The sequence below is a fragment of the Lolium perenne genome, chromosome 2 (assembly GCF_019359855.2).
Source record: "Lolium perenne isolate Kyuss_39 chromosome 2, Kyuss_2.0, whole genome shotgun sequence".
Classification (NCBI taxonomy): Eukaryota; Viridiplantae; Streptophyta; class Magnoliopsida; order Poales; family Poaceae; genus Lolium; species Lolium perenne.
The window spans coordinates 154000173-154072261 of NC_067245.2; the positions used below are offsets into that span (position 1 = coordinate 154000173).

General features: G+C 42.7%; 3 protein-coding genes across 3 annotated transcripts; 1 reads left to right on the forward strand and 2 right to left on the reverse strand.

The window, feature by feature from the left end:
- The first annotated feature begins 31771 nt into the window (after positions 1–31771).
- LOC127321910 (uncharacterized) lies at positions 31772–33712 on the forward strand. Its single transcript, XM_051350870.1, has 2 exons — positions 31772–32047; positions 33352–33712. Exons 1-2 carry the CDS (start codon positions 31919–31921, stop codon positions 33451–33453), a joined length of 231 nt encoding a protein of 76 aa, XP_051206830.1. The 5' UTR covers positions 31772–31918; the 3' UTR covers positions 33454–33712.
- A 337-nt stretch (positions 33713–34049) lies between these two features.
- LOC127321884 (uncharacterized) lies at positions 34050–40881 on the reverse strand. Its single transcript, XM_051350841.2, has 17 exons — positions 40553–40881; positions 40131–40233; positions 39926–39995; positions 39799–39837; positions 39586–39703; positions 39430–39487; positions 39272–39336; positions 39164–39170; positions 39028–39088; positions 37203–37262; positions 37054–37073; positions 36900–36965; positions 36381–36548; positions 36034–36291; positions 35398–35610; positions 34576–34847; positions 34050–34481 (listed from the first exon to the last, which is right to left on the reverse strand). The coding sequence occupies exons 1-17, from the start codon at positions 40654–40656 to the stop codon at positions 34340–34342; spliced, it is 1824 nt and encodes a 607-aa protein (XP_051206801.1). The 5' UTR covers positions 40657–40881; the 3' UTR covers positions 34050–34339.
- Positions 40882–48156: 7275 nt separating this feature from the next.
- LOC127322088 (uncharacterized) lies at positions 48157–50010 on the reverse strand. Its single transcript, XM_051351045.2, has 3 exons — positions 49421–50010; positions 49118–49310; positions 48157–49022 (listed from the first exon to the last, which is right to left on the reverse strand). Exons 1-3 carry the CDS (start codon positions 49811–49813, stop codon positions 48496–48498), a joined length of 1113 nt encoding a protein of 370 aa, XP_051207005.1. The 5' UTR covers positions 49814–50010; the 3' UTR covers positions 48157–48495.
- Positions 50011–72089: the final 22079 nt, after the last annotated feature.

Below are 72089 nucleotides of genomic sequence, written 5' to 3' on the forward strand. Positions count from 1 at the left end.
GTCTGTCTCTCCTACTATAGTGAAGATTCAATTTACTCTTCTATCACCGTTGTGGTTCATGTTCGTAGGTAGATTAGATCTTACTCGAAAACCCTAAACCACGTAAAATATGCAAACCAAATTAGAGACGTCTAACTTGTTTTTTGCAGGGTTTGGTGATGTGATATGGCCATAATGTGATGATGAATATGTATGAGATGATCATTATTGTATTATGGCAACCGGCAGGAGCCTTATGGTTGTCTTTAAATTTCATGTTGAGTAGTATTTCAAAGTAGTTGTAATAGTTGCTACATGAGGTGAACAACCATGAAGACGGCGCCATGAACCTTGACGCTACGCCGACGATGATGGAGATCATGCCCGTTGATGATGGAGATCATGTCCGTGCTTTGGAGATGAAGATCAAAGACGCAAAGACAAAAGGGCCATATCATATCACATATGAATTGCATGTGATGTTAATCCTTTATGCATCTTATTTTGCTTAGAACGCGACGGTAGCATTATAAGATGATCCCTCACATTAATATCAAGATAATAAAGTGTTCTCCCTTCGTATGCACCGTTGTACAGTTCATCGTTTCGAAGCATCTCGTGATGATCAGATGTGATAGACTCAACGTTCACATACAACGGGTGTAAGCAATGTTGCACACGCGGAATACTTGGGTTTGCTTGACGAGCCTAGCATGTACAGACATGGCCTCAGGACAACGGAAACCGAAAGGTTGAACACGAATCATATGGATGATATGATCAACATGTTGATGTTCACCATTGAAGCTACATCATCTCACGTGATGATCGGTTTTGGTGTAGTGGATGTGGATCGTGTACCACTTAACAACTATGAGGGATGTTGTATTAAGTGGGAGTTCATTAGTAATTAGATTAAAACATGAACTAATTATCATAAACATAGTCTGAATAGTATTTTGAATTAATTTTGTAGTATTGGCATCCGTTTTTCTACCATGCGCTAGTCTTGTTACTGAGATAGAAATACTGTTAAAATCTGACAAGAAACTTTACGGATTGGTACCGTATTGTTAAAGAATCAAGAATTGATTAAGTCCTATTGCAAACTTTTAGTAAACCTCACATTGTTGATTCAAAGAGCTATGGTTTCAATTAGTACCTAAAGTTATCTTGCCTCCGTGAAACTTGAAGTTCAAATCTGTTTGAAAAGTAAGGAGCTGAAAATTTAGTTTTCAGAAATAATCAAGGTATGAGATATATGTGATATCTAAAACCTTATTGCAAGATGATAGAATATAATTTGGTGAGACTACATAAACTCATAAGTTTTATGGGAATGTACGAAGGTTGAAGACGCAAGGCGTCCCAATCCTCCAACTATTGGGGCACTAACAATATTCGCATATCCATGAAGTTATCATCCTTAGTATGCACCGTTGCTAAGACTCGTCGAATCGAAGCATCACGTGATGATCGGGTGTTATAGATTCTACGTGGGCATACAGCGGGTGCAAGCCAGATTTGCACATGCAAATACCAAGGTTAAAACTTTACGAGCCAAGCATGTACAGACATGGTCTCGGAAAGTCGACATGATATGATGGATAAAATTATGAGTGAAATTGTTCATCATATTACAAGGTTACTAATAGTGAAATCCGGAACACTTGTCATATGATGATCAACTTCAAAGTAAGAACCTCAAGGTTATTGGTATTTGACCAACAAACCGAGAAGTTATTGAAGTTGATGTGTTTTTCTGAATAATGAGGAAAACTAAAAGAGAAACTACAAAAGATTATTGGCAAAAAGAAAAGAAAAGACTAGAAAGTCTAGCTCAGGTGTATATAAATGATATACATGTTATGGTTGTATTCCTAGTTAAGTCACACTATGAAATTCTTGGGTATTAGTACTATATTGGTTGGTATGAAGTGTCATACAAAACAACGCAATATGAGAATACAATGGCCTAAGTGACTGACAAGGAATATGATAGGAATGCACGTCTAGAACAAAATAAAGTGTTATTATGTTCATCGTTAGCATTCTATCTAGCCATTAGAATTTATAATAAAGAACTTAATAATTGTTATTTTGCTCTGGTCAAATGAAAACAATGAGTTGTTCAAATTATGACATTACTCCATGTACGATGGATAAGTTATTATAAATCTTAATGGTGAAACACACATACATAACACTGACGCTAAAATGCCATAAGGCAAATGATTTGAATTCCACTTATTTGTGGAACCGCCATTTAGGTCATGTTAGAAAGGAACGCATGAAGGAACTCCATGCAAATGGATTTTTGGAGTCATTTGATTTTTGAATCATTTGGCGCTTGCAAATCTTTTCTAAAGAGAATGATTAAAATACCGTTCATAGGCCAAGAGTTGAACGGGCAACTAACTTAGTGAAAACATACATAATGATATATGTGGTTCACTGGGCATAGTTGTGTGCGGGAGATTCTTCTACTTCATAAAAACTTCCAACAATGAATTGAGTATATATGTGGATATATTCAATAAGGAAGAAGTTTAAAACATTTGAATGGATTCAAATAAATTTCAACATGAAGTGGAAATCATCTTAATAGAAAAGTCAAATATCTATGATTGGATCATGGTGGAAATATTTGAATTACGTGTTTTAGCGAACATCTAAGAGAGTCATGAAATTGTTCTACAACTCACATTTCTTGGAGTATCATAATGATGATATAGTATCCGAGAGATGTATCCAAACCTTGTTGGATTAATGATGAGATAAAATATTATGACGCCATTATATTTTTGTGGATTATGCTTTAGTGACTACCACTTTTACACTGAATAGAGCATCATCATGATCCGTTGAAATGACACCATACAAGTTTTGGTATGGGTATAAACCCTAATAGTCTTTTCTTCAAATTTTGGTCTAAGAGTTTACAACCAAAATCGGATGAATGTCTTTGTTGGTTATCCCAGAGATTTAATTGGGAATTCTTCCCACGAGACAAAGAGAAAAATGTTTGTCAATGTTTCTTATTTCCGAGAAATTGTTTCTAGTGAAGTATTTGCGTGGGAGGACAATATAATTTGATAAGGTTTATGAACCTGAGCATAATGATCAGAGTGGCGCAGCATCGGAATTGGTTCCGGAAGCGGCCACGACGATCATGGCTCCCATGACTACAAAGTGTTTTAGCCATGGAGATCGAAGTACATATTGAACCTTGTAGGTATGGTTTACTTTGTGATCAAATAAATGATTTGTGGACAAAGGATTGATTTTGAACAATGATAAACCAACTACAAACAAAGAAGTTATGATGGGCCCTGACTCCGTTAAAATGGCTATACGCCATGTAATCCAAGATAGATGAATACTTTTTTTAAATGGATCTATAAAATTGATGGACTTGGATGAAATATCCTTGAAGAAGCTCGACTTGTCGAAAAGTTGTTTACGACAAAGTTCAAAGAGTTGACTACGATAAGATTAGATCTTTCGTAGCAATGCTTATAGTCTATGTGGATTATTCTAGTAATCACTACATATTTCTTTTATGAGATATGCTAGTAGGATGGCAAAATACATTACTTATCAGATGTGTGTATTAAAGGTGTATACAAGATACAACCAATTGTTTTGCTAGTCCATGGAATACTAAATAGGTATACAAACTTCAATTGGATGAAGTGAGTATCATGGAGTTGGAATCTTCACCAGATGAAATAGTCAAAGAGTTTTTGATTTCATCAGAGACGATGAAGAGGCTTGCATTTGCAAGAAATTAAGTGGGAGCGCTAAGACATATTTATAATACTTTATGTAGATGACATATAGTTGGTTATAAATGATGTAATTTTATACTTGATTAAAAAGTTTCATTGAGAAATTAACTTCAATGAAAGGATATGGACTGAAACATATCTAGTGTCAAGATCTATGAAGATAGATTAAAACACAAAATAAGTTTAAATTCAAAGTACATAGAATGGATATTGAAATAGTTCAATATAGAAATATTAAGAAAATGTTCTTGTCATGTGAAGTTTTAACAAGACTTGAGTGTATCTGACACTCAATGAGTAAAAACACATGAGTGATTATAGATCACAAATAATATGTACACAATCAGATGTCATGTGCTCTTAAAAATGTTATGAGCATGTACCAGAATGATTCATGTGATGATCATTGAAAAACAGTAAGAATATTCTTGAGTACTTAAGAAGAACCAAGGATATATATATATATAGTTTTGTATGGATAAATGACAAACAAATCGCTGTAAGATGTTGCACCGATATTTGTTTTGTCACATATGAAAATAAAATTTCAATCTCAAATTAGACTAAGTGTTGTTTAAAAGGTAGCACAATGAGCTAGAAGTTGTCTATGCTAGATTTAGAAGAGTTCTAAATATTGTGACGGATTCTACAAAAGAAGGAAGAGTATGTCATTGTTTTGACAATGACAAAGGATGTTAAAGTCAAGAGGTTCTTTGAGAACTTGGTGTAGTTCCGACAGAGTCAGAACTTTGAAGCTATATTGTGTATGACAATATTAGTGACATATTTCAGACCGCGGAATTAAGGTTTCACCAGAAGACCAAACATATTTAATGCCGACTCATTTGGAAATGAGTGATGCGTTGAGACGCAAATGAATTACAAAATACATATGTTTCTGAGCGTGTCAGATCCGTTGACTAAAACCTCTCCCGTGAGCAATACATGATAAAGCACCGGAAGGCCAAGGTGTTATATCTTTACAAATGTAAACTAGATTATTGACTCTAGTGCAAGTGGGAGACTGAAGGAGATATGCCCAAGAGGCAATAATAAAAGTGGTTATTATATATCTTTATGTTTATGATAAATGTTTATATATCATGCTATAATTGTATTAACCGAAACATTAGTACATGTGTGATATGTAGACAACAAAGAGTCCCTAGTATGCCTCTTAACTAGCTTGTTGATTAATGGATGATTAGTTTCATAATCATGAACATTGGATGTTATTAATAACAAGGTTATATCATTGTATGAATGATGTAATGGACACACCCAATTAAGCGTAGCATAAGATCACGTCATTAAGTTATTTGCTATAAGCTTTCGATACATAGTTACCTAGTCCTTATGACCATGAGATCATGTAAATCACTTATACCGGAAAGGTACTTTGATTACACCAAACGCCACTGCGTAAATGGGTGGTTATAAAGGTGGGATTAAGTATCCGGAAAGTATGAGTTGAGGCATATGGATCAACAGTGGGATTTGTCCATCCCGATGACGGATAGATATACTCTGGGCCCTCTCGGTGGAATGTCGTCTAATGTCTTGCAAGCATATGAATAAGTTCATAAGAGACCACATATCACGGTACGAGTAAAGAGTACTTGTCATGAGATGAGGTTGAACAAGGTATAGAGTGATACCGATGATCAAACCTCGGACAAGTAAAATATCGCGTGACAAAGGGAATTGGTATCGTATGTGAATGGTTCATTCGATCACTAAAGTCATCGTTGAATATGAGGGAGCCATTATGGATCTCCAGATCCCGCTATTGGTTATTTGTCGGAGTGAGTACTCAACCATGTCCACATAGTTCGCGAACCGTAGGGTGACACACTTAAAGTTGGATGTTGAAATGGTAGAACTTGAATATGGAATGGAGTTCGAATATTTGTTCGGAGTCCCGGATGAGATCCCGGACATCACGAGGAGTCCCGGAATGGTCCGGAGAATAAGATTCATATATATAGGAAGTCATTTTATAAGATTTAAAATGATCCGGAAGGTTCTATGGAAGGTTCTAGAAGGTTCTAGAAAAGTCTGGAAGAAACCACTAAGGAAGGCGGAGTCCCGGAGGGACTCCACCTCCATGGCCGGCCAACCCTAGAGGGGGAGGAGTCCCAAGTGGACTCCCCCTAAGGGGGCCGGCCACCCCCCTACATGGAAGGGGGGAATCCCACCCCACCTTGGGTAGGTTTCCCTATCACATGGAAGGTTTTGGGTTCGGGTCTTATTCGGAGACTTGTAGTCCAACACTTGGGGCTTCCACCTATATAATGAGGGGCAAGGGGAGGGGGCCGGCCACCCCAACAAGGACAAGGTGGCCGCACCACCTCAAGTGGCCGGCGCCCCCTCTCCCCTAACCCTAGCCGCCCCGCTCCTCCACTTCCCGCACGCTTAGCGAAGCTCCGCCGGATTTCTCCACCACCACCGACACCACGCCGTCGTGCTGTCGGATTCAAGAGGAGCTACTACTTCCGCTGCCCGCTGGAACGGGGAGGTGGACGTCGTCTTCATCAACAACTGAACGTGTGACCGAGTACGGAGGTGCTGCCCGTTTGTGGCGCCGTGATCAAGATCTTCTACGCGCTTTTGCAAGCGGCAAGTGAACGTCTACCGCAACAACAAGAGCTTCATCTTGTAGGCTTTGGAATCTCTTCAAGGGTGAGACTCGATAATCCCCTCGTTGCTACTGTCTTCTAGATTGCATCTTGGCTTGGATTGCGTGTTCGCGGTAGGAAATTTTTTGTTTTCTATGCAACGTTATCCTACAGTATCAAGCAACGTTTTCCGGCGCCGTTGCCGGGGAGATCAAGACACGCTGCAAGGGGAGTCTCCACTTCCAATCTCTTTACTTTGTTTTTGTCTTGCTTTACTTTATTTACTGCTTTGTTTGCTTACTTATATCAAAACACAAAAAAATAGTTACTTGTTTTACTTTATTTACTATCTTGTTTGCGTTCCCTATATTAAAAACACAAAAAAAATTAGTTACTTGCATTTACTTTATCTAGTTTGCTTTATTTACTATTGCTAAAATGGGTACTCCTGAAAATACTAAGTTGTGTGACTTCACAAGCACAAATAATAATGATTTCTTATGCACACCTATTGCTCCACCTGCCACTACAGCAGAATTCTTTGAAATTAAACCTGCTTTACTGAATCTTGTTATGAGAGAGCAATTTTCTGGTGTTAGTTCTGATGATGCTGCTGCCCATCTTAATAATTTTGTTGAACTATGTGAAATGCAAAATTATAAGGATGTAGATGGTGACATTATAAAATTAAAATTGTTTCCTTTCTCATTAAGAGGAAGAACTAAAGATTGGTTGCTATCTTTGCCTAAGAATAGTATTGATTCATGGACTAAATGTAAGGATGCCTTTATTGGTAGATATTATCCTCCTGCTAAAATTATATCTTTGAGAAGTAGCATAATGAATTTTAAGCAATTGGATAATGAGCATGTTGCCCAAGCATGGGAAAGAATGAAATCTTTGGTCAAAAATTGCCCTACCCATGGACTGACTACTTGGATGATCATCCAAACCTTTTATGCAGGATTGAATTTTTCTTCGCGGAACCTATTGGATTCAGCTGCTGGAGGTACTTTTATGTCCATCACTCTAGGCGCCGCAACAAAGCTTCTTGATGATATGATGATTAATTACTCTGAATGGCACACGGAAAGAGCTCCACAAGGTAAGAAGGTAAATTCTGTTGAAGAAACCTCTTCCTTGAGTGATAAGATTGATGTCATTATGTCTATGCTTGTGAATGGTAGATCTAATGTTGATCCTAATAATGTTCCTTTAGCTTCATTGGTTGCTCAAGAAGAGCATGTTGATGTGAACTTCATTAAAAATAATAATTTCAACAACAATGCTTATATGAACAGCTATAGGCCATATCCTGCTAGTGGTAATGATTATGGTAGATATGTTTCACCTAATGAGGAAAAGATGTTAGAAATTGAAAGATCTACTAAGAGCTTTATGCAATCACAATATGAGCAAAATCAATTGTTTACTAAAACTATGAATGAACAATCTGCCTTGTTGAAAAATATAGGAAATCAACTTGAAAATTTGAATATGGAGATTTCTGGTTTACAAACTAAGCTTGCAAATGTTGAAAACTGAATCTCATACATGTCTGCGTCACAATCTTTTTTAATTAATAAAATGGCTGCTAAACCTGAGGATAATGATAATAAAATTGTTACTACAGCAAACGCCATCCAAGTTCGAATTAATGAGAATATTAGATTGATGGCTGAATTGCGTGCTAGGTGGGAAAAAGAAGAAAATGCTAAAGAGAATAATGTAGCTAAAATTTGGACTATTACCACCACTAGTAATGTTGATGCTTCACATGTTGCTACACCTCCTACTATCAATGGTAAAATAATTGGTGTTGGCAATGTTTCTACCCCTAATGCAAAGCGTGCAAAACTGCCTGAAACTGCTAAAACTGCTGAAACTGCTTGTGATAAAACTGCTAAAATTTTCAAAATATTGGGGACAATGATCCCATTGCCTTAGATCATAATGGTTCAGATTTTGATGATTTTCACATCTCTGAAGTTATAAAGTTCTTACAAAAACTTGCTAGAAGTCCCAATGCTAGTGCTATAAATTTGGCCTTTACAAAACATATTACAAATGCTCTCATAAAAGCTAGAGAAGATAAATTAAAACTTGAAACTTCTATTCCTAGGAAGTTAGAAGATGGTTGGGAGCCTATCATTAAGATGAAGGTCAATGATTTTTATTGTAATGCTTTATGTGATCTTGGTGCAAGTATTTCCGTTTTGCCTAAGAAAATATATAATATGCTTGACTTGCCACCATTGAAAAATTGTTATTTGGATGTTAATCTTGCTGATAACTCTACAAAGAAACCTTTGGGGAGGATTGATAATGTTCACATTACGGTTAACAATAACCTTGTCCCCGTTGATTTTGTTGTCTTGGATATTGAATGCAATGCATCTTGTCCCATTTTATTGGGAAGACCTTTTCTTCGAACTGTTGGTGCTATTATTGATATGAAGGAAGGTAATATTAAATATCAATTTCCTCTCAAGAAAGGTATGGAACACTTCCCTAGAAAGAGAATGAAGTTACCTTTTGATTCTATCATTAGAACAAATTATGATGTTGATGCTTCGTCTCTTGATGTCACTTGATACACACTTTCTGCACCTAGCTGAAAGGCGTTAAAGAAAAGCGCTTATGGGAGACAACCCATTATTTTACTTCTGCACTTTTGTTTTATATTTGAGTCTTGGAAGTTGTTACTACTGTAGCAACCTCTCCTTATCTTTATTTTATTGCATTGTTGTGCCAAGTAAAGTCTTTGATAGTAAGGTTCATACTAGATTTGGATTACTGCGCAGAAACAGATTTCTTGCTGTCACGAATTTGAGTAGTATTATCTGTAGGTAACTCAGAAAAATCTGCCAATTTACGTGAGTAATCCTCAGATATGTACGCAACTTTCATTCAATTTGAGCATTTTCATCTGAGCAAGTTAAGTGACCCATAAAAATTCGTCTTTACGGACTGTTCTGTTTTGACAGATTCTGCCTTTTATTTCGCATTGCCTGTTTTGCTATGTTTGATGGATTTCTTTATTCCATTAACTTTCAGTAGCTTTGTGCAATGTCCAGAAGTGTTAAGAATGATTATGTCACCTCTGAACATGTGAATTTTTGATTATGCACTAACCCTCTAATGAGTTTGTTTTGAGTTTGGTGTGGAGGAAGTTTTCAAGGATCAAGAGAGGAGGATGATACAATATGATCAAGGAGAGTGAAAGCTCTAAGCTTGGGGATGCCCCCGTGGTTCATCCCTGCATATTTCAAGAAGACTCAAGCATCTAAGCTTGGGGATGCCCAAGGCATCCCCTCCTTCATCGACAAATTATCAGGTCACCTCTAGTGAAACTATATTTTTTATTCCATCACATCTTATGTGCTTTACTTGGAGCGTCTTTAAGTTCTTGTTTTTTGTTTGTTTGAATGAAATTGGATCCTAGCATTCATTGTGTGGGAGAGAGACACGCTCCGCTGTTGCATATGAACACATATGTTCTTAGCTTTATTCTTAATGTTCATGGCGAAGGTTGAAACTGCTTCGTTAATTGTTATATGGTTGGAAACAGAAAATGCTACATGTGGTAATTGGTATAATGTCTTTAATAATTTGGCGTCCGAAACCCACTGGCGAGCAACGGCTGGCAACACGAAGAGCCGGGAATAACCTTAGGGCTGCGGCTGGCCCTGGTCCCTCTGAGCGACGGCCCGCAAAGCTCCTGGTACACACGTCCCGATGCTGGTGCAAGGGCGTGCCACCTGACCTATACCTGGTCAGGAAGGTGATGGATTTGCTTCGCTTAGGTTTCCTGCATGGCATACACGTAAACATGAAATACGATCCTCGATCGGCTCTCAGGTTTTCCCGTGAATCGGCTCAAGGAGCCGATCCACCCATGATTCGCAAAGGGTTTACGATAGCATGGTGGTCCTGCTTGATCAACATAAAGCTAAAACGATCTACAACGATTTAGGGTTTTCACCGCATAATCGGAACATCCTACTCGTGATTGAGCCTAGTAGCCACGCACGGTGTCAATAAACCAACCCTATATAAGGCCTAAAAATCAACATGAAGTTGATCCCCGGAACATCTTATCTAGGGTTAGCAAACTGCACCCTACGTGCCACCGGATCCTTCAACCCGTTTGCAAGGCCTAACTATGCAGATATTAAACTAATCCTTGAAGAACAAGGAACAATTATAACGGATCGGATCTACTAAATAATGATCAAGCAAGGTGCCGCCCTTACACCTAAGAAAGGTGTAAGGACGGCTAGACGTCTAAGGGTTGCATGAACGAAAGCATGTAGCAAGGTAAAACGATGCTAACCCTAACACATCTATGATAACTACGTTGCTCGCCATCAAAAAGGCTTCAGCACGAGCAACGCATGGACAACGAATAAACGTGTACTGCCTAGATCGCAAGATGCGATCTAGGCAGCATGATGCTTACCCGGAAGAAACCCTCAAAACAAGGGGTCGGCGATGCGCCAAGATTGGTTTGTGATGAACGTGATTGTTGTTTATCTCGATAACCCTAGATACATATTTATAGTCCGTAGACTTTCTAACGTGGGAATAATCCCAACCGTGCACGAGTCAAGTTTTATCTAACCGACACGTATCCTACTATATTTACAGATACAAGGGCAAACTGCCCAATCTTCGTGTATAAGGCCGGTTCACGTATTTCTTCTATGTATATTCTTCAAGCCCAATCTTGATCGCGGCCCACCTCTGATCCGGTCAAATTCTGGTGATAACACATGCCCCCCTGGTTTTGGAATTGATAATTCCAAAATCACTCTGCTTTTTCTTCGTCGGGTCATGTCGTGGCAGAGCAAAACCGTCGCAGTATTCTTCATCATGATGCCTTGCCTTCTCAACTTCTCTGCAAGATTTGATAGCTTTAGCATCACCCCCTCGGACACCGAAATGTCATTCAATCTCCACTAGGCTCCCCCTTATTTAACTGTGCCGACCGATTCACCTCTTCATCCCCATCCTCTGTTCTAGCTATTGGCACCGAAAAAACCCTCTTCCTGTCGCAATGTCTTCTTCTTCCTCCGTCTCCTCCGGCCTCTCTTTCCAATCTTCTTCCTCGAGCGAGCCAATGTCAGAGCCAGAGTGGGACTTCGACTTCGTGCCAGATGGCCCACCAGAAGCCCTCGTCGGATCAGATGGCGACCTGCCCCTGACTGATGGGGAGGGCGACCTCCAGTTCCTCATTGAAGGGGAACTGGAGAGCGAGAGCGAGGATGACCTCCACTCCTGGGGGAACCCCACTTCCTCCGATAAGGAGGAGGAAGAGGAAGACAAGGAAGAAGAGGAGGAACAGGAAGAAGAGGAGGAAGACGACTCCTCCTCCGCTGGGTACCCGCCGGCGAAGCGCTTCCGCACTTGGGCGGACAGTGAAGATGATGATGATGACGAGGAGGAAGAAGCTCTGGCCGAGGGCTGGGGTAGCAGCGACGAGGAGTTCTCCGGAAGCAGCGCCGGCGGCAGCTACGATGACGACGACGAGGGCGGCGAGGATTAGTAGAGTAGGATCAGTAGTACTCGAGCAATCGCCTCTTCTTTTGTTCCCCCTTTCTTGAGCAATCGGCTCTTCATTGTAAAAAACCCTCCTTTATTAATGAAGAAGTGTTCCAAATCAATTTTTTTTCTTTTATGCTAATTTAGCCGATTTCCCCTCATACTGCCTTTGCCGATTGTCAACTTAATCAATGCCCAATGAGCCGATGGTAACGCATCGGTCCCTCGCAATCTATCCTTCAAATCTTCGACTGACGACTCTGAGAGCTGGTGTATAAATGTGGGAGACCCATGCCTTCAGGAGAGCCCTAGGACCGTTGCTGAAACAACTTGACGCTGAAGCTGATATTTTGCAGAATAGGTGCCACCTGCTCGCAAATCTCCCCGCGATAATTTCCAGTGATGTTTTATAACCCTGCTCTATTTTTTTGCAGCAACAAGATGGCCCAGAGCCTGTCAATGATGATGGATCCCCTTTCAGATTCCTTTCAACAGCTCTGGTGGTCTTCTCCTGCAACAATTCACCGCTTCTGAAGAAGGTTATGATGCAGAGCCAGCCGACAACACTCCAATCGGCTCTAAAAACAGAGGGTCTACCAGATCAGCTGCCCCCGAGCCTCAGTTAAGGCGAGCACAGCGGCGAGGACGCACAGTTCAGTCGAAGGGCCTCGAACTCAGGCAATTCTGAGACAGTCACCACGCAGAGCCAGCCAGACTTGCCACCGTCGGCTTCAAGAAAAGGTCAGCCCCTGAACCTGCCGTTTCCCAAACTCCCACCAAAAAAGGGCAGGGCAGCTCCATCCTCTCCTCGGCTCATGTTGCATGCTGACCCCTTGTCGTTCTTATCGGCTAACCTCTTCCTCTGCAACTGATGACACCTAACAAAGATCGCTGAATCGGCGACCTTGCACAAAGGGTTGGAGGTCCTCGAAGAGAAGGTTCGGGCAACAGCTCATTGAAGCTGAGGAAGCTCTCATCGTTCACTCCCTCGAGGAAGCAGAAGGCCTCGGGGCTGAACTGAAGACCGACTTGGTCGAAAAAATGCGTCTTGAACACGCGGCTGGTAGATCCTGTGTAATTTGTACTAGAGTCGATGGCTGTGCATCGGCTGTTCATCATGAGAAATTTTTTTTTTTACTGGCCGATTTTTCTATCGGCCACTCAAATTTCACTGCCCATGTATCTCACATGTTCCTCTGATTAGGTGCCCCCCGAGCCGAATCTGTCAGGTAACTGCGGATATCGGCTCTGTAGTTAGCCAAGGCACTGTATTTGAACGTCGGCTCCGTTAGGACTAATGTTGACTCTCATCAGCCGACGTAAAACCGCTGCCCATTAGATCGACGTTGAACACAAAGTAACGTGTGGTGAGGATAATTTTGGCCGATTGCTGGAATCGGCCTCCATGTTAATTGAATCGCTCAATGAAGGTTTTGCAATGTTCCTCCATAGATCTTTGGGGCCGATCCCAAGGATCGGCCTCGCCACGTTTGTCCACAGGTTTGTTCTTACTATACAGTCAGGCCGGTGGATAAGACCAGCCTAACCCCGTCCTTCGTCACGTCGATGCGCTCGCAGTCGTACAAATTGATGCCTGAGAGTGGCTCTTGGCCTGTTGTCTCCCAAACATTCATGCCAGCCGTTGAAATCTCGGCTGAGTCATCTGCATGGACGACCTCTACTTCATCTCCATCCCACTGTATTACGCATTGGTGCATCGTGGATGGAATGCAACAGTTGGCGTGGATCCAATCTCTCCCTAGCAGGACAGCGTAAGTGCTCTTGCTGTCGACAATGAAGAATGTTGCAGGGATGGTTTTCCTTCCTACGGTCAGATCCACGTTCAGAACACCTTGTGCATCAGATGCTTGGCCGTTGAAATCACTCAGTGTCACGTTGGTCTTGATCAGATCCGAGCTAGAGCGTCCCAACCGACGTAGCATGGAGTATGGCATGATGTTGACTGCCGCTCCGGTGTCTACCAGCATCCTATTGACAGGCTGCCCATTGATATAACCTCGTAAGTACAGGGCCTTCAGGTGTCTGTAACTTCTCTCACGTGGCTTCTCAAAGATAACCGGCCGTGGGCCGCAGTCAAGTTGTGCCACAGGTGCTTCATCTAATCCTGGAGCACAAAACTCCGCTGGAAGGATGAACACCATGTTTGTACTAGCCGATGTCTCATCATCGGCTTTCCTTTGCTTGGGGCGCCACTCCATCTTTTGTGGTCGACCCTCTTTGTCTAGGGTTCGTTGAATTTTCGCGGCCAGATCGGGCCGCGCCTTCCTTAGCGTGTGCAGGTATAACCTTTCGGCTTCCTCCAAACCGCGTAGTCGCTGAACCCTACGCTTTTGGGAACGGCTGAGTCCGTCAGGGCACCACCTTGGCCGGTGGTACTTGTCCTCTTCTTCTTCATAGTCATCTTCCAACTCCTCGAGGTCTTCTTCCCGAGAGGACTCAGTTGGCTTGTTCCTAGATGGGAGAGGCCCAAGACGTTTGAACACTGACACGTCTGTTGCACCCTTCTTCTTCTGTCTACATTCTGGGCAGTTGCCGATTGTAGGCAATCGGCTCATTCCTGAATCCCAGCAGTGTTTGAAGAAAGGGCAGTCCCAGTGCTTGTCCACGTCGTCCTATTCTCTCGACTTCTCCTTGGCGTAGCGCTCATATCCCTCCTCGTCACGATCATGCCGACGATGTCTCCTGGCGTTCCTGCTAGCTAGACGATCCCTTTCATCGTCGCTATTGTACCGTCGGCGCTGGTCATACTGACTCACGTATTTATTGAGGAGATGATCAGAGAGAGGTCGTTGATATCGTACATTCTTCACTTCTCCCTCTGTGATGTAGCGCTTGCCATCGTGTCGGAGCCGATCGCGTGGAGCGGCTTCCTCTTTGTCCTTGCTACGAGAGCGGCTGCCCTCGCCTTTGTCCTTTCCAGAGTGGTGCCCAGGCTCGACCATGTTGATGCTTAACGAAAAACCTGGCTGGCACCCCTCGGGGTAAGCGTACTCCACCGTGTTAACGGCGGGGAAGGGGTGTGTGTCGACTTTCATGGCGTACTGGTTGAAGATTAGACGCCCTTGCTCTATCGCCATTTGGATCTGCTGACGCCACACCCTGCAGTCGTTAGTGTTATGGCTGAACGTGTTATGCCATTTGCAATATGGCTTTCCATTCAGCTCCCGTCTTTGTGGGAAGTTTGAGACCGTCGGGTAACTTCAGCTGCTTTTCCTTGAGTAAGAGATCAAAAATTTGCTCGGCTTTGGTCACGTCGAAGTCAAACCCTCTAGGAGGACCTTGTGGCTTCACCCATTTGCAGGACACGGGGGTTGCCCCCCGAGTCCATTCAGCTACTGCTACCTCTTGATCTCCCGCGGCCCCTTCATCTTCATCTGCTTCAACCAAGACTACCGCACGCTTGAATTTGTCCTGGTACAAGTCTGGGTGGCGCTGTTCATATAACGACAGTTTCTGAACCATGTGCGCCAGTGAAGGGTAGTCTGCTTGGGAGGCCATATCCTTGATTGGTGATGCAAGGCCCACCACTGCCAACTCGACTGCTTCTTTTTCAGTCACACGAGCTGAATAACATCGGTTCCTAACATTTCTGAAGCGCTGGATGTATTCTGCCACAGTTTCTCCACGCTTCTGACGTACTTGTGCTAGATCGGCAATGCCAGACTCGGAAGCCTCTGAGTGATACTGCATGTGGAACTGTTCTTCCAATCGTCTTCCAAGTCCGGATCGAGTCTGGTGGCAACGAGGTGTACCACACGAAAGCCGATCCTGTGAGGGACTGTGCGAAGAACCTCACGCGTAGTGGATCTGCAGCTGAGATCGTGCCCAGCTGCGCCAAATATCGGCTTACATGCTCGATTGAGCTGGAGCCATCTGCCCCACTAAACTTGGAGAATTCAGGGAGCCGATATTTGGGTGGTAGTGGGATCAAATCGTAGTCGTTGGGATACGGCTTGGAATAGCCGATTGCCCTCCTTTTCGGCACCATGCCGAACTGGTCTCTTAAGATCGTGCTGATCTGATCCGCCGTGCTAGCTGCAGGAGTTGAACTCGAAGATTTGTCGGGGTGGCGTACTTAGCTAGCCACGCTCGCTTCTCGAGATCTGAGCTAGCCACAGGAGTTGAGCTCTGGAGGTTCGTCGGAGCGGCATACTTAGCCAGCCACGTCTGCTTCTCAAGATCTGATCCAGAAACTCCTCCTGCTGTTCCAGTCCCTCGCTGCGATCTGGTTCATGAGTGCCCGATTCTTGCCCGGCACGTATGTGCACGTGTATCCGTGAGGGATCTCCTTGGGCGCCTCGTACAAGAACTTGTAATCACTAGGATCGCCCCGATCTTGTAGACAACGAATGCGGTGTATTCGGCACCTGCGGTGCTGCCGCGCGAACGGCAGCGGTGGTCGGCTCTGGAGTGGTAGCTCCCCTTGATGAGTTCCTAGAGCTGGTCCTGACGGAGAGTACCGATGATTCAAGATTTCATGGAGCACTCGAAGAGCGACCCGCTCCAAAGTGTTCACCAGGCTCTCAGAGTGGCGGTGTAGCGAATGAGCTACCATGAAATTGATCTCCTGACGCAAGGACGTGGTGCGTTCTTCTGAAGGGGTGGACAGGTCCACTCCATCGAGCGCGCCTTCAGGTGAGAACCCTCTCCACCTGATGCCGTGTGAGCGGGTCCTGTGGAAAGAGCCGATGAGGTCGGCCTCGAGGAGAGCTTTGACATCGTCATACTTCTTCTTGAGCTCCTCTGGCAGATCCTCGTACGTGACTGGAGTACCTTCCGCCATCTCAGATGTAGATGGCGATGCAGTTGATGTCGAAGACGGTCCCACCGAGCGTGCCAGAATGTGTTGGCGTCCGAAACCCACCGGCGAGCAACGGCTGGCAACACGAAGAGCTGGGAACAACCTTAGGGCTGCGGCTGGCCCTGGTCCCTCCGAGCGACGGCCCGCAAAGCTCCTGGTACACACGTCCCGATGCTGGTGCAAGGGCGTGCCACCTGACCTATACCTGGTCAGGAAGGTGATGGATTTGCTTCGCTTAGGTTTCCTGCATGGCATACACGTAAACATGAAATACGAGCCTCGATCAGCTCTCAGGTTTTCCCGTGAATCGGCTCAAGGAGCCGATCCACCCATGATTCGTAAAGGGTTTACGATAGCATGGTGGTCCTGCTTGATCAACATAAAACTAAAACGATCTACAACGATTTAGGGTTTTCACCGCATAATCGGAACATCCTACTCGTGATTGAGCCTAGCAGCCACGCACGGTGTCAATAAACCAACCCTATATAAGGCCTAAAAATCAACATGAAGTTGATCCCCGGAACATCTTATCTAGGGTTAGCAAACTGCACCCTACGTGCCACCGGATCCTTCAACCCGTTTGCAAGGCCTAACTATGCAGATATTAAACTAATCCTTGAAGAACAAGGAACAATCATAACGGATCGGATCTACTAAATAATGATCAAGCAAGGTGCCGCCCTTACACCTAAGAAAGGTGTAAGGACGGCTAGACGTCTAAGGGTTGCATGAACGAAAGCATGTAGCAAGGTAAAACGATGCTAACCCTAACACATCTATGATAACTACGTTGCTCGCCATCAAAAAGGCTTCAGCACGAGCAACGCATGGACAATGAATAAACGTGTACTGCCTAGATCGCAAGATGCGATCTAGGCAGCATGATGCTTACCCGGAAGAAACCCTCAAAACAAGGGGTCAGCGATGCGCCAAGATTGGTTTGTGATGAACGTGTTATCACCAGAATTTGACCGGATCAGAGGTGGGCCGCGATCAAGATTGGGCTTGAAGAATATACATAGAAGAAATACGTGAACCGGCCTTATACACGAAGATTGGGCAGTTTGCCCTTGTATCTGTAAATATAGTAGGATACGTGTCGGTTAGATAAAACTTGACTCGTGCACGGTTGGGATTATTCCCACGTTAGAAAGTCTGCGGACTATAAATATGTATCTAGGGTTATCGAGATAAACAACAATCACGTTCATCACAAACCAATCTTGGCGCATCGCCGACCCCTTGTTTTGAGGGTTTCTTCCGGGTAAGCATCATGCTGCCTAGATCGCATCTTGCGATCTAGGCAGTATACGTTTATTCGTTGTTCATGCGTTGCTCGTGCTGAAGCCTTTTTGATGGCGAGCAACGTAGTTATCATAGATGTTTTAGGGTTAGCATCGTTTTACCTTGCTACATGCTTTCGTTCATGCAACCCTTAGACGTCTAGCCGTCCTTACACCTTTCTTAGGTGTAAGGGCGGCACCTTGCTTGATCATTATTTAGTAGATCCGATACGTTATGATTGTTCCTTGTTCTTCAAGGATTAGTTTAATATCTGCATAGTTAGGCCTTGCAAACGGGTTGAAGGATCCGGTGGCACGTAGGGTGCAGTTTGCTAACCCTAGATAAGATGTTCCGGGGATCAACTTCATGTTGGTTTTTAGGCCTTATATAGGGTTGGTTTATTGACACCGTGCATGGCTGCTAGGCTCGATCACGAGTAGGATGTTCCGATTATGCGGTGAAAACCCTAAATCGTGGTAGATCGTTTTAGCTTTATGTTGATCAAGCAGGGCCACCATGCTATCGTAAACCCTTTATGAATCATGGGTGGATCGGCTCCTTGAGCCGATTCACGGGAAAACCTGAGAGCCGATCGAGGCTCGTATTTCATGTTTACGTGTATGCCATGCAGGAAACCTAAGCGAAGCAAATCCATCACCTTCCTGACCAGGTATAGGTCAGGTGGCACGCCCTTGCACCAGCATCGGACGTGTGTGCAGAGTCTTTGCGGGCCGTCGCGCGAGGGACCAGGGCCAGCCGCAGCTCTGAGTTGTTCCCGGCTCTTCGTGTTGCCAGCCGTTGCTCGCCGGTGGGTTTCGGACGCCAACACATTCTTGGCAATTGTTGTGCTCATATAGATCATGTTTAAGCTCTTGCATCATGTACTTTGCACCTATTAATGAAGAAATGCTGTAGAGCTTGTTGAAATTTGGTTTGCATGATTGGTCTCTCTAAAGTCTAGATATTTTCTGGTAAGGGTTTGAACAATAAGAAAGATAGTGTAGAGTCTTATACTGCTTGCAATATGTTCTTATGTAAGTTTTTCTGTACCGGTTAATACTTGAGTTTGCTTCAAACAACCTTGCTAGCCTAAGCCTTGTATTGAGAGGGATTACTTCTCGTGCATCCAAAATCCTTGAGCCAAAAACTATGCCATTTGTGTCCACCATACCTACCTACTACATGGTATTTCTCTACCATTCCAAAGTAAATTGCTTGTGGTATTGAATATGTACTTATGTATCTTATTTCTTAATAAGTTTCTTGTTGAGCGATAACCATGTTCCAGGGGACGCCATCAACTATTTCACTTTGTTGAATATCATGTGAGTTTCTATGCATGTTCGTCTTGTCTGAAGTAAGGGTGATTTATCATGAGTTGAATGGTTTGAGTATGCATATTGTTCGAGAAGAACATTGGGCCGCTAACTAAAGCCATGATCCATGGTGGAAGTTTCAGTTTGGACAACAATCCTCAATCCCTTATGAGAATATTATCTGTTGTTGAATGCTTATGCATTAAAGAGGAGTCCATTATCTGTTGTCTATGTTGTCCCGGTATGGATGTCTAAGTTGAGAATAATCAAAAGCGAGAAATCCAATGCGAGCTTTCTCCTTAGACCTTTGTACAGGCGGCATAGAGGTACCCCTTTGTGACATTTGGTTAAAACATATGTTATGCAATGATAATTCATGTAAATCCAAGCTAATTAGGACGAGGTGCGGGCACTATTGGTAATCTATGCATGAGGCTTGCAACTTATAGGATATCTTATACATAACACATATGCTTTATTACTACCGTTGACAAAATTGTTTCTTGTTTTCAAAATAAAAGCTCTAGCACAAATATAGCAATCCATGCTTCCCTCTTCGAAGGGCCATTCTTCTACTTTTATGTTGAGTCAGTTTACCCACTTCTTTCTATCTTAGAAGCAAACACTTGTGTTAACTGTGCATTGATTCTTACATGTTTACCTATTGCACTTGTTATATTACTTCGTATTGACAATTATCCATGAGATAAACATGTTGAAGTTGAAAGCAACTGCTAAAACTAAATCTTCCTTTGTGTTGCTTCAATGCCTTTACTTTGAATCTATTGCTTTATGAGTTAACTCTTATGCAAAACTTATTGATGCTTGTCTTGAAAGTACTATTCATGAAAAGTCTTTGCTATATGATTAAGTTGTTTAATCATTGTCTTTGCCATTGCTTCGAATCACTTCATTCATTACATATGCTTACAATAGTATTGATCAAGATTATGATAGCATGTCACTTCAGAAATTATCTTTGTTATCGTTTACCTACTCGAGGGCGAGTAGGAACTAAGCTTGGGGATGCTTGATATGTCTCAAACGTATCTATAATTTCTTATGTTCCATGCTACTTTATTGATGATACTCACATGTTTTATACACACTTTATGTCATATTTATGCATTTTCCGACACTAACCTATTGACAAGATGCCGAAGAGCCAGTTGCTGTTTTCTGCTGTTTTTTGTTTCATAAATCCTACAAAGGAAATATTCTCAGAATTGGACAAAATCAACGCCCAGGGTCTTATTTTTCCACGAAGCTTCCAGAAGACCGAGGGGGATACGATGTGGGGCGACGAGGCGCCGCCACGCCAGGGCCGCGCGGCCAAGGGTGGGGCCGCGCCGCCCTGTTGTGTGGGGCCCTCGCGTCGCCTCCTGACCTACCCTTCCGCCTATAAGAAGCCTTCGTCGAGAAAACCCAGTACCGAGAGCCACGATACGGAAAACCTTCCAGAGACGCCGCCGCCGCCAATCCCATCTCGGGGGATTCAGGAGATCGCCTCCGGCACCCTACCAGAGAGGGGAATAATCTCCCGGAGGACTCTTCATCGCCATGATCGCCTCCGGAGTGATGTGTGAGTAGTTCACCCCTGGACTATGGGTCCATAGTAGTAGCTAGATGGTTGTCTTCTCCTCATGTGCTATCAGTGTTAGATCTTGTGAGCTGCCTATCATGATCAAGATCATCTATTTGTAATGCTACATGTTGTGTTTGTTGGGATCCGATGAATATGGAATACTATGTTATGTTGATTATCAATCTATCATATATGTGTTGTTTATGATCTTGCATGCTCTCCGTTGCTAGTAGAGGGTCTGGCCAAGTTGATACTTGTAACTCCAAGAGGGAGTATTTATGCTCGATAGTGGGTTCATGCCTCCATTTAATGCAGGACGGATGTGAGAAAGTTCTAAGGTTGTGGATGTGCTGTTGCCACTAGGGATAAAACATCAATGCTTTGTCTAAGGATAATTGTGTCGATTACATTACGCACCATACTTAACGCAATTGTCTGTTGTTTGCAACTTAATACTGGAAGGGGTGCGGATGCTAACCCGAAGGTGGACTTTTTAGGCATAGATGCATGCTGGATAGCGGTCTATGTACTTTGTCGTAATGCCCAATTGAATTTCACACTACTCATCATAATATGTATGTGCATTGTCATGCCATCTTTATTTGTCAATTTCCCAGCTGTAATTTGTTCACCCAACATGCTATTTCTTATCGGAGAGACACCACTAGTGAACTGTGGACCCCGGTCCATTCTTTTACATCGAATACAATCTACTGCAAACATTGTTCTTACTGTTCTTTGCAAACATCATCTTCCACACTATACATTTAATCCTTTGTTACAGCAAGCCGGTGAGATTGACAACCTCACTGTCACGTTGGGGCAAAGTACTTTGATTGTGTTGTGCAGGTTCCACGTTGGCGCCGGAATCCCTGGTGTTGCGCCGCACTACACTCCGCCACCAACAACCTTCACGTGCTTCTTGACTCCTACTGGTTTGATAACCTTGGTTTCTTACTGAGGGAAAACTTGCCGCTGAACGCATCATACCTTCCTCTTGGGGTTCCCAACGGACGCGTGCTGTACGCGTATCAGTGCCATCGCCAATGCACAAGAACCAAGGTCACACAAGAGGCTGAAGCATATCAAGCTGCGTTATCACTCGATTCGCGAGTACATCGAAGATGGAGAAGTAAAGATTTGCAAAGCACACACTGATCTGAATGTAGCAGATCCGTTGACTAAAGCTCTCCCTAGGGCAAAGCATGACCAACACCAGAATGCCATGGGTGTTAGGTACCTTACAATGTAATCTAGATTATTGACTCTAGTGCAAGTGGGAGACTGTTGGAGATATGCCCAAGAGGCAATAATAAAAGTGGTTATTATATATCTTTGTGTTTATGATAAATGTTTATATACCATGCTATAATTGTATTTATCGAAACATTGATACATGTGTGTTATGTAAACAACAATGAGTCCCTAGTAAGCCTCTTAACTAGCTTGTTGATTAATAGATGATTATAGTTTCATAATCATGAACATTGGATGTTATTAATAACAAGGTTATATCATTATATGAATGATGTAATGGAAACACCCAATTAAGCGTAGCATAAGATCACGTCATTAAGTTATTTGCTATAAGCTTTCGATACATAGCTACCCAGTCCTTTCGACCATGAGATCATGTAAATCACTTATACCGGAAAGGTACTTTGATTACATCAAATGCCACTGCGTAAATGGGTGGTTATAAAGGTGGGATTAAGTATCCGGAAAGTATGAGTTGAGGCATATGGATCAACAGTGGGATTTGTCCATCCCGATGACGGATAGATATACTCTGGGCCCTCTCGGTGGAATGTCGTCTATACTAGCTTGCAAGCATATGAATGGTTCATAAGAGACCACATACCACGGTACGAGTAAAGAGTACTTGTCAGGAGACGAGGTTGAACAAGGTATAGAGAGATACCGATGATCAAACCTCGAACAAGTAAAATATCGCGTGACAAAGGGAATTGGTATCGTATGTGAATGGTTCATTCGATCACTAATTCATCGTTGAATATGTGGGAGCCATTATGGATCTCCAGATCCCTCTATTGGTTATTGGTCGGAGAGAGTTCTCAACCATGTCTACATAGTTCACGAACCGTGGGGTGACACACTTAAGGTTTGATGTCGTATTAGTAGAACTTGAATATGGAATGGAGTTCGAAGTTTTGTTTGAAGTCTCGGATGGGATCCCGGACATCACGAGGAGTTCCGTAATGGTCCGGAGAATAAGATTTATATATAGGAAGTCATTTTATAAGTTTTAAAATGATCCGGTGCATTTATGGAAGGTTCTAGAAGGTTCTAGAAAAGTCCGGAAGAAATCACTTTGGAAGGCGGAGTCCTGAAGGGACTCCACCTACCATGGCCGGCCAACCCTAGAGGGGTGGAGTCCCATGTGGACTACACCAAGGGTGGCCGGCCACCCCCCTCATGGAAGGGTGGGAGTCCCACTTGAGGTGGGAATCCCACCTTGGGTAGGTTTCCCTACACATGGAAGGTTTTGGGTTGGGGTCTTATTCGAAGACTAGTAGTCCAACACTTGGGGGTTCCACCTATATAATGAGGGGCAAGGGGAGGGGGCCGGCCACACCAAGCCACCACCTTGGCCGCACCCCTTGGAGGCCGGCCACCCCCTCTCCCCAAACCCTAGCCGCCCCACTCCTCCACCTCTCCCGCAACGCTTAGCGAAGCTCCGCCGGAGATCTCCATCGCCACCGCCACCACGCCGTCGTGCTGCCGGATTCAAGGAGGAGCTACTACTTCCGCTGCCCGCTGGAATGGGGATAAGGACGTCGTCTTCATCAACACCGAACGTGTGACCGAGTACGGAGGTGCTGCCCGATTGTGGCACCGTCAAGATATTCTACGCGCTTTTGAAAGCGGCAAGTGATCGTCTACCGCAGCAACAAGAGCCTCATCTTGTAGGCTTTGGAAATCTTCAAGGGTGAGTCTTGTTCATCCCCTCGTTGCTCCCGTCTTCTAGATTGCATCTTGGCTTGGATTGCGTTATCGCGGTAGGAATTTTTTTGTTTTCTATGCAACGAATCCCTACACCCTCTCTATTTGTCAATTGCCCAACTGTAATTTGTTCACCTAACATGCTATTTCTTATTGGAGAGACACCACTAGTGAACTGTGGACCCCAGTCCATTCTTTTACATCTGAAATACAATCTACTGCAATCATTGTTCTCTGCTGTTCTTTGCAAACAAACATCATTCTCCACACCATACGTTTAATCATTTGTTTACAACAAGCCGATGAGATTGACAACCTCACTATTAAGTTGGGGCAAAGTATTTTGATTGTGTTGTATATGTTCCACGTTGGCGCCGGAATCCCTGGTGTTGCGCCGCACTACACTCCTCCACCAACAACCTTCACGTGGCCTTCATCTCCTACTGGTTCGATAACCTTGGTTTCTTTCTGAGGGAAAACTTGCTGCTGTGCACATCACACCTTCCTCTTGGGGTTCCCAACGGACGTGTGCATCACGCGCCATCAAGACTGTTTTCTGGCGCCGTTGCCGGGGACCTGAAGAAAAGTTACACCACAGAGATCTCTAACTCCCACGTCAACTGCACGCCAGCAACGGTTTTCTGGCGCCATTGCCGGGGAGATCAAGACACGCTGCAAGGGGAGTCTCTCACATCCAATCTCTTTACTTTGTTTATTGTCTTGTTTTACTTTATTTTATTTTCTGTCTTGTTTGCTTTCTTTATATCAAAAACACAAAAAAATAGTTACTTGCACTTACTTTATTTACCTTTTGTTTATTTCATCATGCTTTCCCCTAAGTTCACTTTGAAAGATATATTAGTAGGGCGTGGGTCTATCATTGGAAGAGATAATATAGAAGAATTTTTCACTCATGTTAGTACAGTTAAAGATTTTGAAGATAGACACTTGGTAGAACTTGCTCCTACTTATGAAATTGCTACTGCCTCTTTAGTGCACATGTTGGACGCTAGATTTGTTAATCTTAATCCTATAATGCAACATATGTTTCTTACACTCTCTGATATGGAAGTAGGAGAAAAGAGAGATTTTGTTTTAGAAACCCTTCTTAAAGAATTTGGTGATGTAGCTAGAGAAGCTAGAAAAGTCTTTATTCAACATAAGATGCTTGGCTTTTATACCAATTTTGCAAATGACCTTGAAAAGATGGAAAAAGATAGACTAAAGTACACTACTAAAGTCAATTGTGAGGGGGAGATTAAAGTACCAATACCTTATAAGCTCTTAGGAATGCATGAGGCACTAGAAAAGAATTTTGATTGGATTGTTCCTGAAAATTTGTTTGAGGAGGATAGTAAGCCTAAAAGTAATGAAAGAGGAGCCTCTGAAACTTACATAGATAAGATACAATGCATTTTTGAGAAAACTCCCAACTCCTCTGTTGATGTTTCTTCTCTTGATAATACTTGATTTACACTTTCTGCGCCTAGCTGAAAGGCGTTAAAGAAAAGCGCTTATGGGAGACAACCCATTATTTTATTTCTGCAATTTTTGTTTTATATTTGTGTCTTGGAAGTTGTTACTACTGTAGCAACCTCTCCTTATCTTTACTTTATTGCATTGTTGTGCCAAGTAAAGTCTTTGATAGTAAGGTTGATACTAGATTTGGATTTCTGCGCAGAAACAGATTTCTAGCTGTCACGAATTTGAGTAGATCTCTCTGTAGGAAACTCACAAAAATCTGCGAAAATTCATGAGTAATCCTCAGATATGTACGCAACTTTCATTCAATTTGAGATTCTTCATCTGAGCATGTTAAGTGCCTCTAAAAAATTCATCTTTACGGACTGTTCTGTTTTGACAGATTCTGCCTTTTATTTCACATTGCCTCTTTTACTGTGTTGAGTGGATTTCTTTGCTCCATTAACTTTCAGTAGCTTTGGGTAATGTCCAGAAGTGTTAGGAATGATTGTATCCTCTCTGAACATGTGAATTTTTGATTATGCACTAACCCTCTAATAAGATTGTTTTGAGTTTGGTGTGGAGGAAATTTTCAAGGGTCAAGAGAGGAGGATGATATAATATGATCAAGAAGAGTGAAAAGTCTAAGCTTGGGGATGCCCCCGTGGTTCATCCCTGCATATTTCAAGAAGAATCGAGCATCTAAGCTTGGGGATGCCCAAGACATCTCCTTCTTCATCGACAACTTATCAGGTCACCTCTAGTGAAACTATATTTTTATTCTGTCACATCTTATGTGCTTTACTTGGAGCGTCTGTATGTTTTTATTTTTGTTTGTGTTTGAATAAATTCGGATCCTAGCATTCCTTGTGTGGGAGAAAGACACGCTCCGCTTGTTCATATGAACACTGGTGTTCTTAGCTTTACTTTAATGTTCATGGCGAAGGTTGAAAACCGCTTCGTTTATTGTTATTTGGTTGGAAACAGAAAATGCTTCATGTGGTGATTGGTATATTATCTTGAATAATTTGGTACTTGGCAATTTTTTTGAGCTCTCAAATAGATCATGTTTAAGCTCTTGCATCATGTAGTTTGAACCTATTAGTGGAGAACTACTGTAGAGCTTGTTGAAATTTGGTTTGCATGATTGGTCTCTCTAAAGTCTAGATATTTTCTGGTAAAAAGTGTTTGAACAACAAGGAAGACAGTGTAGAGTCTTGTAATGCTTGCAATATGTTCTTATGTAAGTTTTTCTGTACCGGTTCATACTTGTGTTTGCTTCAAACAACCTTGCTAGCCAAAGCCTTGTACTGAGAGGGAATTCTTCTCGTGCATCCAAAACCTTGAGCCAAAACTTATGCCATTTGTGTCCACCATATCTACCTACTATGTGGTATTTCTCTGCCATTCCAAGTAAATTGCTTGCGTGCTACCTTTAAAATTTCATTCCTTGTCTTTGCAATATATAGCTCATGGGAAAGTAGCTTAAAACTATTGTGGTAAAGAATATGTAGCTTATGTATCTTATTTCTTATAAGTTGCTTGTTGAGCGGTAACCATGTTTCTGGGGATGCCATGAACTGTTACACTTTTGTTGAATATCATGTGAGTTGCTATGCATGTTCGTCTTGTCTGAAGTAAGGGTGATTTGTCATGATTAAATGGTTTGAGTATGCATATTGTTAGAGAAGAACATTGGGGCCGCTAACCAAAGCCATGTATCATGGTGGAAGTTTCAGCTTGGACATTAATCCTCAAATCTCTTATGAGAATATTATCTGTTGTTGAATGCTTAAGCATTAAAGAGGAGTCCATTATCTGTTTTCTATGTTGTCCCGGTATGGATGTCCTCAAGTTGAGATCTATCAAAAACGAGAAATCAAATGCGATCTATCTCCTTGGACTTTTGTACAGGTGACATAGAGGTACCCCTTTGTGACACTTGGTTGAAACATATGTAATGCAATGATAATCCATGGAAATCCGAGCTAATTAGGACAAGGTGCGAGCACTATTGGTATTCGATGCACGAGGCTTGCAACTTATAGGATGTTTTATGCATAACACATATGAATTATTACTACCATTGACAAAATTGTTTCCATGTTTTCAAAATAAAAAGCTCTAGCACATAAGTAATCCCTGCTTCCCTCTGCGAAGGGCCTTTCTTTTACTTTATGTTGATTCAGTTTACCTACTTCTTTCCATCTTAGAAGCAAACACTTGTGTCAACTGTGTGCATTGATTCCTACATACTTGCTTATTTGCATTCATCATATTACTTTGTGTTGACAATTATCCATGAGATATACATGTTGAAGTTGAAAGCAACTGCTGAAACTTATATCCTCCTTTGTATTGCTTCAAAACCTTCTATAAAGAATTTATTGCTTTATGAGTTAACTCTTATGCAAGACTTATTGATGCTTGTCTTGAAAGTACTATTCATGAAAAGTCTTTGCTATATGATTCAGTTGTTTAGTCATTATCTTTACCATTGCTTTGAATCACTTCATTCATCTCATATGCTTTACAATAGTATTGATCAAGATTATGATAGTATCATGTCACTTCAGAAATTATCCTTGTTATCGTTTACCTACTCGAGGGCGAGTTGAACTAAGCTTGGGCATGCTTGATACGTCTCAAACGTATCTATAATTTCTTATGTTCCATGCTAGTTTTATGACAATACTCACATGTTTTATATACACTTTATATCATTTTGATGCATTTTCCGGCACTAACCTATTAACAAGATGCCGAAGCGCCAGTTCCTGTTTTCTGTTGTTTTTGGTTTCAGAAATCCTACACAGGAAATATTCTCGGAATTGGACGAAACAAAAGCCCACAGTCTTATTTTCCACGGAGCCTTCCAGAAGTCCGAAGAGGAGACGAAGAGGGGCGTCGAGGCGGCCACACCCTAGGGAGGCGCGGCCCCACCTCTGGCCGCGCCGCCCTATGGGGTGGGCCCCTCGAGCGTCCCCCGACTCTGCCCCTTCGCCTGTTTATTCTCTCCATCGCGAAAACCCTATTACCGAGAGCCACAATACGAGAAAAGTTCCAGAGACGCCGCCGCCAATCCCATCTCGGGGGATTCAGGAGATCGCCTTCGGCACCCTGCCGGAGAGGGGAATCATCACCGGAGGACTCTACATCACCATGCCCGCCTCCGGACTGATGCGTGAGTAGTTCATCCTTGGACTATGGGTCCATAGAAGTAGCTAGATGGTTGTCTTATCCTCTTGTGCTATCATGTTTAGATCTTGTGAGCTGCCTATCATGATCAAGATCATCTATTTGTAATGCTACATGTTGTGTTTGTTGGGATCCGATGAATATGGAATACTATGTCAAGTTGATTATTGATCTATCATATATGTGTTGTTTATGATCTTGCATGCTCTCCGTTGCTAGTAGAGGCTTTGTCCAAGTTGATACTTGTGACTCCAACAGGGAGTATTTATGCTCGATAGTGGGTTCATGCCTCCATTGAATCTGGGACAGTGACAGAAAGTTCTAAGATTATGGATGTGCTGTTGCCACTAGGGATAAAACAATAATGCTTTGTCCAAGGATATTTGTATTGTTTACATTACGTACAGTACTTAATGCAATTGTCTGTTGTTTGCAACTTAATACTGGAAGGGGTGCGGATGCTAACCCGAAGGTGGACTTTTTAGGCATAGATGTATGCTGGATAGCGGTCTATGTTCTTTGTCGTAATGCCCTAAGTAAATCTCATATTAGTCATCATGATATGTATGTGCATTGTTATGCCCTCTCTATTTGTCAATTGCCCAACTGTAATTTGTTCACCCAACATGCTATTTCTTATTGGAGAGACACCACTAGTGAACTGTGGACCCCGGTCCATTCTTTTACATCTGAAATACAATCTACTACAATCATTGTTCTCTGCTGTTCTTTGCAAACAAACATCATTCTCCACACCATACATTTAATCCTTTGTTTACAGCAAGCCGGTGAGATTGACAACCTCACTGTTAAGTTGGGGCAAAGTATTTTGATTGTGTTGTGCAGGTTCCACGTTGGCGCCGGAATCCCTGGTGTTGCGCTGCACTACACTCCTCCACCAACAACCTTCACGTGGCCTTCATCTCCTACTGGTTCGATAACCTTGGTTTCTTTCTGAGGAAAAACTTGCTGTTGTGCCCATCACACCTTCCTCTTGGGGTTCCCAACGGACGTGTGCATCACGCGCCATCACTATCAACAGCTCACGAGCACTAATCGTAGGTCCCTGAGCGTGCCGCCCGCCATGGAGTAGGTGCTGGAAGCGAAGTTCAAAGTCAAGGAGGGATGGAAACCAATGAATACACGAATATATATACCTAGGGAAATGGTGCCAGAACAACATCTAACTATAGTGGAAGGGTGAAAGGCTTTTCTTCTTCAAAGGATAGAACGAGTTCGTTGTCAAAGTTGAAATGGGTGTTGATGATACACTCGTGTTCATGTACAAAGACGCTGGCTTCCACCTCCAGATGTACATGCAAGCCACCTCCACTGAGGTAGTCTCAGCATGCAGGAAGCATCGCCAAGGCCTTTTGTGGAGGAACTGGGCATGATGCTGTCCATTAGGGTGTTCGGTTGAGCTTGTGTGACATGCTTTTGTTGACCAACTTATAATATTGACCTGATGAGACCGTTGAACTTGTGCTAGGGGTGTGTGCACCTGGTGTAAGTATGCTAGTAATGTTGGCATGTATAGAACAACTTGCTTTTGTTGCAGTGTTGTAATTTTTAGGCTTTAAGACTTGTCTGTTAGGTATTATATTAGATGTCAATATGATATGTCGTATGTGATACAATGGCATATATGATATGTGTTGTGTGCCGTGTGATAATCTCACCATATTTGAATGTGGTGAGAACATACCACATGTTTGGAACCAAAATAGCAATCAAACAGAGTGTTTTTTGCAGGAAAACAAACAATCTGCCACTTGGATATCAATTGATGCAACACATTGCAATGAGCTAACACCCAGAAAGTCTGCCCCAAGGAACCCCAAATTAACTCTAAGCTACCAAACGCGTCCCTAGTATATAATAATACTCTTCGAAATAGGCTTTCGCCCCGCTATGTTAATACAACAACCACTGAAAAGAAAACGTAAAATAAAGAAAAGAGAAACAGATCAACAAAAACGAAGGTGTCCCACAGCTGATGTGCCCTACGGAGAATTCCCACCACACTCCTACCACTCTGAAGCGCCACGTACCAAGCAGCACCTTCAAGAAGGAATGCGACGACGATGACGCTGCTGCTCGGAGTGGTCTTTGGTTTTCCCTTGGTACGCACAAGGACAAGGGAGGATGGCTTCACCCAACGCCCTTCCGGAAGGAAGGGTGGCGCCCGTGGGCGTCAGCACGTCGGTGTCGGCCAGACCGACAGAGATTTCTCTTGACCCTCGCCACCCCGCCCCAAGCGCTCCATCGTTTCCCACAAACCTCACCTCCCACCAACGCGCGCCACCACGTCTTCATAAACATCATCGCCATCTTACCTCGCAATGAACCGAGGCCTTCAAGACCAAGGAGGATCTTGAAACTGGGGAGTAGCGAGATAGTGGCTAGGCGGGAGGGAACTGTATTGGCGATACCCGTTCGGACATGTCGGCAAGGGGCAAATCAGGCCCTACTGGCATGGCCGAGTATAGACCCACCTAGACCATGCTCGTGAAGCCATGTCGGAATGTTGCAGGACATGCGCCTCCACCCCAGCTAAGCCCCGCTTCGGCCACCTCCCCCTCCGGTCGGAAGCAGCCCAGATGCATTCGGGCCCGACCCACCTAGTCCTAGATGGCCCCAAAGGGCCTAGATCTGGGCCGGGAGACCACCGCGTGCCGCCCCGCCGCCAACTAGCAGCACCATCACCAACTTGTCGCCCAACGTTGCGCCGCCCGAAGCCCCCGCTACCACCGGAACCATCTGCGACCGAGGAGCACCGCCGCCAAAGGGAAGACCCCGCCCCCTCCCAACGCCTGAGGAAAAGCCGCTCCACCGTCGCCGACACCTCGTGGGCTTTGCCCGACGGTCTGTGCCGACGACGTCAGCTGGGGACGGCCAGAGACGAGGTGGTTCAGGTTAGGGTTGGTCGCCCACGGGGAACGACGCAAAGGGCCGAACCATTTTTCCCACCTTCGGGTTTTCATAATAACATATCGTAAACTAGATACTCTTTAATGTATAGATACAACTAAATAAATCCTCACATTTTTTGACATATGATCAAGTTTATTCTTACATGGCACCGCACGGATCAGATTTAAATACGCGAAAGGCAAAGAACCACAGGATGTAGAGTGCTGTAGGAAAACACCGCACAGGGACCTCTCCAAACAGATGGCTTCCAGCTGCCGCTGCTACGTGGGCCCTTACACATGCCTTAAACCAGATTTTTCTCCCCCAAAATGAGAGCAAGAAAACACCGCTGAGACCTCCTCTTCTGTGCTGTCGCCGCCGCCGCTGAGAATTCCGAGATTCGGAGCAAGGGGAGGGGCGCGAAGGGAGGGGGCACGGCCATGTCGTCGCTGGGGACGTCCAAGGGGATCCTGGAGATCGCCAAGTTCGGGGTGTACGTCGCCGTCCCCGTAACCCTCACCTACCTCGTCGCCACCGACTCCAAGTCCATCAAGAAGCTCATGGGCCTCGTAAGGATTCCTTACCGATGCTCTCCCTTTGATTCACTTGTTAGATAAAGGATTAATTGGTAGTACTAGTTTCTTGGTATGGGGAAATTTAGAGGTTTTGCCATCCGGGCCACTCAACTGCGAAAGTGAGGGGAATATGTAAATTGGATGCCTATATTGGTACTGTATTGACTGTATGGTGGCTCCTGACCGTGGACTGGACTTTAGGACCTAATAGGAAGGATTGAATTTGAAATTTGTGGTTTAAGATTAGCAAGAAGGCTTAAACTGATAAACTCTCACTTGTGTCGAGCAATTTGATGCTGCTAGGTTTGTATAGTTGCAAAAGGAGAATTTACTGGTAGTGGCAGGCAAAGGGCTCCTTTAGCCTGCGAATTGAATTACTGCTAATAGGAACGGTGGTGTGAACGATGACCAGACCGAGGATAGTGACAACACCAAACAACACTTCGATGGCACTCTCCTTTCTAGTTTATGCAAATCATGTGGGATGCTTTAGTGGACCTGGTGCTACTAAGGAATTCAGCAAGCAAGATTCGTTACCGAGTAGAGAGAGCCTGGCAGTAGGCCTTGGAATTCATGGATTTAGGACTAATAAGAGGGCTTAGACGATCAGCTGTGTCAACCATTTTGCTGGGTGCTAGGTTCTTAGATGCTCGAAATATTTTGTTCATTTTTGAAGTGTAGAACTAGAGAGGATGTATGTCTTTAGATCACGAGCTGAATTACAGGATTATAGCAACGGGTGGTGAATGATTGTGGTGTCTTTTGGAAGTGTTGATATCTAGTTTGGTATAGGAAATCGACATAGCGCTTCATAATGCAAGGCATGTTTTGTTGAGGGAGATTCTAGAGAATGGTGCTGACTACCACTGGATGCCTTCTTCGGTGTCACTTCTCTTCTTGTTAAATAAAATCATGTAGGATGAAATGAATTCACCCTGGTGCTACCGTAGGGATTGAGCAAACAGTTTTTTTTCTTTCTTTTTTCGGGTAGAGCAAACTAAGAATTTTGATGTCAAGCACGTGAACTCAACAATCTTAGTTGTGGCAGTGATCTTATTTGCATGTATGGGATTACATCTCCATTTGTTGTTGTGTGGTTCCTCAACACATGAACTCATGTTGTTTTTAGGGAGGTTATACCTCATAGAACTGTTTGTGTTCCATTGCATCACAAAGTTACCAGAAACAACCTAGTTAGCAATGTGCTTTCGTGTATCCCTTGGTTTACATCCCCTCCATATCTTCATGACGGTGCATTAGAAAAACTCGAATTAATACTGTGTGTGCTCCCATCTCAGCGTCCTTATGTGGTTTACCCACCGGAAGGCCCACGCCCACCGCCACCGGAAGAACTTCGTGAAAGGGCTCGAGAGATAGCTCGCAGCAGGAATCAAGAGTAAACAAGTGGACCATGGTTGCTTCAGATAGTTCTTACTTGGATCATCTGCTGCACGAACCTATGAATCGACCCAAGAGGTTCAGGAAACAGGAGCACAAGCTGACTCGTGGGTGTATGGTTGTCAATAACATGCTTTTTCTGTTTAGTTTTGGAAAAAACCCACTTGGCTATAGCTATTCTGTTGTAACATTTCCTGTTGCTGATGTAAAATTATGAGATGATTGTCAGTTATGATGAAGGAGGAATAAATTGATCGCGTCTCTCGCACTACCCATTGCTCTGCTCTCGCATTGTCTCTCATCTCTATGCCATCCTTTTTCTCCTGTGAACATGGTTTATCCAATTATTGTCATGTACTGACTAAACAATATCGTTGAAACAAAACTGAAATCAGGAGAAGATTCGAAGGATAATTTTTGCACGGTGTTGTTCTTTACCATATAAACACACCCGCATTTTACATCAGTCAGTTAGCCAATCACGAACGGTATACATGTGAAATATTATGTTAAATAAATTAGCACTAGCAACATCTGAATTGTAACAATTTTTAATCAAAGAATGAGACCTGTAAGAGCTAGATATACATGTGAAATATTATGTTAAATAAATTAGCACTGGCAACATCTGAATTGTAACAATTTTTAATCAAAGAATGAGACCTGTAAGAGCTAGATACTGTACAGCCATCGCTGGCGGTGATCATTCTGTACTACATGTTATGGTCTATGTGCCGTGTCAGCAGCATCGTTTTGCCGCATGTTCATCCATCATGATGCATGGGAGTGAAAAGAATCCGACACCATTGCCTTCAGATTTCATCTGGATCGTGTCTAACAATTTGCACCATCGATCCATCCAGTCCCGTCTCTCTTATGTGCAAGGGGTTAATCTGTCCTTGGGCGACTAGCGCTTCTGAAAGATCCATTATACAGGGGTAACAGTGATCGGCCGATCCGTTGCCTCGGACCGATGCAACGCCAATAAAGAGCTAAAAAGGACAGCATGATAACAATCGGGACCGCCCATCTGCTCAAGAACAACGTCGGAAGAGTGATACAATCAGCCAGACAGCGTCTATGTATGTGTTGTACACTAGTCATCAGTGAAGAAGAAAGCTAACCTGTCAAGGTCAAGAACAGGGCTGTACACAATAGTTTCCCATGATGAGACAATGATGTGCCAGACGGGGTTGTAGTAGAGCGAATCGGATGACCAGAACAACCTTGTGTACGTCTCCAAGAAGATGAACATCACCCATGCAGCAACTTCCAGTAGAAGAAGCTTTATGACAAAACGCCCGATGACCACCATGATTAAGGAGAAGGCTACCAACCAGTTGAAGAGTTTGTTGTTGTACTCCCTAACGAAAAGAGCACGGGACCTTGCGAGCATCTGGAAGCATGCACAGGAATAAGAGTTTGGCTAACAGAAACCGCAAGAGATAATATGTAGGCTTCGGTAAGAAATGTCCAATGAGTACACAGCTAAAAAAATTCAACGAGTACAGTAGGAAACATGCATCAAGTTTTCCCAACTCAAATACATCATCCCTATAACAATGTCTAACTTGGCAGAACAGGAGGGTAGAAGAAGGTGAATAAATTTTCTCTTTTCCCTACCTTTAGTGTCTAGATGATTACTCCCTGATTTCCCATTTATATATCTAGTTCTAGATCCTTACTACTTGAATGAATGTTCACTTTAGCATAATAAAACAGCAAAAGATAGAACTAGAAGCAGCAGAACAAAGTAAAACGCGATTAGCCATGACGAACTAAATTGGAACACTATATAAGAATATAAAGTGAAGAGGTGATTTGCAACTTCTCATGTCTAGGCAAACAAATAGTGCGGTATGCTTTAATATCTCTATGCATTCTCCCTAAAATCCACTTAGTGATATCCTCTATTATCGAAGATATCTTGTGGTCAAGAAATAAACCTTTGACATTCGATGCTCATAGTTTTCCTTGGCAGGCCCCACACACTCCATTACAAAGCTTTGATTGCAGCGAAGAAATCCTGCATTAAATTTTGCCATGGAAGGAAGCTTCAATGCTTGAAGGTGATCCATTTTGTCTTCACACTCTGAGAACCTTGCTTCACAAAACTTTGATGACTGATACTCATTAGCTAAGCCATAGTTTCTGAAGACCTAAAAATAATACCCAATTAAGTTAATTTATATATTGAAGACAATATCTTTGATTCCATATTGCATAAGCTGCAAGTTGCACATGATTAATCTATAAGGGCATGATTATCACATAGGAATTTTACAGGAGATGATTCGATTCCAGCAACAGTCTCGGAAATGTTCGGAAAACAGATTAGACACCACACAGAACAGTACTGAACATAGCTTATGGCAGCTACTAACTAGGAATCCAATGCCATTGCAAAATAAAATACAAAATTATCAACTAATGCGAATACATAGCATTAAATTGAGATTCAAATTCGTACCAATAATTTTCAAGACAAACCAATTGAAAATATAGATATGGCTATCCATTTGATTATCTGAACATGGGTCATATGTAATTAGAAATGCATAATTAAATTCTGTCAAGAGAACCTTTTTGATTTCTTCATCAAGATTGAGGAAGGACTGAGCAGCATAATGTTTACCAAAATGCTGCTTGTCGAAAAGCTTCCTAGCTTCATCTTCTGCCAACACATGAACCTGCTGAAGTTTATCCACTGATACTGGCAGACCCACTCCGTCCATTCTTTGGTTATAAACCTTCAAGCAACGTTCAAGAATGCCCTTATTGAAAACTTCAACAAGCGACCCAGTTGATGGAATTTCACCTTTATTCAAAGCCTCGAGTATCTATAACAAAAGCATGCAAGATCAGAGAATATTTTTCAAGAAAATATTACGATTAAAGATACATCAATAATGAGCACAATGAGCATTACCTGCCCTAGGAAGGATACAAATTCTTTTCCATTTAGAGTTCTACCCTGCACAATTTTTGGTTTTATCATGGATGCAACTAACTGTTTCAATTCATCCCTCCTCTGTACATATAATGGTTCAAGTTCTTGGTCCTCCATATCACATAACTTCGTTCTTTGTAGATGAGGCTGGAAAAGAAAAGTCTCATCTTCTCAATGATGTATAGGTGTAAAGACAAAAGAGCACTTAACAGCATCATTAGAATGATCAAAATATATGCAGTTGTAGGACAACACTAAAGTTGAGGTGATTGCTACCACATATATTAATATACAGCTAAAAAGAGTAACGTTAAGCATACAAGTGTTCCCTTGCCAAACTCACGTTTTATGCTTCTATTTGGCAGACAGACACTAGATAAATTTCATGCGCACTGGGTGATGTGCATTAATGTGGCATATTTTGTGTTCTCAACCATTCATGCCAATCAAATCATCAATACAGCTCATGTAATGTAGAACATGGAGTCAGACGTTTACCTGGGGCAAGCTAAAAGCAGTACTGTTATCACCCATAATTGCCAAAGAGTCTCTGATTTGGTTGACCTAATATAACATAAAAACCCACTTTTTTTTAATCAAACGTGCATATCATATTTTCCAGTCAATAAGATATAGCTTCAAATAATGTTACCTCATCAATATATTTGTCTCCTGTAATAATACATTAAAATAAGGTTAATCCAACTGCTCAAAAGATATTTCCACATCCAACAGCTGCGAAAGGAGGTACTTCAATTGCAAAACCGCGAAAAAGTAGTCAGCCATATAGTTTGAACTAACCATTGCTGTTAGGCACCCGTTGGAGAGCTTCATCAACCATCTGCTGTACAGATTTTCCTTCTGTTGAAAAATTAAAATTTTGAAATTATCACAGGAAGTTTGACCAGACAGTATATTATCCTCAAAGCAACATAACCAACAAATGGTAAATGCAAATGCTAGACATGACTAAACAGTGAGTTATGCGAGAAATGTATTTTTTTACTATTGAAAGTCTAAAACCCACGCTCACTACTTAACTGACAACTTTTTTTTTTTTGCGAGTACAACTATTTTTTTTTTAAATGTACATACTTCAAGGAACAACAACCAATTCGCTAAACGAATGCAATTTATGAACTCCATGCCAAGAGTATTTTTGTGCAAAGACTGATATTTATGTCTCATCTAATGGCATCAGTGAGATAAGTTATTACATACATACTGTCATTGCTACTGGTCCAGGGCCTCAGTAACTTGTCAATGGGGTCTCAGAGGAGGGAGGGTATGCGGCCATGACCCAGGGGACGAGAGAGATAGAAGTTTGGAGACTGGATCAGATGTTTACTGTTAGTTCATTTTAGTTTACTGGATAACCAATGTACATGCTATCCCTTTTTTGAAAGAGAAGATGACTTTCTTAACTAATCATATACTCTATTTCATATTTAAAACTTGCTTCGGGCCCCTTTACTGATGTCTGAGTTGCTACAATCAGTTAGAATTCTGATGATCTGTTCACTGATACACCAATATTTCTCCCATAAAAATCTAATGGATCTTGAAGCAGCACAAGGTAAATAAAACAGAAATTCAGCACTAGCTTCACACTTCTACTATATTCTAGGTAGTTTGGTCTTTAGTCATATGTGTTGTAGTAATTTCTAGAGTGTTCTAGTGTGGGTTGTAACCATGTTATTTGTGTTTGCTTTCCTAGTTTCAATCAGTGTTCTCTAGAACCTTCTAGCTATAAGTAGAACTAAGTAGTGGAGGCTCATGTGGTCCATAAATAGAGGTCCTTGCCTCTAGCTATGAAACCGGACTATGGGTGTGTTTGGTTTATGCCTAGTGTTGCCCTACCAAATATTTGGCTAGCCAAAACTTTGGTTGATGCTTTGCTTGTCCATAAGTTGGCCAATACTACCTCCATCCCAAGGCTAAAGGCTTTTTTTTTTAAAGTCAAACGAAATAAAGTTTGACCAAACTTTTAGAAGAATCTATGAACGAATATGATATTTTGTAGATACCACATGAAAATATATTTCATTATCTATCTAATGGTATTGATTTTGTACTTTTCATGTTAATGATTTTTGATAAAAACTTGGTCAAACTTAACATAGTTTAACTTTCTGAAAAAAAATAGGCCTTAAGCCTTAGGATGGAGGTAAGGCTAAAAAAAATAAACTAGAGTTATTAGTGGGGCATTGGCATGCCAAAAAAATTGGCAACCATCCAAACACACCAACTTTTTGGCCATAGGAAATAAATTCGTAGAGTAAAGTTCGGTCACAATCCAAGCACACCCTTAGATCTTGTGTGTTAAGAGTTTGGTATGAACTCTTAACAGCCCCCGCCCCTAGAGTGATATCTAGCTCAGCACGTTGGAGTGGTTCCTTCAACACTTGTGCTGTACACATTATAGCAGCAAGGTGAAGTTGTTCCTCCACAACCTTGTACTGCTTCAGGTGGTAAACTCTTGACAGCCCCCGTCCCTAGAGCAATATCTACCGCAGCATGTTGAAGTAGTTCCTTCTTTTGTGTTGCTTCACACCTAGTATTTGATACAGGCAAAAATAGATATCCCATGATACAGATAATCTAATTAATACGCAAAACAACTTACGGAGGAAATCCCTCTGGATCAGCCAGAGAAGTTTTGCTGGCTCGAAAGCAACATCTTGCCCCTGCAGAAACAGGAAAAAGAATTTACAAATAATGTTCTATTTTCATAATACTGAGTCTGGTTAATGAAGTATTACCTTCACTCTTGTTTCCACAAACCAGATAGAAAAAGAAAACCGTGTTAGAACATTAGCAAAGTACATGTTAAAATGGAAACTTCCTATCAGAAATTGCAGCAACCAAACCTTCCATAGAATTCTTCACCAAGTTCAACAGCAAATGATAGTCTGGATATATCAGCTTCGCGAATCTGTCACCAAAGCATGTAAAATCGATGTCTATCAGATTGCTAGGGTATCAAATATGAGTTGAGGTGAGGGCATCAAGGACCATAGAAACGCACCGTCTCAGGGAGATTGTAGACAAGAAGAGAGCTCAAGACAGCTGCCAGAGCAAATATCCTAAGATGAAAACAAAAGGTCGAAAAAACACATTTTACATCTGAACCAGAAAATAGTAGTAACGCATAGTCATTGCACACTATTTGTAGGCAACCAACCTATCATCATATACATTCGATTTCCCAATGCTCTCAAATCCTTCAGTGTCCAGGTAAAGGACAGACACTTTGGAGCCATCAACATCGACCTCAACGGGAGTACCCCAAATCCATATACCTTAAAGATGTTCAGCAGTGTGTAGATATCTCCAATTAGCATACGGGGATGGCATTTATAAGGGTAACAATGGTGGCATTGGCAGCCCTTCTTACCTTTTGTTTTGGTATCTCGCATGTGACCAACTCCAAAACCTGCAGAGCAAATTTATCATCCCCAGTGGCCTAGTCAACATAACCATTAATCTGAAGCATGATATAGAAGACCAGAAGGTCCGTGTACCTTTATCACATGATAAGGAGAGAAGCTGGTTGAGAAGAAAAGATTTTCCGGATCGATATGGACCAATAACCTGATTTGTCAATATATCGCAGAAACATAGAGCTTAGTCGGTGCAAGGACAAACATGTAAAGACGACACTAGCTAGGAAAACGTAAGAATTTCATGAGGATGACAGTTGGTTCAGATTCTGAACTTGGTGCATACAGAGACAGCGGCTATTGGAGTTTTGATCCTTTGAATTGCCTCCAATCCTTGTTTTGAAAGACGGAGCTTAGTGTGGCCATAATCCGGCTCCACTATCGGAAACCTGCATAATTGCCATCGATCAAAACTCACAAGTTCTGACTGCTGCAAAGATGGCTGTACAGCATACATACCCAGCTGACAAACAACATTATTTACTTCTACTAGTCACCCTACGGTACAAAATGAAACATGACTGGCACGCGCGTGATACTTGTTGTGAGGGCGATAGCCATATATGCGAATGCGCGATGCAAGCGGACAAGCAGTAGCGCTAAGGAAGAACAATGAACAGTCCTACAACCTGGAGCTGAAGGCTGAAGCTACAATTTAAGCGCCGAGTCAGACATCAAACGTCACGAGTAAGGAAAATGTGCACTTACGCGCGTTCGAGCTCACCCGCATCGGATTCCCCTACCGCCGCCGCAAGCATCGCCACCACCGCCGCCGCAGCCCATACCACGAGAGCACACCTCGGCCACCCCATCCCCGCCGCACCACCCAGTCACCCCTTGTGACCACGGCACGCGCGCGCGTCGGCACTCGCTACGTACCCTCCAGGCTCCAGTTCCCGCGGCCGACGAACGTACACCGGACACCGAAGCGTTCTCCGCGGGCAGGGAGGAACACGCCGAGCTGAGGAGAAGGGAGAGATCCGGCGAGCGGCGGGCAACGGAGGAGGAGTGGGAGGCGGGGTGATATAGCGGTAAGGTTTTGGCCTTTTGGGATGGCACGCGGCGGTGGGTTTCCCTCCCTTTTGCTTGGAGGCGGAGGGGAGGGAAGCCAGTCCAGCCAGGAGACGTCGAGGCGACGCGACGGTGGCGCTGGTCGGCGTGTGGAACAGCGCAACTTTTTTCTTTCTTTTGACATGGGAACAGAGGAATCGGTTAGGGAGGAATCCGTAACTAATAAATGGCCTAATTAAGTGTCAGGATGGCTCAGGCACCAGTTGGCCCCACGTGTCAGTCCAAGGTGGAACGTTTTGTGGCCTTAAACGTATGGGCCGTGGCCCATGAACTGCAAATAAGGACATCTAGGCCGTCCCGACCCCTAAAGATACTCAGCCGTGACATCTTTAATTAAAACTTGGCCACCCACCCGCCCACACCGCACCATCGCTACCGTCGCCTCCACAGACATCCCGCAGCCTCTGCTGCCCCACTCCAACTTGCTTGTCGGAGGTTGTCGTTGCCGGAATCAAGCCGCCACCGACCGCGACCTCCTTCGAGCCCCTCCATCGACTTCCGGCGGTCTCAAAGCCCCGCCTCCCTCGATCAATCTGCCGCAGATGCTGCATGGCCTAAGGTTGTCGCCTCCCCGGCCGCCGCCGGGCTCGATCTTTCGTCGTCGAGTCTTGTGCATCCATGGTGATGGATGAGGTCTCCACTCTAGCTCTCGATGTCGTCGGAGCCCTTGAACCGGCGGTTGCGTCCTTCCCTTCTCATCCTAAGGACATACCACTGGCGTTTTTCACAATGCCAATAAGGTATTTATTTTCATTTTTCTTGTTGTGAATGAGCTATGACATACATGTCGGTGTATTTATACATTTGAAATACGTAGTCCCGTGAATAAGTGCAAAAGTAGAGCTCAGATGGACAGAGGATGAGGAAAATGCATTGTACTTCACATGATACTTTCAATGAATTTTAGCAAAAAAAATCATTAGGGCTTTAACAATTCCAACAGAAATGGAGAAGCTAAATCACTAGCATCACCCTTAAATAAGTGGCACATTCTTGTTGTGCGTTCGAATGTTGGCTAGGCTTGATCAAGTGGAGAAGTTAAAGCACTATGATATATGCTACTGATTTGTTTTAATTATGCTCTATGCTACGGATTTGTATGCACTATGAGAATATGCTATTGATATGCTATTGATATGTATGGCTATGCTATTTACATGCACTTTTTTTTGAACCAGGAGAGACCCGAAGGGCCTGGAAGCTTTATATTAATACACAAGAGGTGTACAATATTACAGAAGACCCCAAAAGATTTAGAAAATGATACATAGGTCCCTAGTTTATGTGGAGGAGACACCTCTCTGAAAGATCTAAGAAGCAATCAGGTCCCTCCCTATCTTCTCTGCCGAGCCGGAGATCAGCTGTACCGCCGTCGAGCACCGTCGCGGGGACGGAACCACTTGCTTCAGTGCCGACGTTGGGTGTGGCCACTGACCAATAAGAAGGCATCTGATGGAGGTTGAAAGGATGTCGGAGCCCACCGGCTTTAACAAACGACACACAGTCGTCGAGATGAAGCTCGCCGATGTTGCTTCCAAGCTTCGGAAATCCCAGACACAAGAATTCTCACTAACTCCGTCAATGTCGAGTAACCCGCCCTCCAGCACAACACCCCTACCACGGGTGGGAGAAGGCGGGCAGAGATTGTCGGAGAAGCGAGGATTCGGCACAAATTAGCCGCAAAAGCCAATATCGTCGTTGTCTTCATCTTCCTCGTTGCCGCCACTGCTGGCCAGGTCGATGCCGAGGACGCCGAGGACGTAGCTCTATGGTGAAAGGTGCTTATTACCGAGGGCCTCGGCGGGAGGAGCAGCCAATATCCACCCCCACCTGAGGGGCTTGACATCGCCGCTCGCCGATGCCGCATCGAATGAAAGAGAAAAGTCTTCCCTACAACACTAGAATATAACTTCACCGTGTGCATAGTTGTTGAAATATATGTAGGTACACGGTGTACTCATGACTCACTCGAGATCGGAAGACCAAGATCATAGTTAGATATAGTTTGATAGGTTTTTCGGTTATTTGTGTGTGTGTATCATGAGGCAACAGTTGGAGAGGGCTTGAAGAGTTGTGGAAAATATGTGTACACAGCATCACCGGTAGTACCGGTGCTGAGAGCGGTAGTACCGCTACCACCTTCAGCACCAGGTACACGTCAGCTGGAACCTCTGTGACGATACTACCGGTTCTCCCGCGGAACCGGTACTACCGCTTGAGGTACCGCTGCGTTACCGGCCATATGGTCCTTGCCCCCTTGGAAGTGTTACGGTATCTGTGCGGTACCACGACCGGAACCACTACTCGAATCATCCTTGCATGTGATTTGCGGTAGTACCGGTCGAGGTACCGGTCAAGTACCGTAAGTACATCCCAACATGCGGAACTACCGCACCTAGTACCGCAAGGGATCCAGTACTCAAAATACCTATGCCGTTACCGCTCGCCAGAGCGGTAGTACCAGTCGTGCGGGACCAGTGGAACGGCTGGTTTTTGAACGACCCGATATATGAGGGGTCTTCTTCCCCAGCTCGCTCAAGCATCTCTTCACTCTCTCTCCTCCATTGTTGTTGAGCTCAAATCTTGAGGATCTCCCTCTCCATCCAACCAATCAATCCCATACTTTGAGGAGTGGTGGAGGAGATCCCGATCTATAGTTTCACCAAGAAAGATTCCAACAATTCCACCTAGTCCTCTGTGGATCTTGTAGCTAGGGTTCCTTTGTGGGATCACTTGGAGATGAACCCCTATGGAGGTTAGCTTGGTGTTGTGCTAGCCCCATAGGGTGTTAGGAGCCTCCGGTGTTGTGGAGCTCGCCCCAACCTTCTGTGAAGGAACTGTCGCCTCGACCGGCCTTGATAGTGGAAAGGTGAAGACTTCTTTGTGGGGTTTTCACGAGAAACAAGGTGAAGCCTTCGTGGCTGTTGGCACCTTTGTGATCCACACCTCCTCAACACAGACGTATTCCCTTTTATGGAAGGAACTGTGGTAAACATATCGTGCCTCGGCTCTGCTACCGTGCACCCGGTTGTTTCATTTCTCTGTCGTTCTCTTGCATTGAATCATATTAGGATCACCGTAGTTGCTATAGTTGTCACCTATGCTTCCGCATCGCCTAAAACTAAAAAAGCACTAAAATTGGTATAGCGACCATTCACCCTCCCCCATATAGTCGCGGCACGATACATTCACTGAATCATCGGGAGGAAGAGGCCCATGCTCCCCTCTGAATCACAATCGCCCGAATTCATCCTTCCCCACCCCTCACCACCTCGGTCGGCCGACGGGAGAAGGACGAAAAGAGCAAAGGTGTAAAACAGAGGAAGGGAGCAGACCTTGGGCTTATTAATGGAGATCCTTGGGGTAGAACTAGGCGCCACCGTCTCCGACCGTTGGAGCAGCTTGCCGCGCGGCCACCACCACCGTTTGCACTAGATATTACCCAGAAAAACGGGTGCTCGACTGGATCTCGCCGACAAAACCTATATCTACACCTAACTACTACTCCGACGCGTCCCCTCCCCGTCTCCTGCCGACAGAGCTGCCGAAGAAGGGTCGGGTTCGGCCCAGTCTTCGACGGTCAATGGACAGAAGAAGGGGATGGAGAGAGAGGGGTGGGAGAGAAAGGGAGAGCGACTGCATACACGAGCTTTGCATGCACAATTTACTAAGTAATAGGAGAATGAACCTACTCATGGAAGCATCCTTGAATGCATGAAGGTATGAGTTGCTTTTGAAGTTTGGCTTTACAAGATCATGTAATGAGATTGCTGGATTGAGCCATGTACATCAAATCTAAAATAGAAATTTCATATTATCCGAAAACGGAAATTCCGTTTCCATGTTATTCCGCCAGAAAACAATGCTCTGTTTTCATTTCCGTTTTTGCTAAAAAGAAACCATTTCCATTTTCGTTTTGCAAAACTTCATTTCCGTTTTTGTAATTTTGTTCTACGGAGTACTATTTGTTCACGAAAAATATGAAAACTTTCCGCTTAATTTTCATCCCTACGAGTACCTACGAACTATGCTACTTTATCTTCAACATTTGGGTTGAAAAATAATCCAAGCATATGTTCCCCCAGTTTGACCACAGCCACGATAACCAAATGCCTAAATTTATCTGTGAGCAGCCCAAACAGGCCCCGAATAAGGAACAGAGGTCGTCTTCCCAAGCCAGGCATGAATGGCAGAGGACGTATCCTATGCACCCATCCATTTGGTGAAATATGTGCACCAACCTACAAAATACATGTAAATATACTGTAAAAAATATGTTTATGAATGTAGATACATCATAGATCTACAATGCCACAAAATTTCGATTTCAAGATCCAAGTACATATCACGAACTAGAAAGACAAATCATGTTTAAACAGTACTTATTTCTAGTTGGGCTGTGAATTCAGCCCATTAATATCACAAGAGCTAAATTTGTTATTTTTATTTTTCAAGATCTGTCTAAGTTTCGATCAAGTTTTCTTTCGTAGCATTGCAGATATATGTCGTATCTATGTGCTAAATTATTCTCAGATTTTTTCTATAACTTTTTTCATGTAATTTATACGTTGGGTGCATAGGTTTCATCAAATGAATGGGTGCATAGAATACATTCTCATGAATGGCAAGTGCCGAGCGTTATCGCCTCGACATCGGGTTGGCCGGACCTATACTTGTCCCCTCCACACCGCAAGAGGCCAGAGCGCGCGGGTTCTGATGAAACCGCAAAGCGTGATCATGCATGGCTTCCAAGGTTTGCCATGGCACACACGGAGGCAAGCACGATGTACAGATGCCATGGCCGAGGCGGCCACAAAACGAAGAAGCTTTATTTACCGTTTGTCGCGTTAACTTTACCCTTGGACTTCGAATTGTCTGCTTGCCCCGGTCAAAATATTTTCTTGGAAGGTCGCAGATTTTACCTTGGACGAGGTTTTTTACTGCGCGTGGAAAAAACACCAAACCCAACGCAGTGTCGAGCGCCTTTCGAGATGGCACGAGTGCAGCGCAGGCAGCGCACAGACCTGCTCCATGCCAGCCATTGTCGCCGCCGTGAAAATATTTAGTGTCTGTCGCGCCTCAATGACACTGGGCCCTACGCCTGCTGCTCTGTCTGGTACTTATCCAACGGCATATGCTTATTTTGTGCTTTCGATAGGAAACGGCAACGGAAGTTTGAAGAGAGACTTTCTACAGATTTGAAGTTTTGTAGAGTACTCCTACAGTAAGTAGTACTAGGTGATAAAGTCTATTTTGAATTTCATCTTACACATATTTTAAGTTTCAAAAAAATTGAAACGAAAAATTCGTACATACATCTTCACGTGCTACGCGCTCACAAAGTTGTTTCATAAAAAATGGACTTGTCATGTGACGTGTGTAAAAAAGAGAAAACTTAGTCCTAAAAATAATGCTTTTTACAAGATAAATTTTCTCTTTTTTACATAGACCACAAAAAATATTAATTTTTCGTGAAACTTGACGAATGCACATATAGTATGGAGATGTATATGCAGAATTTTTTGTCAAATTTTTTCGACCACTCGAAATATAAGTTTTTGGTATAGGGAGCATACGCACCCGGGAGCCGAATTGAATTTCCGATGGGCCGAATGGGCCAAAGTTAAAAGCTAAACAAGAACGTTGTGTTGAGATGATTGGCATACATGATTGATTACAGCAGTGGTACAATAATTTACAATAATTTCCGTACTACCTGCTCAAATGAAGTCGCAAGGCTCTCTCATACGGTCATGGAGTTTTCAAGATCAACAAGTAAACATGGTACAAGAATGTTGACGGGTAGCAGATCAGATTTCTTTTTTTTTTTTTTTGAGAAACACAGTACAAACGCAGACGCTCACATACACGCGCATACACTCACCCCTATGAACGCACACACGCACACCCCTACCCCTATGAGCACCTCCGGAAGACTGAGCCGGCGGATTGGATCTTGAAATTGACGAAGTCACCACAGGCGCCTCGCTGTCGACGGGAACGTCGCCTCCCACTGAATGAATATTCCGTCTTTATGAGACACACAGATGTCAAACCTGTGGTTTGAACTCTGGTGGGCTGGGGGTACAACCACCCTCCTAACCACCCAACCTTAGGTTGGTTCTCAGCAGATCAGATTTCACTCCAGCAATTTATATACTCCCTCAGTTTTTGTACATTTCAACATGTTTTAAGTTAAAGTTTATTAACTTTAATCAACTTCATATCCCTCTGGTACAGTTTAATATGCACGCAAACATTTTTTAGACTAACTTTGATCATTAATTTGTTCAATAAAATGTAAATATGTATGTCTATAAAAGCTAAAAAGGTTCCTAATAATATAATTTTTATGACATATAATTCATATTTTAGATCGAAATATTGGTTGAAGTATTTTTTTTAAACTACTTGTGTGACTTTAAATGGATCCAGAGGAAGTAGAAAATTGTAGATAGGTCACTAAATTAAGATCGCTAGATTTATCTTGATATACAGTTTAATAACATATTAATTTAATATCACATATGTTGCTATTTTTGTGTTTTAATTAAAATTAAAAATGTTAACTTAAAAAAGAAAATATAAACTTATTTACGAATGGAGGGGTAAGTTATTAAGGGTGGTGAATCTTGCACCTCATGCTCCGTCATAGCATGGTACTACTCCCTCCGCTAGAAATTACTAATGTTAGAGAACTAGTTCAGTAAGACCAAGAAAATTCATAACTTCTCTTCAAATTATTGTATGCAACAATAGTTGTACATGCAAGAGAGAAAAGAGAAAAAAACATGCATTAAACAAGTGAAGACAATAAAAGATAGATCTTAATTTCTAATAGTATAAAAAGTTAAAAACCACTTATAACTTCTTTGATTAAAAGATTTCTAAAAGAAATTTATAGGATTCTTACCCACAATTTTTTCTTTCTATATAAGCCATCTGATTCAAAGGATTGAACTCTCCATAATTTCTATGAATTTTTTTCTATACTACAATCTTATAGAATTTCATCAACAGGTTAGACCTCTTGAAAAAAATTCTATATGTCTATAACAACTATGACATGTATTCAATTTTTAAAATTTTCCAATGTGTTTTCTATGATACAACCAAACGGACTCTGCAGCTAATTTCTGTTTTTTTATTCATGTAGGATTTAGCATGTCATGACATACTATTCGTGTGTTTTTCTTATTCTTGTACTTCTAAAATTCTCCGAATCCCCTTAATCCTTGTAATTCCTAATGGACTGACTACATTTTTCTCAATAAAAAGGGGCGAGGAATACACTCATACTAACAAAAAACTGCTAGACTATTCCTAGCTCTCCCCAATTGTGGAAACCAGAAAAGTTGCTAATGAAAAGGGAAAATAGGCGTTTTTCTCTTGTCCAGAAAACCGGACAAACTGCGAAAACGCCAAGAGCTAGACCTCGGACGGATCAAGAAACCAAGAGGAAAACAGAGAAAATTGGAGAGGGAGAGAGAGAGCTCTTGTCTTGTGCTAAGCTAGTAACGGATCGGAGTTGGAGTACTAGGAACTATCGGTAATCGGTAGCTATTCAACTGCCGCTTAGCTCAGAGCACGGAGGCGAGCCCGGCGATGGGCCTCTTCTTCCTCGCCTCCGGCCCCACCGGGCGCCACGGCGACGGCGACACCACCACCGTGATCTTCTGCTCCACGATGCTACCGTCCTCGTCGCGGGCGGGGGAAGATTCGTGCCCCTTCGTCTTCCGGTCAAACCGCAGCTCGAACTCGCCGGTGAAGCTCGCGGCGGACACCGGCGTCGGGGACGGCGGCTTGTTGTCGTCGGAGCAGCGGACGTGGGGGGAGAGCCACTTGGCGCGCATGTACTCGGGCTTGCGCCAGGGCGGGAAGTGGAGGCCCTTCTTCTTGAGGCTCTGCCGCGCGGCCTCGGCGGCTACGGCCACGATCTGCCCCAGGCGGCCCGGTGTCCCGACGAAGAGCGACGGCAGCGTCTGCAGCACCGCACGGTACGCCTTGGTCGAGCGCGCCACCTCGAACTCCGACCGAAAGTCCACCTCCACGATCAGCCTCGCCGTCGACGTCTCCCCCAGCACCGCGTCGATGTACTCGTGCTCCCCTGCATACGGCCGGTGGAGCGTCAGTGACGATGATCTTTCTTAAGCGGAGTGCGCCAGTGAGTCCGACTGCGTTAGGCGATGGTGGCTGGTTTACCTGCGGGGAAGGAGGGCGTCTTGTCCCAGCGCGACTTGCAGACGCCGGCGTCGTGGCCGAGGGCTCTGAGGCCATCGGCGACGGCGCGGCGAACGTCGGCCTTTTTCTTGCCGCCCTTGCGGCACCGCTCGGCTATCCTGGACGCGTCGGCGAGGAGGTTCCGCTCCGCCACGCTCGCGCTCTGCACCAAACCCTGTGACCAAAATAAAAAAAAGAGGACGAGTCCTTGGTTTTCAATCAACTCCGACGAGCAATTAATACCGGAAGTGGCGTGGTTCGTGACTACTCCGGAGAAGGTTGTACCTTTAGAGCCTCCAAGGTGTCTCCGGCGAGGGCCTTGGAGGCCGAGGAGGGGGCGGAGTGGCCGGAGGGGAGGAAGTCGAACGCCTCGTCGTCGCTGCTGTCGTGGTGGCCGCTCCCGTTGAAGCAGTTGCAGCGCCCGCGCTGGGGTGGTCGCGAGTCCACGGCGGCCGCGTCCTCCATGAAGCTTAGAACCATGCGGTCCAGCCCCAACGATCCCACCTCTGTGTCCGGTGGCTTCTCGTCCTTGCCGTCCCCGGCCTGCACCCGCTCCGCCGAGGACACCCGCACCAGCAGCCTCCGGAACACCGACACCCTAGCGGCCGGCGGCGGCGGCGGCCTGTGCTCCATCACGGCGTGACCGTGGTGGTTCCTCAGCTGGAACGGCAACGGCATCAGTCGCAACGCCTGCAGCGACGCACCCCTGCCACCCACCTCACCCAACCACCTCACTTGTCACTACAAGAATGGGGCGCGAATACCACGTGTCGATAGAACGAGAGGAAGTGTGTGAGCGTCGTGCTACTGTCGGCGCAGCGGCGGTTCACCGGAGGAGGCCATGTCCAGCGAGCGGAGGAGGAAAATGCGGGACTGATTTGTTAGCTTTCTCTCGAGGTTTTATAGACGAGCTAGAGAAGAGGTGCATGACGTGGTGGACGTATGGTACGTGGCATAGTGGGTCGAGGCGTTTACGGAGGGTGAGGACGACGTTGACAGGTGGGCCCAACAGGTGGCTCACTGGCTCATGGTATTTGCTGCCGTTGTGAGGGAGAGAGGCTCACTCCGTGGGCGCGGGATAAAAATGACACACTTGCCCTTGGGTGTGTATATCTAGGCCTGTTTGATGCAACACCATATTTTAGCTCCCATATATATCCGAGGTGCAGAATTGGTGATCAGGTCAGTGAGATGAACCGTAGTGCAATTCAGATCGCAAGGGAAAATTTTAAAAATTGTATATTCTCAGCAGAGAGGATCTAGCTAGGGAGTTCTCCAACATCTACAAGATAAATTGGCCATGGCAAATTAGAGAACTTGGTGATTGGTCATACTTGGTGAAATTCTCTCCCCATATCCCTGTGGAACAAGTGATTGAATACCCCAGGTTTCGATTAGCTAAGGAAGGAGTTACAGTTTCAGTCACCAAGTGGTTTGATGACCCAGAACCTGTTGAGATTCTGGCTGAGACTTGGATTCAAGTTAGGGACCTGCTTCCTCCATGGTGTGAGTGGAATATCATTAACTAAGTTGTCTCAGTCTGTGGCTTGCTGAAGAAAGTGGACTGGCAAAGCATCTTCGGAAACTGTGCAGAGATTGTTAGTGGAAATCCTTTGTATAGATCCCAACAAAATCATTGCTGGTAGGTTGTTTAACTTCCATGGGAAACTCTTTCAGCTGCAATTTACTGCTGAGATTCCTAATGCACTTGGGGTTCAGAGAGATGTAGTTACAGGACAAGATGGCAGTAATGCAGGAGGTGGACCTGGCTCTGAAACTAATGGTATGGACACTAATGGAAGATATGAAGAAAATAGGAATAACACAAACTCACAATCCAGTGGAGGCTCAAATCAACATGTGGAACCTGGCTTTGGCACTCATGGGAGAAAAGTCACAACTAATGTGGGAGATACAGCTGTGGAAGAAGTTGTTGGAGATATGCCCAAGAGGCAATAATAAAATGGTTATTATAATATATCTTTGTGTTTATGATAATGTTTACATACCATGCTATAATTGTATTAACCGAAACATTGATACATGTGTGTTATGTGAACAACAAGGAGTCCCTAGTAAGCCTCTTGTATAACTAGCTTGTTGATTAATAGATGATCATAGTTTCATGATCATGAACATTGGATGTTATTAATAACAAGGTTATGTCATTATGTGAATGATGTAATGGACACACCCAATTAAGCGTATCATAAGATCACGTCATTAAGTTATTTGCTATAAGCTTTTCGATACATAGTTACCTAGTCCTTTCGACCATGAGATCATGTAAATCACTTATACCGGAAAGGTACTTTGATTACATCAAATGCCACTGCGTAAATGGGTGGTTATAAAGGTGGGATTAAGTATCCGGAAAGTATGAGTTGAGGCATATGGATCAACAGTGGGATTTGTCCATCCCGATGACGGATAGATATACTCTGGGCCCTCTCGGTGGAATGTCGTCTAAATAGCTTGCAAGCATATGAATAGTTCATAAAAGACCACATACCACGGTACGAGTAAAGAGTACTTGTCAGGAGACGAGGTTGAACAAGGTATAGAGATACCGATGATCAAACCTCGGACAAGTAAAATATCGCGTGACAAAGGGAATTGGTATCGTATGTGAATGGTTCATTCGATCATTAAGTCATCGTTGAATATGTGGGAGCCATTATGGATCTCCAGATCCCGCTATTGGTTATTGGTCGGAGAGAGGTCTCAACCATGTCTACATAGTTCGCGAATCGTAGGGTGACACACTTAAGGTTTGATGTCGTTTAAGTAGATATGAAATAAGGAATGAAGTTCGAAGTTTTGTTCGGAGTCGCGGATGGGATCCAGGACATTGATACGTCCAAAACGTATCTACTTTCCCGAACACTTTTGCTGTTGTTTTGCCTCTAATTTGTGTATTTTGGATGCAACTAACACGGACTAACGCTGTTTTTAGCAGAAATGTTCTGGTGTCTCGTTTTTGTGCAGAAATCCAACTTTCAGGAAAAACCTCGGGATTTTGACAGAAGGCCCTATTTTCCCAGAATACTGACGGAGCCAGAAGGACAAATAAGGTGGAGGCCCGAGGGCCCCACACCACAAGGCGGCGCGGCCTAGGGGGGGCCCGCGCGGCCCTATGGTGTGGCCCCCTCGGCCGGCCTCTGATGCCCTCCTTCGGACTATAAATTGCCTTCGACCTAAAAACGCACGGGGAGAAGTCGAAATCGCCAGAAAGCCTCCAGAACGCCGCCACATCGCGAAACTCCGTCGCGGGAGCCAGAAGTCTCCGTTCTGGCACTCCGCCGGGACGGGGAATTGGAGGAGATTATCGCCACCATCACCGCCAACGCCTCTACATCAACCAGCCATGTTTCCCCCATCTATGTGTGAGTAATTCCCCCGCTGTAGGCCGAAGGGGATGGTAGGGATTGGATGAGATTGGTCATGTAATAGTCATAAGATTGTTAGGGCATAGTGCCTAGTATCCGTAGATGTTACTTTTATGATATTGTTGCAACTTGTTATGCTTAATGCTTGTCACTAGGGCCCGAGTGCCATGATCTCAGATCTGAACATGTTATTGATTCATGAAGATATTCGTTGTTTTTGATCTTACCTGCAAGTTGTATACACATGTCGCTGTCCGGAACCGATGGCCCCGAAGTGACAGAAATCGGGACAACCGGAGGGGATGGTAGTGATGTGAGGATCACATGTGTTCACGGAGTGTTAATGCTTTGCTCCGGTACTCTATTAAAAGGAGTACCTTAATATCCAGTAGTTTCCCTAGAGGCCCGGCTGCCACCGGCTGGTAGGACAAAAGATGTTGTGCAAGTTTCTCATTGCGAGCACGTACGACTATATATGGAACACATGCCTATTGATTGATTAGTACTTGGATACCGTTTTATTATTATCTGCAAATGCCCTGCTTGACTGTTACATGAGTTTCTCTCATCCATGCAACGCCCGTTCATCCGTCCCCGTGCCTACAGTATTTTAATCCTGCTGTTTACTATAATCACTACTCTTGTCTTTGTTACTCTGCTGTTGTTATTTCACTATCTCTTGCTATAAAGCTGTTACCTCTTGATAAACTCTTGCGAGCTAGTCTGTTTCCAGGTGCAGCTGAATTGACAACTCCGCTGTTAAGGCTTTCAAGTATTCTTTGTCTCCCCTTGTGTCGAATCAATAAATTGGGTTTTACTTCCCTCGAAGACTGTTGCGATCCCCTATACTTGTGGGTCATCAAGACTATTTTCTGGCGCCGTTGCCGGGGAGCATAGCTTTATTTGGAAGTTCACTTGGATTGATATTGTTCGCTGCAAATTCTCCATCATGGGTAAACCTCGCGATACTAAAGTCGCCATATTACCATCCACTACAAGAAAAGGTACAACTCTGAGTACCTCTGCTGCTCTTGATTCACCATCTGTGATTGATAAACTTGTTTCACCGCCACATGCTTCACATGCGGGTACTTCTGCTGAATCTGAAAACTCTCATAATATTGATAATATTTCTGCTGTGCTTGATGATAGTGGTTCATTGGGATCTTTTCTAGATGCTAAAATTGCTAGGTCTAGACAAATTGAAAATACTGAAACTCCTAATGAAAATGCTGTTACACCTGTTAATTCACCTGAGTCTGTTGAATACTCTAGTGATGATCTTGATGAAGATTATGTGGAACTTGATGATGATTTTATTGAAAAATGCAATGCTACTACTGATGCAAGAAAAATTAAAAAGTTGCTTGCGTAACATGCCGTTAGATATAAATTGTCTCCGATCCTAAGTTTGCCACATCTCCTATAAACATTAAGGATAAAGATTATGATTTTTCTCTTGATTTATCTCATATAGCTATTGTTGAGAAAACACCCTTTTGTGGTACTGAAAAAGAAAGTGTCGTTGAACACATGATTGAGCTATCTACTCGAGTAGCTTGTTTTCTGATGATGTTAAGAAGCGTACTTACTTTGTTGCTAAAATCTTTCCATTCTCATTAAAGGATGACGCTAAAACTTGGTATAATAGTTTGCCACCTAATTCTATTAAAAGTCCAAAAGAATTGCTTGATGTTTTCTTCCGAAAATACTTTCCTGCTAGTGCTCAACATATTGCTTTGCAGAGAATCTATAATTTTGACCAGGGAGATGGAGAGAAATTGCCTGAGGCTTCGGCGAGATTTTGCTCTCTTATTAGAGCTCGGCCTGACCATGATTTGGAAAAGCATGATTTACTTGATATATTTTATAGTGGACTAACCATTGAGTCTAGGGCATACCTGGATAGTTGTGCTGGTTGTGTTTTCAGGAAAAGAACTCCAGACGACGCTGAAGAATTATTGGCTAAAATAGGCCGGAATCATGATGATTGGACTATGCCTGAACCAACTCCAACGCCAATATTAAAGAAGAGGGGTTTAATTAAATTGAATGATGAAGATATGAGGGAAGCCAAGAAGTCTCTCAAGGAGAAAGGTATTAAATCTGAAGATGTGAAGAATCTTCCTCCCATAGAAGATATATGTGAGATAATTCCCCCTTCATCCATGATTGAGGTAAATTCCCTTCAGCGATTTACTAGGGAAGATATTCCGTATTCAAAACCTCCTGCGCAATGCTTAGATGAGTTTGATAATTATATTGTTAAGCAAGAAAATTTTAATATGAGAGTAGAGAATCATCTAATGGAAAATTCTCAAGCTATTAGTGAATTGCATGATATTGTGGAGAGAACCTCCAATGATGTTAAGATGCTTGTTAAACATTTTCATATGGTTCAAACTCAAATTGATCAACTCACTAAAGTGCAAAATGACTTGTTGGGAAATAATTCTAAAGAAAAACATGCTTATGAAGTAACAACTAGAGGCGGTGTTTCTACTCAGGATCCTTTATATCCTGAGGGACATCCCAAAAGAGTTGAACAAGATTCTCAACGAACTAAAACTAGTGCTCCATCTAAGAAAAAGAAAAAGAAACATAAGAATGTTGTAGAATCCTCTGAACCTGTTAATGATCCTAATAGCATTTCTATTTACGATGCTGAAACTGAAAGTGGTAATGAACATGATAAAGATAATGATAAGAATGATACTCCTGATAAAGAAGAGGTTGAAGAAGAACCTGAAAAGCATGCTAAAAATAAAAAGTATACTAAAGAAGATTTTATTGCTGAGAAACATGGTAATGAAAGAGAACCTTGGGTTCAAAAGCAAATGCCCTTTCCTGCTAAGAAACTAAAATCAAAGGAAGAAGAACACTATAATAAATTTTGTGATTGGATGAAACCTTTATTCTTGCAAATCCCTTTGACTGATGCTATTAAATTGCCTCCTTATTCAAAGTATATGAAAGATATTGTTACTAACAAAAGGAAAATCCCCAATGAGGAAATTTCCACTATGCTTGCTAATTACTCTTTCAATGGCAAAGTTCCAAAGAAGTTGGGCGACCCAGGTATACCGACTATTCCTTGTTCTATTAAGAATAATTATGTTAAAACTGCTCTATGTGATTTGGGAGCGGGTGTTAGTGTTATGCCTTTTTCTCTTTACAAGAGACTTTACTTAGATAAGTTGATACCTACTGATATATCTTTGCAAATGGCTGATAAATCTACTGCTATTCCTGTTGGTATATGTGAGGATGTTCCTGTTCAAGTTACTAATAACTGCTTGATATTAACTGATTTTGTTGTGTTGGAAATGCCTGAAGATGATAATATGTCTATTATTCTTGGGAGACCTTTTCTTAACACCGCAGGGGCTGTTTTTGATTGCAATAAAGGAAAGGTTACTTTCAATATTGATGATAGGGAGCATACCGTTTATTTTCCCAAGAGGATTGAGAAAGCGTGTGGAGTTAATACTATTTCTAATGTGAGAACTATCAAAGTGGGAACTATTGATTGTCCTATATATGAGCCTAAAGAAGAATATCAAACTCTCGTGATTGGATCCATGTCAATACAATTCAAGGTAACATGATTGATTTGAGGTTTATTTCTTCTTATGCTATGTAAAATTTATTTGGTGGCAAGACTTGATCAACCTTGTTAACAAATACTTTTTATATGCATAGAGGAGGTAAACAACATCTCTTTCTTCCTCCACTTGCTCTAGTTGCTGTAGCACTTTTAATTTGCAAAGTTCCTTAGTTAATTAGAGATTTCAAAATTTTTCCTGGCCAGTAATAATAAACTTAATACCCAGAAATGTGCATTTTTCAAAGTTTTCAAAAATTCACAAAAATTATACCGTTGGTCCTATTTTTTGAAGAGGCACCTGGGAGCACCAGAGGATGACCTGTGGGGCACCCCAGGGTGCCACACCACAGGCCGGCGCGGCCAAGGAGGGGGGCGCGCCACCCTGTGGTGTGGGCCCCTCCTTGCCCCACTACTTCATCTCTTTCTCCCAGCATCTTCTCTCTCCCGAAAAAACTCGCACCAGGTTCCTCTCACTCGCGTTTTTGCTCAAGAACTCCAGATTTCTCGATCTCTTTGCTCAGCCCAGATTTCTGTCTGAGATTTGGCACATTTGCTCTTCGGTATGTGACTCCTCCAACTTGGGTAACCTGTTTTACAAGATGACATTTTATAAGAAAGTCTGGAGAATAACTAAGAAAACTGAGAAACTAGTAAGATTGCCTGCGCCTGTTCTGTTTAACCTTGATTCTAGGGAAGATTGGTCGGTCACAGAAGGTGCACTGAATGCACACATAGAGGGAGGAGGCCATCATGCAAGAGACAACACGGAGGAGGCCGAGGAACATCTTGACTCATCGTCCGATGCGGCAAGTTCCTCGCAGCAACATGTTGGGCATATGGAGCCTCCACGCTTTTCTTCTGCACAGGAACTTTACTATGACTACGCCATGAATTATCCACCGGCGAGGAACAGCGACCCTCGATGGGATTGAACTCCACTTAGGCCAAAAGCCTAAGCTTGGGGGGAGGTATACCGACATCACTCATTCTTTGCATATTATGGTTGCTGGATACTTGTACATACTTGTTTAGTCTCTTTGAGTGGTTTTCTAATGAGAGGGAGATGATATTTGGGGAAGTGCTGCCTGAAAACAGATTCTGGACTGTTACTAGAAAAATTTGTGCGCACAGCCAGAACGTTATTTTGAGCTGCCAATTTTTGTGCAGGTTCCCCAGGTTGTTATATAACTTTCATTAGTTGAACACTTTTCGAGCTGAGCAACGTAAGATTTTTGTAAAAATCGATTTCTGTACTGCTGTCAGGTTTTGGCAGATTTCTGCCATCTCGCTTTTCTGTGTTTCTTTTAGTTTTCATTTTCTTGTTCTTGCTTTGTTTCTTTCTTAAAACACAAAAAGACCAAAAATATTTCTGCTGTTTCTCTTCACCATTTGTTTATCTTGGTTTCTTGCATTTGTTTCGTTTTATTTGCTATTGCCAGTTTGCTATAAGAAAACCCAAAAAGATTTTGCTTTGTTTGTTTGTTTCCTTTTGTTCTTGTTCTCAAATTCGAAAACACCAAAAATATTTGCTGTTCTTCTTTGATTTTGTAAAGTTCTTTATGAGTTCAATGGTCTTCGGTGGCTGGAGCGTGGTTTTCATTTCATATTATCCAAGCTACACAAGTGAAAAGGCAATAATGACGATCTACGACAATTGGATTGTGGTGAGAGGCTGGTATGAACTCTATTTGTTTTCATTTTTGTACATATACTCATCCATGTGAGCATGCTTAGTTGGTTCATGTGAGGTATATGTCATTTGAGAAAGTCTAGTAGTTCATGATCTCTCATGTTTAACTCCAATTTATTAATATGAGTAGCATGTCATGGATGTTTGCTTGCATTGTTTTATTCATAAGTAGGTATGATATTGAGGTATCCTCCTCTGAATAATTCATTTATATCGACTTGGCACATGCTCACGCATGCATATGACTGAACAAGAGTCAATTAAGCCTCAATGATTTACATTGCTTCAGAGTTCTTGTATCACTTTTATGCCTCAGTTAATTTATTTTGCCGCAAGCATGATTATGACAGTTATTGCTCTCTTGATTTGTCGCTCCCTAGTCTTTTGCTAGCCTTCACTTGTACTGAGCGGGAACGCTGCTCGTGCTTCCAAACACCTGAAAACCAAGTTGTTCCAAAGTGTCCACCATAAATACCTATGCATGGCATTTCAAACCATTCCAAGTAAATTCTCATGCGCTACCTTTAAAACCTTCAAAATATTTCTCAATTTGTGTTTATGTTTCATAGCTCATGAGGAAGTATGTGGTGTTTAGCTTTCAACCTTGTCATTTACTTTTGACGGACTCTCATATGGACTAGTGGCACATCCGCTTATCCAATAATTTTGCAAAAAGAGCTGGCAATGGGATTCCCAGTCCCGAATTAATTAACTTAAATAGACACTCCTCCATGGTTTGTGATTGTTGGACGGCACCCGAAGGATTCGGTTAGCCATGGCTTGTGTAAGCAAAGGTTGGGGGGAGTGTCATCATCATAATAAAACTAAAATAAAAAGGCACTCCTTCATGGCATGTGATTGTTGGCAGGCACCCGAGGATTCGGTTAGCCATGGTTTGTGAAAGAAAGGTTGGAAGGAGTGCCACATAAATATGCAAATAATTCATGGGAGCCGCTCTTGGGAGTCCGGTTGGCGAGGTAGTTGGTGTACCCATTACCATTCGTTGACAACAACAAACACCTCTCAAAATAATTTTACTCCTGTTTTAAAAAAATGAAAAGCTCTAGCGCATGTTAATCCCTGCTTCCCTCTGCGAAGGGTCAATCTTTTACTTTTACGTTGTGTCTCCGTTATTTCTTTGAGCACTATCTTGAGAGCACAACTGTCATTCTTAGTATAATATGCTTGTCCCAAAATATGATTGATTGTGGTATAACTTTGATGCTTCTATCTTTGACAATCACTACTTCTAGTCTTTCTATGAACTCTAGAGGTGCCCGGGCATTTATGTTTTGCCAATCAAATACAGGCAAGCGAGATACCACTTTATCATACTCTCTTATGAACATTGCAATCCTGCTTATATACATGATTCATGATGCTTATTATTAATTGTTGGTACCTCTCCATGATTGACATAGCTGTTAGATGATCCTATTTGCATGTATCTCATTATGAACTGCTTGAGTATTAGCCATAGCATGAGAATATATACATCATATGAGCAAATGTGTTCGTGAAAGTTCTTTTATCGCTCAGTTGTTAACTGAATTGCTTGAGGACAAGCAATAAGCTAAGCTTGGGGGGAGTTGATACGTCCAAAACGTATCTACTTTCCCGAACACTTTTGCTGTTGTTTTGCCTCTAATTTGTGTATTTTGGATGCAACTAACACGGACTAACGCTGTTTTTAGCAGAACTGTTCTGGTGTCTCGTTTTTGTGCAGAAATCCAACTTTCAGGAAAAACCTCGGGATTTTGACAGAAGGCCCTATTTTCCCAGAATACTGACGGAGCCAGAAGGACAAATAAGGTGGAGGCCCGAGGGCCCCACACCACAAGGCGGCGCGGCCTAGGGGGGCCGCGTGGCCCTATGGTGTGGCCCCCTCGGCCGGCCTCTGACGCCCTCCTTCGGACTATAAATTGCCTTCGACCTAAAAACGCACGGGGAGAAGTCGAAATCGCCAGAAAGCCTCCAGAACGCCGCCACATCGCGAAACTCCGTCGCGGGAGCCAGAAGTCTCCGTTCTGGCACTCCGCCGGGACGGGGAATTGGAGGAGATCATCGCCACCATCACCGCCAACGCCTCTACATCAACCAGCCATGTTTCCCCCATCCATGTGTGAGTAATTCCCCCGCTGTAGGCCGAAGGGGATGGTAGGGATTGGATGAGATTGGTCATGTAATAGTCATAAGATTGTTAGGGCATAGTGCCTAGTATCCGTAGATGTTACTTTTATGATATTGTTGCAACTTGTTATGCTTAATGCTTGTCACTAGGGCCCGAGTGCCATGATCTCAGATCTGAACATGTTATTGATTCATGAAGATATTCTTTGTTTTTGATCTTACCTGCAAGTTGTATACACATGTCGCTGTCCGGAACCGATGGCCCCGAAGTGACAGAAATCGGGACAACCGGAGGGGATGGTAGTGATGTGAGGATCACATGTGTTCACGGAGTGTTAATGCTTTGCTCCGGTACTCTATTAAAAGGAGTACCTTAATATCCAGTAGTTTCCCTAGAGGCCCGGCTGCCACCGGCTGGTAGGACAAAAGATGTTGTGCAAGTTTCTCATTGCGAGCACGTACGACTATATATGGAACACATGCCTATTGATTGATTAGTACTTGGATACCGTTTTATTATTATCTGCACATGCCCTGCTTGTCTCTTACATGAGTTTCTCTCATCCATGCAACGCCCGTTCATCCTGCCCCGTGCCTACAGTATTTTAATCCTGCTGTTTACTAAAATCACTACTGCTGTCTTTGTTACTCTACTGCTGTTATTTCACTACTGCTACTGCTATAAAACTGTTACTACTGATAAACTCTTGCGAGCTAGTCTGTTTCCAGGTGCAGCTGAATTGAAAACTCCGCTGTTAAGGCTTTCAAGTATTCTTTGTCTCCCCTTGTGTCGAATCAATAAATTGGGTTTTACTTCCCTCGAAGACTGTTGCGATCCCCTATACTTGTGGGTCATCAGACATCACGAGGAGGTCCAGAATGGTCCGGAGAATAAGATTCATATATAGGAAGTCATATTCCAAGTTTGGAAATGATCCGGTGCATTTATGGCAGGTTCTAGAAAGTTCTAGAAAAGTCCGGAAGAAATCACCATGGAAAGTGGAGTCCCGGAGGGACTCCACCTTGCATGGCCAGCCAAACCCTAAAGGGTTGAGTCCCAGGTGGACTCCACCATAGGTGGCCGGCCACCCCACCCAAAGGAAAGGTGGGAGTCCCACCTTGGGTAGGACTCCCTCCTTGAGTAGGTTTCCCACCTATGGGAGGTTTTGTTGTTGGGGTCTTATTCGAAGACTTGGACTACAACTCTTGGGGATTTCCACCTATATAATGAGGAGAAGAGGGAGGGGGCAGCCACTCTTGGCCGCACCATCTAGGGCTGCCCATGGCCGGCGCCCTAGCCACCCCCTCTCCCCAAACCCTAGCCTCTCCTCCTCCACCACTTCTCCCGCATACGCTTAGGCGAAGCCCTGCCGGAGTTCTCCACCACCACCGCCACCACGCCGTCATGCTGTCGGGATTCCGAGGAGGATCTACTACTTCCGCTGCCCGCTGGAACGGGGAGAAGGACGTCGTCTTCATCAACACCGAACGTGTGACCGAGTACGGAGGTGCTGCCCGATTGTGGCACTGTCAAGATCTTCTACGCGCTTTTGAAAGCGGCAAGTGATCGTCTACCGCAGCAACGAGAGCCTCCTCTTGTAGGCTTTGGAAATCTTCAAGGGTTAGTCTCGTTCATCCCCTCGTTGCTACCGTCTTCTAGATTGCATCTTGGCTTGGATTGCGTTCTCGCGGTTGGAATTTTTTTGTTTTCTATGCTACGAATCCCATCAGAAGTGATACCAGGAAGTGAAGTGTACAAGTTGTTGCTAGAGAAGGGTGCCATAGGAACAGATGGACAGTTCATCTGGGAGGATCACAATGTAGCTGATGAAGGTGTGAGATCTGAAGTCACTAGTTTCTGGCAAGAAGAAGGGTTGACCTTTGCTGGGAGAATGAAAGAAGCTGCTGAAGAACAACTCCATCTGCCAGAGGATATCATGCCATCTTTTGATGGTTTGCTGAGGAACAGAGAAGCACAAGGAGCTCGAAAGAAGCAGAAAGTGGCATGGGGGCCTGTGCAACCTGTCAGACAGAGTGAGAGAATTGACAGATCCAAGAATGTGATGGACAAGGCTATGGAGCTGAAGGAAAAGAAGAACAATCTAGGAGCTGCTACAAAAATGACAGGTATAATCTATCCAATCCTTCTCGTGGTAGGAAATTTTTTTGTTTTCTATGCTACGAATCCCATCAGTGGTATCAGAGCCGTGTCTATGCATAGATTGGTTGCACGAGTAGAACACAATTGTTTTTGTGGGCGTTGATGCTTTGTTGTCTTTAGTTCGAGTACTTTGCATCTTTGTGGCATGGTGGGATGAAGCGGCTCGAGCTAACTTTACATGACCGCGTTCATGAGACTTGCTCCACTTTCGACATGCAACTTGTATTGCATAAGTGGCTTTGCGGGTGTCTGTCTCTCCCACCATAGTGAAGATTCAATTTACTCTTTCTATTGACAACACTAGTATCACCGTTGTGGTTCATGTTCGTAGGTAGATTGGATCTTACTCGAAAACCCTAAACCACGTAAAATATGCAAACCAAATTAGAGACGTCTAACTTGTTTTTGCAGGGTTTGGTGATGTGATATGGCCATAATGTGATGATGAATATGTATGAGATGATCATTATTGTATTGTGGCAACCGGCAGGAGCCTTATGGTTGTCTTTAAATTTCATGTTGAGTAGTTTTTCAAAGTAGTTGTAATAGTTGCTACATGAGGTGAACAACCATGAAGACAGAGCCATGGACCTTGACGCTACGCCGACGATGATGGAGATCATGCCCGTTGATGATGGAGATCATGTCCGTGCTTTGGAGATGAAGATCGAAGGCGCAAAGACTAAAGTGCCATATCATATCACATATGAATTGCATGTGATGTTAATCCTTTATGCATCTTATTTTGCTTAGAACGCGACGGTAGCATTATAAGATGATCCCTCACATTAATATCAAGATAATAAAGTGTTCTCCCCTTAGTATGCACCGTTGCAACAGTTCGTCGTTTCGAAGCATCTCGTGATGATCGGATGTGATAGACTCAACGTTCATAAACAACGGGTGTAAGCCATGTTTGCACACGCAGAATACTTGGGTTTGCTTGATGAGCCTAGCATGTACAGACATGGCCTTGGGACAACAGAAACCGAAAGGTTGAACACGAGTCATATGGATGATATGATCAACATGTTGATGTTCACCATTGAAGCTACATCATCACACGTGATGATCGGTTTTGGTGTAGTGGATGTGGATCGTGTACCACTTAACAACTATGAGGGATGTTGTATTAAGTGGGAGTTCATTAGTAATTAGATTAAAACATGAATTAATTATCATAAACTTAGTCTGAGTAGTATTTTGAATTAATTTTGTAGTATTGGCATCCGTTTTTCTACCATGCACTAGTCTTATAATTGAGATAGAAATACTGTTAAAATCTGACAAGAAACTTTACGGACTGGTACCGTATTGTTAAAGAATCAAGAAATGATTAAGTCCTATTGCAAACTTTTAGTATACCTCACATTTTTGATTCAAAGAACTATGTTTTCAATTAGTACCTAAAGTTATCTTGTCTCCGTGAAACTTGAAGTTCAAATCTGTTTGAAAAGTAAGGAGCTGAAAATTTAGTTTTCAGAAATAATCAAGGTATGAGATATATGTGATATCTAAGACCTTATTGCAAGATGATAGAATATAATTTGGTGAGACTACATAAACTCATAAGTTTTATGGGAATGTACGAAGGTTGAAGACGCAAGGCGTCCCAATCCTCCAACCATTGGGGCACTAACGATATTCGCATATCCATGAAGTAATCGTCCTTAGTATGCACCGTTGGTAAGACTCGTCGTTTCGAAGCATCACGTGATGATCAGGTGTTATAGATTCTACGTGTGCATACAACGGGTGCAAGCCAGATTTACACATGTGAATACTGAGGTTAAACTTTACGAGCCTAGCATGTACAGACATGGTCTCGGAAAGTCATCATGATATGATGGACAAAATTATGAGTGAAATTGTTCATCATATTACTAAGTTACTAATAGTGAAATCTGAAACACTTGTCATATGATGATCAACTTCAAAGTAAGAACCTCAAGATTATTGGTATATGACCAACAAACTTAGAATTTAGTGAAGGTGAAGTGTTTTCTGAGAATGAGGAAAGCTATAAGAGAAACTACAAAAGATATTTTGGCAGAAAGAAAGAAAAGACTAGAAAGTCTAGCTCAGGTGTATATAAATGATATACATGTTATGGATGTATTCCTTGTTTGGTCACATAATGAAGTTCTTGGGTATTTGTACTAGATTGGTTGGTATGAGATGTCATACAATACAACGCAATACAAGAATACGATGGCCTAAGTGACTGATAAGGAATATGGTAATAATGCACGCCTGGAACATAATAAAGTGTTATTATGTTAGTCGTTGGCATTCTACCTAGCCCTTAGAATTTATAATAAAGAACTTAATAATTGTTATTTTGCTCTGGTCAAATAAAAACAATGAGTTGTTCAAATTATGACATTACTCCATGTACGATGGATAAGTTATTATAAATCTTAATGGTGAAACACATATACATAACACTGACGCTAAAAATGCCATAAGGCAAATGATTTGAATTCTACTTATCTGTGGAACCGCCATTTAGGTCATGTTAGAAAGGAACACATGAAGGAACTCCATGCAAATGGATTTTTGGAGTATTTTGATTTTTGAATCGTTTGGCGCTTGCAAATCTTTTCTGAAGAATGACTGAAATACCGTTCATAGGCCAAGAGTTGAACGGGCAACTAACTTAGTGGAAACATACATAATGATGTATATGGTTCACTGGGCATAGTTGTGTGCGGGAGATTCTTCTACTTCATGAAAACTTCCAATGAATTGAGTATATATATATGGATATATTCGATAAGGAAGAAATTTGAAACATTTGAATGGATTCAAATAAATTTCAGCATGAAGTGGAAATCATCGTAATAGAAAAGTCAAATATCTATGATTGGATCATGGTGGAAATATTTGAATTACGAGTTTTAGCGAACATCTAAGAGAGTTATGAAATTGTTCTACCACTCACGTTTCTTGGAGTATCATAGTGATGATGAAGTATCCAAGAGACGTATCCAAACCTTGTTGGGTCAATGATGAGATAAAATATTGATGCCATTATATTTTTGTGGATTATGCTTTAGTGACTACCGCTTTTACACTGAATAGAGCATCATCATGATCCGTTGAAATGACACCATACGAGCTATGGCATGGGTATGAACCCTAATAGTCATTTCTTAAATTTTTGGTATGCATAGCATATGTAAATAAGTTTACAACCAAAATCGGATGAATGTCTTTGTTGTTATCCCAAAATTGGGAATTCTTCCCACTATGAAGTAAAAGACCAAAGTGTTTGTTAACGTTACTTGCTTATTTCCAACAAATTGTTTTTTAGCGAAGTATTTGAGTGGGAGGACAATAGTACTTGATAAGGTTTATGAACCTGAGCATAATGATCAGAGTAGCGCAGCATCGGAAATGGTTCCGGAAGCGGCCACGAAGATCATAGCTCCCATGTCTACAAAATGTTATAGTCATGGAGATCAAAGTATCTATTGAACCTTGTAGGTATGGTTTACTTTGTGATCAAATAAATGATTTGTCGACAAAGGATTGATTTTGAACAATGATAAATCAACTACAAACAAAGAAGTTATGATGGGCCCTGACTCCGTTAAAATGGATGTACGCCATAAAATCCAAGATAGATGAATACTTTTTGAAAGTAAATGGATCTATAAAATTGATGGACTTGGATGGAATATCATTGAAGAAGCTCGACTTGTCGAAAAGTAGTTTACAACAAAGTTCAAAGAATTGACTACGATAAGATTAGATCTTCCGTAGCGATGCTTATAGTCTATGTGGATTATTCTAGTAATCGCTACATATTTCTTTTATGAGATATGATAGTAGGATGGCAACATACATTGCTTAACAGAAGTGTGTATTAAAGGTGTATACAAGATACAACCAAGAGTTTTGCTAGTCCGTGGAATACTAGATAGGAATACGAACTTCAATTGAATGAAGTAACTATCGCGGAGTTGGAATCTTCACCGGATGAAATGATCAAAGAATTATGATTTCATCAGAGATGATGACGAGGCTTGCATTTGCAAGAAATTTAGTGGGAGCGCTGAGACATATTTATAATACTTTATGTAGATGACATATAGTTGGTTATAAATGATGTAATTATATACTTGATTAAAAAGGTTTCATTGAGAATTAACTTTAATGAAAGGATATGGACTGAAACATATTTAGTGTCAAGATCTATGAAGATAGATTGAAACACATAATAAGTTTAAGTCAAAGTACATAGAATGGATATTGAAGTAGTTCAATATAGAAATATTAAGAAGATGTTCTTGTCATGTGAAGGTTTAACAGACTTGAGTGTATCTGACACTCAATGAGTAAAAACACATGAGTGATTTTAGATCACGAATAATATGTACAATATCAGATGTCCTATGCTCTAAATGGTTAGGAGCATATACCAGAATGATTCATGTGATGATCATTGGATAAACAGTAAGAATATCCCTGAGTGCTTTAGAAGAACCAAGGATATATAGTTTTGTATGAGTAATGACAAACAAATCGCTGTAAGGTGTTGCACCGATATTAGTTTGGTCACATATAAAAACAAAATTTCAATCTCAAATTAGGCTAAGTGTTGTTTAAAAGGAAGCACAATGAGCTAGGAGTTGTCTATGCTAGATTTAGATGAGTTCTAAATGTTGTGAAGGATTCTACAAACGAAGGCAGAATATGTCACTGTTTTGACAATGACTGAGGATGTTAAGTCAAGAGGTTCTTTGAGAACTTGGTGTAGTTCCGATAGTGTCAGAACTTTGAAGCTATATTGTGTATGACAATATTAGTGACATATTTCAGACCGCGGAATTAAGGTTCCACCATTAGACTAAACATATTTAATGCTGACTCATTTAGAAAATGAGTGATGCGTTGAGACGCAAATGAATTGCAAAATACATACGTTTCTGAGCATGTCAGATCCGTTGACTAAAACTTCTCCCGTGAGCAAAACATGATAAAGCACCGGAAGGCCAAGGTGTTATATCTTTACATATGTAAACTAGATTATTGACTCTAGTGCAAGTGGGAGACTTTTGGAGATATGCCCAAGAGGCAATAATAAAATGGTTATTATAATATATCTTTGTGTTTATGATAATGTTTACATACCATGCTATAATTGTATTAACCGAAACATTGATACATGTGTGTTATGTGAACAACAAGGAGTCCCTAGTAAGCCTCTTGTATAACTAGCTTGTTGATTAAGAGATGATCATAGTTTCATGATCATGAACATTGGATGTTATTAATAACAAGGTTATGTCATTATGTGAATGATGTAATGGACACACCCAATTAAGCGTAGCATAAGATCACGTCATTAAGTTATTTGCTATAAGCTTTTCGATACATAGTTACCTAGTCCTTTCGACCATGAGATCATGTAAATCACTTATACCGGAAAGGTACTTTGATTACATCAAATGCCACTGCGTAAATGGGTGGTTATAAAGGTGGGATTAAGTATCCAGAAAGTATGAGTTGAGGCATATGGATCAACAGTGGGATTTGTCCATCCCGATGACGGATAGATATACTCTGGGCCCTCTCGGTGGAATGTCGTCTAAATAGCTTGCAAGCATATAAATGGTTCATAAGAGACCACATACCACGGTACGAGTAAAGAGTACTTGTCAGGAGACGAGGTTGAACAAGGTATAGAGATACCGATGATCAAACCTCGGACAAGTAAAATATCGCGTGACAAAGGGAATTGGTATCGTATGTGAATGGTTCATTCGATCACTAAGTCATCGTTGAATATGTGGGAGCTATTATGGATCTCCAGATCCCGCTATTGGTTATTGGTCGGAGAGAGGTCTCAACCATGTCTACATAGTTCGCGAACCGTAGGGTGACACACTTAAGGTTTGATGTCGTTTAAGTAGATTTGGAATAAGGAATGGAGTTCGAAGTGTTCGGAGTCTCGGATGGGATCCAGGACATCACGAGGAGATCCGGAATGGTCCGGAGAATAAGATTCATATATAGGAAGTCATATTCCAAGTTTGGAAATGATCCGGTGCATTTATGGCAGGTTCTAGAAAGTTCTAGAAAAGTCCGGAAGAAATCACCATGGAAAGTGGAGTCCCGGAGGGACTCCACCTTGCATGGCCAGCCAAACCCTAAAGGGTGGAGTCCCAGGTGGACTCCACCATAGGTGGCCGGCCACCCCACCCAAAGGAAAGGTGGGAGTCCCACCTTGGGTAGGACTCCCTCCTTGAGTAGGTTTCCCACCTATCGGAGGTTTTGTTGTTGGGGTCTTATTCGAAGACTTGGACTACAACTCTTGGGGATTTCCACCTATATAATGAGGAGAAGAGGGAGGGGGCAGCCACTCTTGGCCGCACCATCTAGGGCTGCCCATGGCCGGCGCCCTAGCCACCCCCTCTCCCCAAACCCTAGCCTCTCCTCCTCCACCACTTCTCCCGCATACGCTTAGGCGAAGCCCTGCCGGAGTTCTCCACCACCACCGCCACCACGCCGTCGTGCTGTCGGGATTTCGAGGAGGATCTACTACTTCCGCTGCCCGCTGGAACGGGGAGAAGGACGTCGTCTTCATCAACACCGAACGTGTGATCGAGTACGGAGGTGCTGCCCGATTGTGGCACTGTCAAGATCTTCTACGCGCTTTTGAAAGCGGCAAGTGATCGTCTACCGCAGCAACGAGAGCCTCCTCTTGTAGGCTTTGGAAATCTTCAAGGGTTAGTCTCGTTCATCCCCTTGTTGCTACCGTCTTCTAGATTGCATCTTGGCTTGGATTGCGTTCTCGCGGTTGGAATTTTTTTGTTTTCTATGCTACGAATCCCATCAGAAGTGATACCAGGAAGTGAAGTGTACAAGTTGTTGCTAGAGAAGGGTGCCATAGGAACAGATGGACAGTTCATCTGGGAGGATCACAATGTAGCTGATGAAGGTGTGAGATCTGAAGTCACTAGTTTCTGGCAAGAAGAAGGGTTGACCTTTGCTGGGAGAATGAAAGAAGCTGCTGAAGAACAACTCCATCTGCCAGAGGATATCATGCCATCTTTTGATGGTTTGCTGAGGAACAAAGAAGCACAAGGAGCTCGAAAGAAGCAGAAAGTGGCATGGGGGCCTGTGCAACCTGTCAGACAGAGTGAGAGAATTGACAGATCCAAGAATGTGATGGACAAGGCTATGGAGCTGAAGGAAAAGAAGAACAATCTAGGAGCTGCTACAAAAATGACAGGTATAATCTATCCAATCCTTTTCATGTTTTGCAAGTAGATGAGTTGAGTGATATGGCTAGAAAGATAGGAATTCATGTAGATACAACTGAAGTAGATGATATAGTTGATTCAGATAATGCTAGATATGCTAATATTCATGTTGATTCAGATAGTAAGACTCTAGCCAATGCTATAGATGTAGAGCAGTATGAGTGTTTAGGGGCCCTATCAGATCCTTCTGACTGTCCAAGAACTCCAGATCAGTATAATACAGATCATGAGTTTGATGATAGAGGAGAAAATGTGTGGGTTTATGTAACTAGGAAAAACAGGGCAAGCACCCTAGGAAAGTCTTTAGATGAAGTGTGGGTTCTGGAATGGTAGAGGGATTCAAGCCCTGGGTAGACAAAAATATATTGATGAAAATCTTGCTCCTTTGTAGCTAGACTATATTGGTTTCCAAGAAACCAAGAAACAACAGTTTAGTAATTCTTTCCTGAAGTGTGTGTTAGGGAATAGGAATTTTGCTTGGAATCATCTCACTGCTGTTGGCTCTGCAGGGGGGATTTTGGTAGGGATTAACCTAGATCTTTTTGATGTCATTTTTTGGGATATTAAAAACTTCTCTGTTAGTGTAGTAGCTAGGAATAAAATAGTTGATATTGTGGTTAGAATTACTACTTTTTACAGCTCTCCATATGAGGAGAAAAATGATGAGTTTATTTCTGAATTACATGAACTGTTCCTTAACTGGGAAGGACCTACCATTATTGGTGGGGATTTTAATCTTGTTAGATCTCAACTAGATAAGAGTAATGGTAATATTGATCATAGATGGGTTGATAAGTTTAATGCATGGATAGAACTATGGGCCTTGGTAGAAATTGGGCTCTCTTGACGAGCTTTTACTTGGAACAATAATCAAGAGAATTTGATTATGAGTAGAATTGATAGAATCTTTTGTACCACAGAGTTTGAGTAGAAACTCCCTTTAGCTCATGCTAGGGCCTTGCCTAGGGTAGCGAGTGATCACACTCCCATCATTTGTGACTCTGGTTTTGATCAAGTCCCGAAGAAAAGTGGCTTTAAATTTGAAAAATGGTGGCTATCTAGACCTAAATTTATTGACTTAGTGGTTAAAGCTTGGGCCCTTCCTAGAGGGGATAAATCTTCTATTGATAGTTGGCATGATAAGTGTAAATATTTTAGGAGACTAGCTAGAGGGTGGAGTGCAAACCTAGAGGCAGATATTACGAAACACAAAAAGGAACTCATGGAAGAGTATGATTCCCTTGATATAATGGCTAAAAACCATCCTCTAGATGAGCCGAGTAGGAAAAGATTAGATGATATTTTGATAGAACTTAATACTTACTGGATTATTGAAGAAACTAAAGCTAGACATAGGTCTAGAGATAGAAATATTCTGGAAGGGGATAGGAATACTGCTTACTCCCATGCGGTGGCTAATCAAAGAAGAAGGGGAAAATAATTAATATATTAGAAGGGCCTGAGGGCCCTGTAACTGACCAGAAAGGTATGCTTAAAGTAGCAATTGAGTTCTATAAAGAGCTTTTCAAGAAAGAAGATAGACCTGATATTAGATTGTTGGATGATTTTTTCTCTCATGAGATTTTTCTCTCATGAGGAGAAAGTTACTCCACGGGAAAATATAGAACTAGAAAAGGAATTCTCTGAAAAAAGAGATTAAAGAAGCCGTGTTTGGTTCATATGCTGAAGGAGCACCAGGCTCTGATGGTTTATCCTTCCTCTTTTTCCAAACTTTTTGGGAAATTATAAAGGGGGATCTCATTGAGCTTTTTGATGATTGGTATAATGGTAGATTAGATATATACATATATTGAATTTTGCCATGATTACACTTATCCCAAAAGAAGATTATGCAAAAGAAATGAGAAATTTTAGACCTATAAGCTTGTTAAATTGTGTATTTAAAATTTTCACAAAAGTTATTACCGATAGATTCTCTATGTTAATTGATAGATTGATCTCTCAACAGCAATCTGCTTTTATTAAAGGGAGATTTATCTTAGAGAGTGTTGTCTCATCTCATGAGATTATACATGAAGTATATAGAAAGAAAGATAAATGGCTACTATTCAAAATAGACTATGAAAAAACCTATGATAGAGTAAATATAGATTTCCTTTATGAAATCTTGCAACTTAGAGGTTTTGGAGATAAAATAATCTCTATGATTATCACCCAAGGAGGGTCTATTGGGGTCGAGGTAAATGATATTGAGGGTGATTTCTTCCTTACTGGTAAAGGTCTAAGACAGGGTGATTCCTTTGCCCCTCTATTGTTTAATTTTGTTGTAGATGTTTTCTCTAAAATGGTAACTAAAGGAGCATCATGTGGCATGATCACAGGCTTATGCCCACATTTAGTTCTTGGTGGGGTGATTAGTCTACAATATGCAGATGACACTCTAATTTTCTTACAAAATGATGAGAGAAATGTTATAAATCTTAAGTGGACCCTTACTTGTTGTGAACAAGTATCAGGGATGAAAATCAACTACCACAAGAGTGAATTGATGTCTATAAACATGGAGAATTCAGAGCTTGCTCCTTTTTAGATATCTTCCAATGTGTTGCTGGGAAATTCCCTGTTAAGTACCTAGGTCTGCCTTTGCATTTTAGTAAGCTGAAAATGGAGGATTTGCAACCTCTAGTTGATAATCTTCTTGGTAGAATGGTAGGATGGAGGGGGAAACTTTTATCCATGAAA

What these genes read in the sequence shown, in the direction of transcription:
- LOC127321910 (XM_051350870.1), top strand. Translation starts at nt 31,919, where the DNA reads ATGTCGTCGCTGGGGACGTCCAAGGGGATCCTGGAGATCGCCAAGTTC. An exon ending in TCAAGAAGCTCATGGGCCTC is followed by an intron (nt 32,048 to 33,351) that starts GTAAGGATTCCT and finishes CTCCCATCTCAG; the next exon opens with CGTCCTTATGTGGTTTACCC.
- LOC127321884 (XM_051350841.2), bottom strand. Translation starts at nt 40,656, where the DNA reads ATGGGGTGGCCGAGGTGTGCTCTCGTGGTATGGGCTGCGGCGGCGGTG. An exon ending in CTCCAATAGCCGCTGTCTCT is followed by an intron (nt 39,996 to 40,130) that starts GTATGCACCAAG and finishes TTGACAAATCAG; the next exon opens with GTTATTGGTCCATATCGATC. An exon ending in ATGAGCATCGAATGTCAAAG is followed by an intron (nt 34,848 to 35,397) that starts GTTTATTTCTTG and finishes GCATGCTTCCAG; the next exon opens with ATGCTCGCAAGGTCCCGTGC.
- LOC127322088 (XM_051351045.2), bottom strand. Translation starts at nt 49,813, where the DNA reads ATGCCGTTGCCGTTCCAGCTGAGGAACCACCACGGTCACGCCGTGATG. An exon ending in ACACCTTGGAGGCTCTAAAG is followed by an intron (nt 49,311 to 49,420) that starts GTACAACCTTCT and finishes TTTTGGTCACAG; the next exon opens with GGTTTGGTGCAGAGCGCGAG. An exon ending in GACGCCCTCCTTCCCCGCAG is followed by an intron (nt 49,023 to 49,117) that starts GTAAACCAGCCA and finishes GGCCGTATGCAG; the next exon opens with GGGAGCACGAGTACATCGAC.